Genomic DNA, 72,089 nt, shown 5'->3' on the forward strand with positions numbered 1-72,089 from the left:
AGCAATATCAATGGAAACCGATTTTAGAAGCTTGATAACTTAGAAACGTATAGAAGCGTAGTAATTCAGTAGAGAAGTTTGCAGTATGTAAATGGCAAGAGTAGGATGCAAACTAGATAACGCAGCAGTTTTTAAAGTGGTTCGGTCAAAATGACCTACATCCACTTGCGAAGCCTTCTTCGAAGAGGCTTCCAACTTTCACTAGCAAATTTCTTGTTGGGGAAGGACTAATACCCCTCTTACAACCTTTACAAGTGGTTCACACTCTTACAATTCTTTTCAACAAGATGGGAGGAGGTGAACACTTAAGCAATATGAAAAACAAGGCTTGCAAAGACTATTCTAAGGCTCTTAACTCAAACTATAGCTTTTCAAAAGGTTGTGATCTCAGTTGAGATTTGAGGGGTATTTATAGGCCTCAAGAGGATTCAAATTTGGGCTCTAAAATTTGAATTCTCTTTGGTTCCCGATGCTTGCGGTGCCACCGCCCAGCCAAGCGGTGCCACCGCCTGTCAGTGTTTGACACTGATAGTGGACTGGCGGTGCCACCGCCCAGTCAAGCGGTGCCACCGCCCAGGTCTCGGGTGCTGGGCGGTGCCACCGCCTAGGCCAATTCAGCTCACTGGTTAGGCTCCAAACTTGGCCCAAACCAATCCGAACTCGGGCCCAATTGGCCCATACTTGGGTTATAGGATTAACACCTAATCCTAACCCTAATTAATGTGCTAACTACGAATTTAAAGACATTTTCTAAGCTATTACAAAGTTTATAAGTCAAGACTTCTTCCGGCGAGCTTCCGGCGAACTTCCGACGGTCTTCCGATAAACTCTCGGAAACCATTCTTTAGACTCCCGGCAAGCTCCTAGACTTCACGATTTGATCTTGGCGAGTTCCAACGAGCTTCTTTGGCCAGCTCTGATCTTTCTCGGCGAGCTCCGCGAACTTCCAACGAACCTTCCGGTGAGCTTCCAAAAAACCCTTCGGCAAGCTCCCTACTTATTCTTGGCTAGTTCCGGCAGCATTCCGGACGAACCTTCGGACTTCCGTCGAACTCTCAAACTCGCAACGAATCCTTCGTGCTTGACTCCAACACTTTGTTTTGTTTTATGTCTTCATCGTTATCGTAGTTAATCCTGCACACACAAGCTAAAACTCTACTCCGACCTAGACAATTATTACAACGCGAATTGACATTCGGTTGCCCGGCACGTCATTGGTTGGCGCTTCGTCCGATTCTTCAGCGCATCGTCCTCTCTTGCGGCTTGTTGCCCAATCGGTGGTTGACCTCCGCAACCCCGATATCCTTGGTGCAATTTCGCTCTCCTTGGCCCGATGCCCGACGTCCGAAGCGTTCAGCCATCGAATATCCTGACGTGATCTCTTTCGGCGCAACGTCAATTCCTCCTGCATTAACTGTCTAATCCTGATCGAGTAGACCTGCATCACTCAAAATGCAGTTTAAATTATAAACACATATTAAGTGGTTTCATCATCAAAATACGAGATTCAACAAGTTGCATCGCCCAGCTTTCCTGGGAGACCATCTCCTGGGCGGTGCCACCACTTGGTAGGAATTCTGGTCCGAATGGGTTGATCCATTCTGCCCAATTTGGGTCTATCAACGGCCCAATTGCCCCCAAATTAAGTTAATGGGATCACCTCCCATTCCTAACTTAATCTACATACTAACTACGATATTTCTTAAGACATTTACTACAACTTGCTCTGGTGCGTCAATCGCTTCTTCCGGCGGGCTTCCGGCAAACATCCGACGAACCTTCGGCGATGCTCCGGCGGACTTCCGGCAAACTCCTGGACTTGCTACGATCCACTTGCCAAGTTCCGACGAGCTTCTTTGGCAAGCTCCTGGACTTCTCGGATTTGTTCCCGCAGAATCTCCGACGACCGTCCGGACTTCCTTCGAACTCTCGAACTCCCAACATGATCATAGTCTTACTCTGGTGCAACTCCTACTGCATGTCTTACTTCCATCATAGTTAATCATGCACATGTAAAACAAAACTTTGATCGAGGCAATTAATCATAAGCAATTAACCAAGTTGTCCGGCATGTCATTGGCCCCTCGATGCTTCGTCTGATTATTCGGCGCATCTTCCTCTCTTGTGGCCTATTGCCCAATCAGCCAGTTGACTCCACAACTCTGATATCCTTGGCACAATACCCGCTCTTCTTGGCCTAATGCTTGAGTCCACGGCCCGAAGCCTTCTGTTGATACGTCGATCGATCCACCAGCCCGACGTCCAATCTTCTGACATGTTCCTCCGGCACAACATGATTTTTCCTACTTTAATTGTCTCATCCTGATCGAAGCATCCTACGTCACTCAAAATGCAGATTAAAACATAAACACATATCAAGTGGTTTCATCATCAAAATACGAGATTCAACAATCTTCCCATTTTTTATGATGACAACCAATTGATGACGGAGTTAAACTTAACTCCCGGAGTTTAAACAAACTCCCCTTATCAATATGTCATATTGATAGAACCTTGAATTCAAACTGAATTCTAAACTTAACTCCTGGAGTTTAAACAAACTCCCCATATCAATATGTCATATTGATAGAACATTGAATTCAAACTGAATTCAAGTCATTGCAATATTCATTATGAATACTTACAACACGTCATCATGAACTTATGCATAAACTTATGCATAACATCATACTTCTCCCCCTTTGTCATCAACAAAAAGGAAAAGTTCAACTATTCTTGTGTTTGTAGTATTAATTCAACTTATTGCATGAAAAACATAATATCAAGTTTTATCATCATGCAGTTTTGAAGCTAGAAAATTTAGCAAGTGTTACATCATGCTTAGAACATTCACGCTATCAAGTTTTATATATGCAAGTTTTACAGTATACAAGATAGCACTTTTGATTCTTTTGAGATAGCAACTTCTACATCATGCAAGCTTAGCAAATTAGAGATGTTCAAGAATGCAACTCTTGCTACTTGAAATATGTAAATTTTGTCAACTTTGCTAGATGCGCAAGTTAGCATGTTTTGCTTCTTGAGATAGGCAAGATAGCACTTTTGTAATTTTTGTTTCTTAAGATATTCAAGATAGCAAGCTCTACATCTTGCAAGCTAGCAATGTTACAACATTTTAGAACATGCAAGTTAGCAATTTAGAGATGTTCAAGAAAGCAACTCTTGCTTCTTTAAATATGCAAGTTTGTAAGCTAGCAAATTTTTGCTTCCTTTGCAATGTTTGAGCTCGCAATTTTGTTTTTGTTGCAAAGTGCAAGTTTAGCATGTTTAGCATCTTGAGATAGGCAAGATAGAATATTTTTGTATTTTCTTGAGATTTCAAGCTAGCAATTATCGGTGATGTTCAAGATAGTAATTTCTTCTCTTTTGAGAAGTGGAATTTTTGCTTTCGTCTTGAATTATGCAAGCTAGCTAGTTTGCCTCTTTTCATGATGTCCACGTTAGAAATTCTTGCTCCCCCTTTGTCATTGTCAAAAAGAAGGGAAGACTCTTATATCAATTTTCAGATTATGATAAAGGTAAGTATCAATCTTATTTGTGCATCATTATATATTCAAATTAAAATATACACAATTTCAAAAACCTTAATTTTCATGTACGTTACTGAAAAATAAATTAATCATCATTAATGAGCATATCATACATGATAAAGAACATTAAATTTTTAAGCATTTATCGACATGTTGATCATGATATCAAACATTCATCATTTAAATCATTCATGATACACATCATATGCAATAGATCATGTACATCATTATCATAAGTATTGCATATATCATTTCAAATTCATGAATATTTCATTATTGCATGCATCATACCAAAATATAAAATCATCATTAATGCATGATTCTAAATCATCATTTATTTTACATCATGATGGTACCAAATTTGTCAAATTACATCCTACCATGCATGATCAAAACTTCTTATTTGTATACATCAAAACAAATTAATGAATATTTTAAATATTCATATCATCACACAAGGAATATCAAGAAGAATTATTAGGTGATGAGATGTATTTCATACATTCAAAGAATTTCACATAACAAAATTCAAGTCATAAGCCTTAAAAGATGTCATAAAAGAACATATAAATAATCTTGATTTATAAAATGAATATTCAAGTTATAATTTTGAAAAATCAAGAGAAACCGTGATTCATTTTAATAAATCTCTTCTTAAATAAATAGCATAAAGAATTCATAGGAGATCATGAAAAAGATAGAATTCATTCAATCTTGTAAGAGAACAAGATATTAATTCATGTATATAAAATCTTGATTTAAGCATAAGAAATCTCAATTTATAAATTTTAAAAAATCAAGATAAAGCTCATTTAAATAATCAAATCAAGATCGTTTTCAAGAGATTAACAAAAGTAATACAAATAGATTCATTAATTTCCCTTTTTAAAAAATCAATAAAGTCAAAAAAATAATTTTTTTAAGAAGAAACCTTTCCACTTTTTAGTTGTTTTAATTCAAGTGATTTATTTCATACATACATGTTCTTTTCTTTTATGCCAAATAAAAACATGCATCAACGTTTAGGATCGAAAAATGAATTTCGTTATAAAACCATCAAGATCAATAGATTCTCAAAAATAAATTGTTAGGATCAAGAAAATCCGAAAATAAAATTTAACACTTTCATGCATTCGGACATAATTTTGCTATAAATTTTTAAATTCAATCATTAAGATAAAACATGCTCATGATGAAAATTTTTGTATCCAAAACACATAATTTTCAACATGTTACTAAGGCATGTAATAGTGTAAAATCATCATGGCAATTAAGTGATTTGATCATTGAATCAAGAAAGTCTGAAAAATAATCTTAACAAGTTCATGCATTCGGGCACATTTTTGCCATAGTTTTTCAAATACACTTATGAAAATAACACATGCTTATCATCATGTATAACTTAAAATCTCATGCATAAAATTTTCAATCAAAATATTTAATATTACATCATTATGCATTTCTTCAAATCAAACATGATTTTATTTAATCAAAATCGAGAAATAACAATGGAAATCAACATCACATTAAAACATATTTCAAAAAGATATATTGATAAGTGATTCATTTGTATCATTTCATTCATTCGGAAGATTCTCCTCTTTGATAAATAAATCTAGGAGAACAAAATGAATTAAGGGAGATATAATATGATTGAAGCATTGAACATGATTCATATTTAAAATGTATCTCATGTCATAAGTATGAATCAAGCATTTGTGAAATCTAAATCATCCTCAAAGTCACGTTCAATAAATTCATACATGACAAGCATAGATTTATTGAAAAGTCGATAAGATAGAGGATAACATTTCGTTTTTATAAATTTCTATTCATGTGATTTGCTTCTTATAAGCATGCCTTTACCTTTAATAAAACAAGTGTCTGTTGGGCTGATGGCCCATATTCAGCCCATGTGGGCTTTATCAGCCCACACCCCCTCTTAACCTAACCCTAATTAAGATTAGGGGGTGTGGTGGCTGCATTTTAGAGGCAGATTAAAGCTATAAAAAGGCAGCAACAAGGCAGATCTTTGGAGCGACGAGATTACAAAGAGAAGAAGGAGAACAAGGCAGAAAAGGAAGAGAAAGAAAGGGAAGAAGACAAGGACAACGCAAAGAGATTGTTCTCAATCATCTAGCAGTGTTCTCACAGGTTAGATTAAATCTACAGTAGGCTCTTGCTGTGATTACTTGGGAGGTTTTAGATATTGTGGGCAATGACGTGATCCTTGTATCCCAGTTATTCTCTTGTGGTTGTTGCTAGGGTTTTGGGCAAGAGATTGAAATTTGTATATTCATTATTCTTATAATGGATTATCTCTAGTTTGCCCCGTGATTTTTACCCTTCACATTGAAGGGGTTTTCCACGTATATCTTGGTGTTCTGTTTGATTGTGTTTCCATTTTATTCCGCTGCGTATTTTGGTCTTCTAGTATTTGTTCCTATACAAAGGTTATTCCTGTTTATATCCCCATCAACTAGTATCAGAGCGGGGTTTTGGTGATTTAATTTTTTGTATTTGAACATGGAGGCCAGTAATATTTCTCGTATAATTAGTTTGAATGAAAACAATTGGATGATATGGAAACCAAGAATGGAAGATCTCTTGTATTGCAAAGATTTGTATGGACTTTTGCATGGGGATAGTGCAAAACCTACAACTATGACAGATGATGAGTGGAAGAGGTTAGATCGAAAAACAATTAGGTTTATTAGACAGTGGCTTGATGATAGTGTCTTTCACCATGTTTCTACTGAAATTTCTGCATATTGGAAAGTCTCTATGAAAGTCTCTATGAAATTTCTGCATATCTGAAATTTCTCTTTGGAAAAAATTGGAAAGTCTCTATGAAAGAAAAACAGCTAGCAACAAAGCTTTTTTTATCAGAAAACTTGTGAACCTAAAATATAGAGAGGGTGCTTCTATTGTTGAGCATTTGAATAAAATGCAGAGTATTACTAACCAGTTATCCTCTATGAAAATGTCTCTTGATGATGAGTTGCAGGCATTGTTACTTCTCAGTTCATTACCAGAAAGTTGGGAGACACTGGTGGTTTCCCTTAGTAATTCTACACCAGATGGTATTGTCACTATGAGTTAAGTAATAAGCAGTTTGTTGAATGAGGAGTTGAGAAGAAAGAGTTCAGCAACATCTCAGAATGATTCACAGGCACTTATCTCAGAGAATAGAGGAAGGTCAAAGTCTAGAAGCAGTTCACGTATAGGTAGGAGCAAGTCAAGATCAAGAAAAGATATTGTTTGCTATAATTGTGGTGAGAAAGGACATTACAAGAACCAATGTAAGCAACCTAAGAAGAACAAGAAAAAGGGAAAAGAAGTGGAGTCTATAGAGTCAAAGGATAATACTACAACTATAGTGCAGGGTGGTGATTATTTGATTTTGTCTCCTTCTGATGATATTTTTTCTTGTGTGTGTCAGGATCTTGAGTGGGTGATTGACACAGGTGCTTCTTATCATGCTACACCTCGGAGGGAGTTTTTTGCTACATACAGGTCTGGAAACTTTGGTGTTGTCAAGATGGGCAACTATGGCACAGCAGACATCATTGGCATGGGTGATATCCATTTAAAGACCAACCTTGGCTGCAAGTTGGTACTTAAGGATGTGAGGCATGTGGTTGACTTGAGGCTGAATTTAATTTCAGTTGGAAGACTAGATGATGAAGAGTATGAAAGCAGATTTCACAGAGGGCAATGGAAGCTTTGTAAGGGTTCTCTTGTTATAGCTAGTGGAAAGAAATGTCATACTTTGTACAGGTTGCAGGCTAAAGCTTATGGTGAGCAGTTAAATGCTACAGAGAAAGACTTCAGTATGGAGTTGTGGCATAGGCGATTGGGACACATGAGCGAGAAGGGGCTGCAAGCTCTTTCCAAGAGAGAGGTATTACCAGATCTCAGAGGTATACATCTGAACCCTTGTATTGATTGTTTGGCTGGTAAACAACATAGAGTTTCATTTGCTAGTGCTGCTTTGTCTAGAAAAATGCATGCCTTAGACCGTGTTTATACAGATGTAGGTGGTCCTTTGAGGACAAAAACTCCTGGTGGATCTGTTGATGTTCTTGGTATAAGTGGTGCACTTTATTTTGTCACTTTTATAGATGATTTTTCCAGGAAAGTTTGGGCCTATGCTTTGAAGACCAAAGATCAGGTTATTAATGTCTTCAAAGAGTTTCATGCCAGGGTTGAAAGAGAGACAGAAAGGAAATTGAAATGCATAAGATCAGATAATGGTGGTGAGTATACGGGATTGTTTAATGACTATTGCAGGTCACATGGGATCCAACATGAGATGACAGTTCCTGGTACACCTCAGCATAATGCAATTGCAGAGAGGATGAACCGCACCATCATGGAAAAGATCAGATGTATGCTTTCACAGGCCAAGCTACCCAAAAGGTTTTGGGATGAGGCTTTGAGGACTACAGTTGATGTGATCAACTTATCACCATGTACAACCCTAGATGGTGATGTTGCAGAGCATGTATGGTCAGGGAAAAATATTTCCTACAGGCATTTGAGAGTGTTTGGTTGTCGTGCATTTGCACATGTTCCAGATAATGAGAGGTCCAAGCTGGACGGTAAGTCTAAAGAATGTATTTTTCTTGGTTACTCACATGATCAGTTTGGTTACAGGCTTTGGGTCCAAAAAAGCAGAAGGTGTTCAGGAGCAGAGATGTGGTTTTCTTTGAGGATCAAACCTTTGAGGATTTGAAGAAGAAGGCACCAGCCAAGACTTCTACAGAAGGATTAGCATATTGTGACCCAGTTATTCCTCCAGTATATCAGGGTGATGGGGGAGATGTGTAGGAAAATAGTGTAGAGCCTGATGTTGATTTACCTGCAGGACATGTTGAGCAAGAAGAAGTAGGAGAGCAAGTTCCCGCAGAACCTTAGTTGAGAAGATCTTCTAGACAACGTCAACCTTCCAGAAGATACTCTACAGATGAGTATGTGATGCTTACTGATGCAGGTGAACCAGAGAGTTACCAGGAAGCAGTTGAGAGTGAGTAGAAAGAGAAGTGGTTAGTTGCTATGCAGGAAGAGATGGATGCTCTTCAGAAGAACCACACTTATGATTTGGTGCTGCTACCAAATGGAATGAAGGCCTTGAAGAACAAGTGGGTTTTTAGGTTGAAGACTCAAGAATATTGTTCTCAACCAAAGTACAAAGCTAGATTGGTTGTGAAAGGCTTTGGTCAAAAGAAAGGTATTGACTTTGAAGAGATATTTTCTCCTGTTGTTAAAATGTCTTCTATTCGTGTTGCTCTTGGTATTGCTGCTAGCCAGGACTTGGAGGTTGAGCAGTTAGATGTGAAGACAGCTTTCCTTCATGGTGATTTGGAGGAGGAAATTTATATGGAGCAACCAGAAGGCTTCAAAGTCAAAGGTAAAGATAATTTTGTCTGCAAGTTGAAGAAGAGCTTCTATGGGCTAAAGCAAGCTCCAAGACAGTGGTACAGAAAGTTTGATTCATTTATGACAGAAAATGAATACAAAAGAACGGCTTCAGATCATTGTGTGTACATCAAATGGTTTGGTGAGGATTTTATTATTCTCTTACTTTATGTTGATGACATGCTTATTCTTGGGAAAGATATGTCTAAAATTGACAGGTTGAAGAAGGAACTGAGTGAGTCTTTTGCAATGAAGGACATGGGGTCAGCAAAACAAATACTAGGCATGCAGATTTCCCGTGACAGGAAAAACAAGAAGATTTGGTTGTCACAGGAGAAATACATCGAGAAGGTATTGGAAAGATTTAGTATAAGCAATGCTAAGCCAGTTGGTTCTCCTCTTGCAGGTCACTTCAAGTTGTGCTCAGAACAGAGTCCGTCAAGTGATGAGGAGAAGGAGAAAATGCAAAAGGTTCCTTATGCTTCAGTAGTTAGAAGTTTAATGTATGCAATGATATGTACGAGGCCAGACATCGCATATGCAGTGGGTGTTACTAGCAGATTTCTTGCAAATCCAGGCAAAGAGCACTGGGCAGTAGTGAAGTAGATTTTTAGATATCTCAAAGGGAGCTCTAAGGTTTGTTTAAGCTTTAGAGGTGGACCACCTGTGTTAACAGGTTACACAGATGCAGATATGGCAAGAGATATAGATACGAGGAAGTCTACTTCAGGTTATGTACTTACTTTTGCAGGGGGAGCTGTGTCATGGCAATCCAGGTTACAAAGGTGTATTGCTCTCTCCACCACAGAAGCAGAATATATTGCTGCTATAGAGGTATACAAAGAAATGTTATGGATGAAAGAATTCTTATAAGAATTGGGGCTGAAACAGGAAAATTATGTGGTGCATTGTGATAGTTAGAGTGTCATCCATTTGTGTAAGAACCCAATGTTTCATTCCAAGTCAAAGCATATAGATGTCAGATACCACTAGATTCGAAATGTATTTGAAGAGAAGCAGTTGCAGCTTCAGAAAATTCATACAGATGACAACGGAGCAGACATGTTGACGAAGACCTTACCAAAAGAAAGACATGAGATATGTCGACAGTTGGTCGGTATGGGTTCACATTGAGGAGTCATGGGACAGCCTCCCTTATGGGCTGAAGGGGGAGGTTGTTGGGCTGATGGCCCATATTCAGCCCATGTGGGCTTTATCAGCGCACAACCCACACCCCCTCTTAACCTAACCCTAATTAAGATTAGGGGGGTGTGGTGGCTGCGTTTTAGAGGCAGATTAAAGCTATAAAAAGGCAGCAACGAGGCAGATCTTTGGAGCGACGAGATTCCAAAGAGAAGAAGGAGAACAAGGTAGAAAAGGAAGAGAAAGAAAGGGAAGAAGACAAGGACAACGCAGAGAGACTGTTCTCAATCATCTAGCAGTGTTCTCATCTCAGGTTAGATCAAATCTACAGTAGGCTCTTGCTGTGATTACTTGGGAGGTTTTAGATATTGTGGGCAGTGACGTGATCCTTGTATCCCAGTTATTCTCTTGTGGTTGTTGCTAGGGTTTTGGGCAAGAGATTGAGATTTGTATATTCATTATTCTCATAGTGGATTATCTCTAGTTTGCCCCGTGGTTTTACCCTTCACATTGAAGGGGTTTTCCACGTATATCTTGGTGTTCTGTTTGATTGTGTTTCCATTTTATTCTGCTGCGTATTTTGGTCTTCTAGTATTTGTTCCTATACAAAGGTTATTCCTGTTTATATCCCCATCAGTGTCAACATTTAAGACGGAAAGATAAATTTCATAAAACAAATTATTAAGCATGATTTCAGGATAACATCCTTTTAATATCTTGATATTCATCATCAAGTATGATTTCAAAAAGTATGTTCAAGAGAAATCATTAAGACCAAATGCATGATACACTCATTTATTTTCAAAATATTCATCATGTTTATTTTCATGAGATTCACAAGATTGGTAAAATAAATTCATTAATCTCAATAGGATAGAAAATTTATTTTCATTTCATACAATTGATTTCATGTGAGGGTATTCAAGTCTTTTGTGAAAACATATATGATCATTTAAAATCGAAACATAAGTTTCGTCATGAAACCATCAAGACCAAACACATCATGATATCACATATATCATCAAAAGACTATCAAGAAATTCATACATAGATGTACATGCACTTTGTCATCTTAATATGTCATGAGAATGTCATCTTAATTTGTCATAAAAATGATTAGACCAAAAACATGTTAATCTAAAATGAGAGTTTCAAATCAACATTTACTTCAAAAACTCATGCATGACATAAAATCATCAAGATACACATGCATGGATTAATCCTAAGCATTATCACATATCATATAATTATCATCCCTAATGTTGCATACATCATTCAACATTTCAAAACATAACATGCATGAAACCTTAGCAATATACTTTTCATGATCAAATTTTTAATTTTTCAAAGATGCTAAAAAGAAAAACATGATATAATTTTTGAAAAATAATTTTTTTATTTCCTATTCCTACTATCTAAAATAAGCACTCATGAAAAACTTTAAGTAATTTCAAAATAATTCAAGAGAGTTGAGTTACTTACCTTGTAGTCGAACTCCGTCAAAGCCCAATTCGCCGTTTCACCTTTGGAAGTTCTTGATTCATCCTTGGTTGCCTTCCTCTTCTTTGGCCTCTTCCTCCCAATCTAAACTTATTAAGATTTAGTGTTCGAAGTTCAAGTTCATCATTATCCTCATCACTTGAGTCATCGCTTAAGTGGTATTCATTTGTCCGAAGTTCCAAATCCTTCCTATTCTTTAGAAGGTGGTTCAAGTGCTCATCGGGTTTAAAATGTTTCAAAAGTATCATTTCATAGGTTATTAATGACCCGATTAATTCTTCTAATAAAAAATTATTTAAATTTTTTATCTCTTGTATTGCGGTTATTTTAGGATCCCATCTTTTTGGAAGGGATCTTAAGATCTTGCTTACGAGATCAAAATTCAAAAAAAGATTTACCAATAACTCTTATATTATTGACGATATCCGTGAAATGGGTGTACATATCGCCTATAGTCTCGCTTGATTGCATTCGAAAAAGCTCAAAATCATGCAATAAAATATTAACTTTCGAGTCTTGACTCTACTAGTTCCCTCATGCGTGATTTCTAAGTGTTCGTCAAATATCAAAACTCGTTTCACACATAGAAACCCGATTATAAAATATGTTGAAGTTGAGGTGCGCTGTAAAAATTTTTCAGAAAATCTACCTAAAACTAAAATTAAGATTAAATTTAAGATAAAAATAAAAATAAAAAATAAAAAAAATCAAAAAAAATCAAAAAATCAAAATTAAAAAGAGCAGCTCTTGCCACTTTTTTGTTTTTTTTTGCCCTCTCTCTTTAGGGAGGAGGTCACCTTGAACCAGTCGAAAGAGCAACCGCTTCCGTCGGTCAATGTCCTGTGGGTACAACGACTAGGGCACGCGCCCCTCCCCTTTGGCGACACTCGATCGGTTGCGGCGATGTACAACGTCTCCAGCGACGGAAAAGGCGGGGCGCGCCCATGAAGATCCCCGCCGCGTCCTCCATGCCCTGGGTCCGGAATCTCCGCCGGTACGTCGGATCCGGCACCGGCACCGGCTCCGTTCCCTTCCCTCACTTCCGTCTGTCTTGCACTTGGTAATTCTTTTTCTTAGATAGGGTTTTCCTGTTTGCTGGAAATTGAACGTTATTATTTTGTTGGAAACCGAGTTATGGAGTACTGATCATCTGTTCTGGTTACATACCGGCTCAATTTTGATGAATATTCGTGCCCTTTCGTCAACGTAGATCACAAACGAAAGGTTGGTGTAAATTAGGTTGTGACCAAGTTAATTTATGTTTTGGCTTTCTCCGTAAAGTCTTCAGATAGATATGATGGCATTAGAATCAAGATGTGTGATAGTCGAGGATATTATGATGAACCATACAGTTTTAAGGAATCTGGAAAATTGGCGTAAGATATAACTTGAGGTAAGTCACCCAAAGTACAGTTGCAACTGGTCACGAGTAGATGCTTGACGAACTTACGGCAGTTTAATTTGCATTTTTTAGAGGAATAGGAATGTTAATTGCAAGCCGATAGCTTCTATTCTGCCTTCTGACCAGTTATGGAATCTTGCACTTGTGTGTCACCAAAACACAGGGAGAGTCCACGAACGCTGGGGTTTCAGAATCAACTTTTAGTGTCCACTCTTTCTGAAGCAGGGTTCGTTTTGTTACACAAATGATTTATTGGCTCATCTATATTCTGAAGCAGGGCTTGTTTTGCTACATAAGTGACTAAATTTAGGACATGTGTACACACTAGGTCAGAGGAGAGGAGCACTGGTGAATTAGCTTAACTGTTGTGGATAAGATTGTACTGAAATCCATTTACCTAAGTTTCGGCTATCATGTAATTTCTTTTTGGCTAGTTTGATAAGTATAAGTTACCATGATGTTAGGATCCTTTTAATTTTCCTTTTATTTTCTGTGCTTTCTTTTTATTTTCTGCATATTTATTAAGTCTGTTTAATTTAGCCAAAGTCGGAACTCTATAAATAGGGATGTAACTGCTTCTTTTCGATCATCTATGAAAAATATTATTCTGTCTTTTGACAAACCCTAGGAGGCCGATCCTCTCGAAGCGATCAAGGAGGGCCGATCCCCTCGAAGTGATCATCCCCTTTCTCTTCTTCTTTTTTTACGATAAGACTTTAGGGTCTTATCACATGACTAAGAAAATTACTTGTGCAACTGTCATAATTTTTTTTTCCATAATTTTAAGAAATCTGATTATCTTGCATAATGCATACTTGGATGAATCTCAAGGCTGTATATGTAGATTTCTTTCCTCCAAAGGAAGGGGACAAGAAAATGGTTCTAAATATTGATGAAGTCTCAGAGTTCCTGATTTAGTAATGATCTAAGTAACAATAAATATTGAAATTTTCATTGTAAGGATGAAGAAAGTAGATGCCAGTTTATGTACCCTTGTCATATTCTGAACTTTAAGGATCAGAGACTCCCAAACAATGGAAATATAGTTCGTAGATTCCAGTCCACTTCGTAGCTATATGTTTCGCCTATCTAGGTTTTTTGAAACCGTTAGTGCAGAAACTATCTTCATGGCTTGTCTATATTCTTTTAGTTTTTTTCCTGTATTTGAAGCACATAATTTAAGAATTTTCCTAAATAAACATTTTAATTTTCAGAGCTTGAAACAAAAAGGATTTTGCTTGAGATTTTCAAGGAACGACAACAGAGAAATGCTCAAGCTGGCTCAGTCCCTAGCTACTACAAGAAGCAATGTCAATTGGATAGTTTTTTGTGGTCTCCTATGCAGTTCTATCAATATATTCAAGAATGTGCAGACGAGCATTCAGACATGCTTGCTGAAAGATGTTTCTTTTGCTTGAAAGTTGCTTTACGTGTGCTTTGTGTTCCTTACATACAAATATAATTTCTTTTCATACAATCTTTTCAGATCTGTTTCCATAATATATTGCTTTGTGAAGCAGAAGCCTGAAGAAGGATCAATCAGTCATAGGGTTCAAAGATTGGCGAAGCACCGGTTTATGAAGGTAGGCCAGAAAGATCATTGGTTGCTTTAACTATTAGAATTAGGACTTTTATTGTTGTGTTGTCTCCTAAGATCTGGTATTAAAGCACAAGGCTGACCACCTCATTGATGGTTTTGACAACTGTGTACCAGTTCCTGTGTGTGCGTACTTTACATTTTTTTCCCCTTCAACCTGCAGAAGCAGTCCGTACTTTTACTAAATGCTGATGATCTAGATGCAATATGGGTTTGCTTGAGGGAAAATTGTGTTATTGATGATTCTATTGGAGATGAAAAGGTAGAGATATATGTATTCCTAGAGCAATGGCAATTTCTATATTTGTACATTTTCATAGACCCCATCATGTCATATTTGGCAATTGATATCTGTGCACATCACCTTAACTGTTGCATATAAGTCAGCAAGGCTTCAAACCTCAACTGTATTGGTCGGTATGGATTGGTATTTACCAGTCCAATCAAGTATTAGTATTGGTCATTAGAAGATAAACTGGTATGTGTCATTTTCATCATACTGCCTTATACCAACACAATAATTTTTTGTTTTCAGCTGTATACGAAATTATTCTTAACATACCAACATAGAGTATTGGCCTGCCAGCTTGCCTCCTACAGACCATATGTGTCAATCCTTCTGTAGAAATATAGGTAGAAGCACAATACTTTTTAATCGTTTTCGTAATGTGCTTTCATACTATTTGATGAATGATTTGTCATGGACAAAACTGTAAACAGGGTGTTTAATGTAATGCTTATGTATGTCCGTGTCTTTTGGTTTGTTTATGCTTTGCACAGCATGTAGAGGGACGGTCGAAGGCTTAACAGCCCCAATTTAGTTAGGTTTGGTGGCCATTTTAGGCTTATAAATAAAGGTTGTGTCATGTGGACACTTGTAGTAGATTTCGGTTTGTAGTGGACCATTTTTGATCCTTTATTGTGCGATCATTCAAAGCTTGTAAAAGTTTGTTTGTAATTTGCATTGATTATGAAGTGTTTTCTGGAATGATTGCTTGTGGATCCCGAGTGAGGCGCTTTTTCTAACCCGTTTTCTTTTTTGTAGGTCCTAAGGGACCATAGGAGGTTTCGGGGAGGCTGGCCTTTGCGGACGGACACGCAAGGGTGTCGTACGACTTAGGCAAAACCAGCTAAGTCCGTGACAGATGGTATCAGAGTGGGACAAGCACTCATAGAAACACTTGGCATGCAAATGTGGGGGACCTAGTAGGGCTGCGTTGAGGGCAGCCAGCATGCACGACCGTTTGGGGGGAAAACGAGCATGGAGATGTAAGAAAAAAAGGAGTCACTCAGAGGAGTGAGCATCTGAGATTGACATTCAGAGGAATGGTCAACCCTTCGCGCAAGAGGCAACACGAGGACAAGCAAACTGAGAAGAATACGTAGCGCACAAAGGTTGGGATGGTTGAGTTTGAGTTACGACTCAACGTTGACAACCATACTTGATGGTGCTCAAGGCAAGCGAGACGCTTGGTAAAGGATGAGACAATGTAAGGTGGAATGGGTTGTTCAGCGACCGAAAGAGTTGTGCAAAGCTCACAGAGGTGAGGGCAATTACTAACTCGAAGAATTCGGTACTCATGCAAAGACTTGTATGCAAACGATGGAGTGTTCATGGCCATCCCAAGGCGACCAAAACTCGGTGCCATGGAGCATTGAAACTCTCTTTAGCATGAGAAGGATACGCCCATAGGAGGCTGAAGTGTGCAGCGAGTTCAACATGTTGCTAGGCGTTGAGGGGTGCAGCGGGGGCTGTATTGACGTGGAGTCGCAATCTTGCAAGTGCGTTTGCGGGAGGCAGAACAATGCATAGTTTGTTTAGCAAGGCGTAGTAGTCTAAGGGGATGGTGGTCTCCGAAACTTTCAGAGAAAAGGAAGCGAAGAGAGAAGTTGCTACAATGGGATAGATATCCAGGGGGGATAAGTCCTGGCTCTCCAAAGGGAGAATCATGTGTAATAGATTGCACATGCAGATGAGGAGTACCTAAAAAACAACTTCACAAAGCTCAACGGACCGAGCGAGCGGCGAGGAGTCGTTGCATGAGCTCGCTTGAGATAATGCATTGAGGGATGCATTGTGAGATCAAGTGGGGGAGCGATGCAAGGCAACACAAATGAAGGCACACTTGGAGTCGATATGGAGATCGGACTCAACGAAGGGCTGACCCGTGGAATGGTGGGCACGAGGGCCACCATCAACTCAATGCCAAACGAGGAGTGGAGCAACTTGGGTGTAACTTGGCGAAGTACCCAAGCCGCATGAAAGGAGCCAGCATAGAAGATGGAATATGGAGCGGAAGCATAGAGCTTTCCTTGGATAGAGGTCAAGAACATGAACTCTTGCAGAGGTAAGAGCGAGATCATGTCGTTCCATGGGTCCTTCATTCTGATGGAGCAGACTCATCATGCATGGTGCCAAAGATGAAGCGAGCTTCGAGGCACATGTACCTTATCTCGGAGGAGCATTTGATAGAGGAACTGAGGCGTCTCAACTTGCGGAGGCGAAGTTGGGTTCAGAAGGCCTTGGCACGAGGCAAGAGGATGCAGAGGCGGGTACTCTTGAAGAATATGCCACAGTGCTGCCATTCAAGTTGTCATAAAGGAAGCATTGCACAACAGGGATTGTGCTGGTAGGGGCAGAGGCCCAGGATCCAGACAATGGTGCACCAATTTCAGCGAAGTCGGTGGACTTCGAGAGCTTCTAAGCGACGGACTGTCCTAGAGCTGTACTTCGTCTAGGTGTGACCCGAGAGCGGGTGGACGAAGGTCGATTGCCAAAGGAGCAAACACGATCGAAGGTGGAAGAGACCTTGCGATGTGTTGGCAGAGGCCACACATGGAGGGATCACAACCTGAGTTCATCCCACAAGGATCAGAATGCAATGAAGATGTCACCAGGAGGTGACATGGTGCAGCGGATTGTGGTGGAACAGTTCATGGCAATGCGATACACACAAATCTTGTCCCGTGAGGGACTATATCATACGAAGGTATGACCAGGAGCTATTGGGAGCTCCACTTCGGTGAACAACATGACGGCAAGAATGACTATGGATTCAAGGAGTGAAGGCCATGGTACAGCAGAGGTGGGTCTTCCGTGCGTGTATCGAATTTTGCATCGGATGAAAGCCTTGGTCATCAGCATATGAGGGCTGTGTAATACCGAGAGAAAAGTTCGAATGCAAGTACTAGTGAGTCCCATGGGAGGGACTTGATCATGTAGAGGTATGATCGGAGCGGTTGGAGAGTTGGACTGCCCAAGAGCTTATATTCGCTTAAGGGAGCCTGGTAAGTCAGAGGATGAGGCCGAGTAAGCGAACGTTGCTACCAAGGAAGCTAAGGAGAATAGAATCGGTGTGAACCTTGCAATATGATGGCAGAGACCATGCATGGTAGTTGCAGTCTGTCCTTTTTATCGACCAAGGGGAACTGCTTAGAGAACACAGAGGTGTTGAAGCAAGGGGTCGAAAGGGGCAAGGAAGCGACGACGAGTCCCGAGGGACTTAGCTACCCAAAACCAAGCATCGGTTAGAATGAAGGTAGACTCGGAGGAGTGCCACAGTGCCACAGAGGCAGATCTACCGATCGTGAAGAAAGAGATGTAGATGTGAGCCGACGGATAGTAGGGCCATGGGCATGACAACGCCATGGTACCGCAGAGGCGGGACTTCCGTGAAGTCATCGATCCCTTGCTCTTATGATGGGAGAGCGCTTGGTCGTCAAAGGGGCCGAGGAGGTGTAGAATACAGAGGCAAACTCCAAGTACCGAGACAAGGCTGAAGGGCAGAGGCTAGGGAACTTTGCAAGACCGGTGCAATGAGCTTCTCATCAAGATAGCCGAAAGTGAAGGACTTCGGGTCGTGCAAGAGTGCACGACCAAGGAACTAAGCAGGCAGTACGAGGTGCTGTACCTTTGCTACTCTGTGGAGTAGGCGACAGGGTTGATGGAGAAGACGGTACAATCCCAAAGGCGACCAAAACTATTAAAGACTTACTCCAAGTTGGAGTGAAAACTTCCTGTATTTCAGAAGCTCGATGGCATTGAGAAGGTGAATCATAGTAGCTAACTCAACGCAAGGAGTGCAAATACTTCAAGTGCTTCATAAGTGTGAGCAAAGAGCAAGCAAAGGCCAGTAACCAGCTCGATGCATGGAGTACAACACTTGAGGAGGTGGGCGAAGTCAAGTAACATTTGTCTTCTCAACTCTTAAGAGAATGAGCGAAACCGAGTACCTCAATTCTCTTATCTATCTAGCAGAGGAGTTTTGCACATGTTCAAAGACTCTTCGAAGAAACCAAATGGAAAACAATAGTTGTCAAATTCTCACCAATGGTGATTAGTGCTACTGAGAGTAGATTATCCACTTCATTTCCCAATAGAATACCAATCGAAAGCGGAAGTGATGCGAACCTACTTGGAAGTGACAACTAAGTGAAAGAAGAGTCGATGGACAAATTTTGTAGAGGAACGACCCAAAAACTTCAAAAGTTTGCGAGACGATGCTTATTAAAGCTCCAATAAGCATCCACCTAGTTCAAGCAGCATGAGGTATTTGAGAGACTAGCGCATAGTAAGGTTGGTCTTTTCCTTCATTTGAAGGATCTGCAGGAACCAACAGGGATCAACACAACTCAGCCAACCCCACACTAGAGTCAGAGTCATTGGCGAGTTAAAGCAGCATGGCGGATCAAAAGTTCGACTACTCAACAACAATAGCGAAGAGCAGTTGGGAGCCAAGAGGTGTATTGCAGTTGAAGTAGAAGATTGAAGACTCAACAAAGGCGAGGAGTTGCAGTGTCGGTAAAGGCTTCTACGAGGACGCCGAAGGAATAAGTGGGGGAGAATGTCACAGACAAAACTATAAACAAGGTGTTTAATGCAATGCTCATGTATGTCCCTGTATTTGGTTTGTTCATGCTTTGCACAGCATGTTGAGGGACGGTCGAAGGCTTAACAACCCCAATTTAGTTGGGTTTGTGTTAGAACCCTTACAGATTCTAAACTTTGGGTTGATCTCTTTAGGAGATCGGCCTCCTTGGAACTCTATAGGGGTTCCTCCCTCCAAGTTGCTGTTCAAAGGCTGCAGAAAAGATTCATCTATTGCTTAAGAAAAGAGAAGGAATACATGGCTATTTATAGGGCTTCTAAACCCTAACTCCTAATAGGACTCCTACTTAAGACTCTTACTTCTAACCAACTCCTAATAGGACTCCTACTCAAGACTCCTATTCCCTTACAACTCCTAATTCTTCTCTAAGAAAAAACCTCCTACATGAATGCTCCTCTCAATTAGGACTCTCCTAGCTAGAGTCCTAACAGAATGTCCCTCTTAATTAGGACTCTCCTAGCTAGAGTCCTAACAATTTTACATGAATGTCCCTCTCAATTAGGACTCTCCAAGCTAGAGTCCTAACAGACCCGCCCTCGTCAAATCAGCTTTGTCCTCGAGGCTGATGATTCGTGAATTCTGGAAATTTGATCTTCAAGTCGTCATAGTTCTCCTAAGTGACATCTTCTATTGGTAGGTTCGCCCACTGTATTAGTATTTCATTAGTGGGTCGTCGTCGTCGAGTCACGATCTGTCGATCAATAATGGCACTTGGCTGGGTCTGGAGTTTTATTTGGGTAGTCATATTTGGTGGGTGGCTTTGGGCTGTCTCCAAGCACCTATTTAAAACTTCCGTCTGGCTGTTGGTTTGTGGGTGATATGTCGTACTCTTTTTCAATTTAGTACCCTGCATATGGAATAACTTTGTCCAAAATCTGCTCTTGAAGATGCAAGTAGAATTTGTCACAAGCACAATGCGTCCCATATAGCATAATTCTTTTAAGTCCCGATTGCAATGAGCCACGGAGCTTGGTGCTTCCTCTAATTTTTTTTTTTTTTTTTTTACTGGTCTCCGAATCTTCCTGCCATTCCATCTTAATATCCTCAAGGAAGTCACTGGTTGGAAGTAAAACGATCGAAAATTCAGCTTGCTCAGGTAGCTGCGAAAGCGCATCTGCAACAACATTCTCTTTCCACCTTTTGTAAGTTATTTCATAATCAAATTCAAGAAGTTTTGTTACCTATTTTTGTTGCTCGGGGGAAGATATCTTCCGCTCCAAGAGATATTTTAGGCTTTTATGGTCGGTCTTGATTTGAAAGTATCGCCTGATCAAGTACGATCTCCACCTCGTTGCTGTGTGCACAATGGCGAGCATCTCCTTATCATATGTTAACATGTTTTGATAGGGGGAAGACAATGTCTTGCTAATGTATGTGAGTGGTCGACCATCTTGCATGAGAACGTCTCCCATTCTGTCTCCAGATGCATCGGCCTTAATGATGAAGGGTCGGTTGAAATCTGGTAGCGCTAGCACCGGCATCGTCGTTATGGCTGCCTTAAGTTTGTCGAAGGCAGTGGAGGCTCTGTCCGACCATTGGAAGACATCTTTTTCCAGTAAGGAAGTAAGTGGTGCACTGATCTTTCCATAGTTTTTCACGAACTTACGGTAGTAGCCTATTAAACCCAAAAAGTCATGTAGCAATTTTATGTTCCTCGGGGTAGGCCAGTTTTGCATTGCTTCAATTTTGAAGGGGTCCACCATCACACATTCCTCTGATATGATATGCCAAAGATATTTCACCTTTTGTTGAAGAAAGTAAAAATTCGTAGTGGTCGTTGTGTGTTCGAAAGGCGGTTTTCGGTATGACTTCTTCATACACTCGTATTTGATAATACCTGGATCGAAGGTCCAGCTTTATGAAGATTTGTGCTCCCTTTCATCTAGCAATTCATCTGCTATTGGAATAAGGTATTTGTTCTTGATGGTTGTGCCATTGAGAGCTCGGTAATCAACGCATATTCGCCATGTTCCGTCTTTCTTTTGTACAAGTAGCACCGGTGAAAAGTAGAGGTTGCAACTTTGCCGAATAACTCCTATTTCAAGCATCTCTTTTAAAATCCTTTCTATTTCATCATTCTGGAGATGTGGATACCGATATGGCTGAGTATTTACTGGAGACTTGACTGGAAAAATCATTATACAATGATCATGCCGACGAGTAAGAGGTAGGTTGTGCGGCTCGTCAAATATATCTGAAAATTCAGCAAGCAAAGGAAATAGGTTTGAATCTTCAAATTCTATTGGCTCTCCTTTAATTTGCTGCTCAAGTTATATACCAAAAAGCCCCTGCATGCTTTATGCAAAACTTTCTCCATTTGTTGTGTGCAAATCATCGTTACATCGCGCTCACGTTTCCCATGCAGTATCACCTGTTTCTCCTTACTGTAAAATTTTATAAATAGTTGTATAAAATTTCAAGAAATATCACCTAATGTCATCAACCATTTAATTTTGAGTATGGCCTCATGATAATCAAGAGGGAGGAGGAAGAAATATGCAATTATCTCTTGGTCCTGCAGCAATAGTTTCATCTGCGGGCACCTATGATCACACTTCAAAATCCGTCCGTTGGCGACCTTAACGACAAACCTGCTGCAATTCTCAATAGGTAAGTTCATATGGACAGCAACCTTACTATTTAGGAAGTTATTAGTGCTGCCCGTGTTGATGAGAACAGTGATCGGTTGTTGTTTGAGAAGGCCTCCAACTTTCATCGTTTGCGGGTTTGAGTAGCCAGCTAGTGTATGTACCGTAACTTCGGTCGGTTGTGGCTCTTCTTTTGCATCTTTTTCTTCATGTTCAAGGCTCTCTTCTAAATGTTCAATGACCTCTTCTTCTATCGGTTCAATTATAAGAAGTCCTCCTTTACTACAGCGATGCTCATGGCTCCACGGCTCGTCACAATGCCAACATAACCCATTCGCATATCGCTCCCGAAGCTCTTCTCTTGTTAACCTCTTTGGTGTAGGGACTTGGTCAATAGTAGGGGGGGCTGAGGGCTTCAATATTATTGGTTGAGGAGCGACCCTAGTCCTCCGAGCTTCATGGTTCAATTGCTCCTCTTGATGTCGTGCGAAAGAGATGGCTGCCATAAGCGTATACGGTTGTCGCGCTTTAACTTCTCCTCGGATCTCCGGCTTCAAGCCCTCAATGAAGGTCCTCAATAGCTGTTTTTGAGACCAATCATGAGTTTGATTAGATAACCTTTCAAACCTGGTTTGGTACTCTTGAATGGTGGAAGTTTGTCGGATCTTTGCTAGTTGTCCATCAATATTCTCGTAATTGGTTGGTCTGAAGCGGATCAGCAGTCCTTCTTTGAATTGTTGCCATGAAAGGACTCCATAAGTATGCTCAAACTAGTCAAACCACTGTATAGCATCCCCTTCAAGATGTATAGCTGCAATTTTCACCATAGATGCATCCCCGGTTTTGTGGTACTGAAAATATCGCTCCACTCGCGAGATCCAACCAATCGGGTCTCCTTCTTCCCATCTGGGGAAGTCCACTCTCATGCATGGATAGTTGGGTTCAGTCATAGAGCCTCCCCTCCCTTGGAACTCATCTCTTCGGGCCTGGTGCGATTGGGCAAAGCTCTCTCCGTGATATGATTTTTTCGGGCTTAGTGGTCAGCCCAATCTGAGTTCGGTAAAGAGCGTCCGAATCTTATCCTCCATTCGTGCCTCCAAGGCTTCGAATTTAGCATTGATTGCCTCCTTAGATGCCATAGTATATGCCTCCAAATCTATGATGTTAAGATCTCTCTTTTGTTGTCAGGTTAAAGGCATGTATAGTTGAGAGAAGTGATGGTCGAAAGGATTGGTGGATCGGTGGATGTAGGCTACGATTTAGGCTTGTTTTGTGGCTGTTTTGGGTGCAGTTTGAGGGTGTGGTTTGGTGGAGTTTTAGGGCTATGGATGAAAGTTTTGGATCTGTGGTAGATGGCAGCAAAGGTTTGATAGAAATCAGTGGAAGTTGCAGCAAGTATGTGCTGCCTTGTAAGAGTAGAATTGTCGTCGAAGAAACAATGGTTTCTCGATGTAATTTCTACCAAAAACTTGAGAGAATTGAGGAGGGAATTGATAGCAAAATCACAGTTTATATGACAACAAGGATGTCTAATTTAATCAAGAGAATTTCGGCAGTATAACATCAAGGAAATTGGTGCAAGTTGCGCTTGCAAAATTCTCATCGAAAAATTTCAGCGGTTTACGACGAAAATTTGCAGCAACACAAAATCGTTTTTAGAGATGAATTTCTCAATAGATCAATCTTAGATGGAAGCCAAGATGATCTATGAAGTGTATAAGAAATTTCATTCAAAAAATATTGCAAATAGATGGGTTAAGGCAACAATATGCGGCTGAAATTTTCTGCAATATAGATTTTCAAGTATAGCAGATTGGACATAAAAGATCAGTAGTTTATATTGAGAATTTTTCGATTAAACCAAAGGGAAATCCACTGTTAGGAAGTGTCAAAGATGTCATAAAAATTTCGTAAAAATTTGGATAGAAAAAGTATAGTAACAAGATCAAACAAATGGTGCTATGCGACTGGAATTTTACAGTGCATATTTTCAAGTATAGCAGATTAGACGTAAAATATCAATGGTTTATATTGAGAATTTTTTGACAAAACCAAAGGAAATCTACTGTTAGGAAATGTCAAAGATGTCATAAAAATTTCGTAGAAATTTGGATAGAAAAAGTACAGTAGCAAGATAAAAAAGACGGTGCTATACGGTTGGAATTCTGCAATGTATCTTTCGTCATAAAGATGAAAACTTTATAACGAAAAGTTTATGCAGCAATATAGGAATAATTTTTTTGGGATTTTCAAATAAGGATAACTAAATTGCAGCAGTAGTAAGGTAGAAAACCAAAACCTATTGCAATTCACGGGGAGATCAAAGGATGATCCATGGTGGTGGAGATGACGGCGGAATTTGGCAACGATCTCTTAAGCAATTGTGGGAATTGCTTTGGGCGGTTGTGGAGGGTTGATGGATGGCTGTGGAAGGGTAGCAAGACGCCAAGAACGCTGCTCTAATACCAGGTGTTAGAACCCTTGTAGATTCTAAACTTGGGGTTGATCTCTTTAGGGGATCGGCCTCCTTGGAACTCTATAGGGGTTCCTCCCTCCAAATTGCTGCTCAAAGGCTGTAGAAAAGATTCATCTATTGCTTAAGAAAAGAGAAGGAATACATGGCTATTTATAGGGCTTCTAAACCCTAACTCCTAATAGGACTCCTACTTAAGACTCTTACTTCTAACCAACTCCTAATAGGACTCCTACTCAAGACTCCTATTCCCTTACAACTCTTAATTCTTCTCTAAGAAAAAACCTCCTACATGAATGCCCCTCTCAATTAGGACTCTCCTAGTTAGAGTCCTAACAGAATGTCCCTCTCAATTAGGACTCTCCTAGCTAGAGTCCTAACAGTTTTACATGAATGTCCCTCTCAATTAGGACTCTCCAAGCTAGAGTCCTAACAGTTTGGTGGTCATTTTAGGCTTGTAAATAAAGGTTGTATCATGTGGACACTTATGAGAGATTTCGATCTGTAGTGGACCATTTTGGATCTTTTGTTGTGCGATCGTTCAGAGCTTGTAAAATTCTGTTTGTAATTTGCATTGGCTATGAAGTGTTTTTTGAAATGATTGCTTGTGGATCTCGAGTGAGGCACTTTCTTTAACCTTTTTCTCTTTTGTAGGTCCTAAGGGACCATAGGAGGTTTCGGGGAGGTTGGCTTTTGCGGACGGACACGCAAGGGTGCCGCATGACTTAGGTAAAACCAGCTAAGTCCGTGACAGATTGCATGGGATAGAGGGTTTATAGAATGCCATAATTGGTTTTTAAATTAAAGTCATTTTGGTTAGCATATTGTTTCAATAAAATGGTTAAGATAACAAATAGATACTGATATTTTGGAAACAACATACTTGTGATTGAAAAGGTAAGAAGGGATCAGAAAGAGAATATAGGGAACAAAGGTTATGAAACGTAGCCGAATGGAGTCAATTTTGGTGGCTAAGATATATCTTTATGGACTCTGATAAGAGGTGCTGTACCTAGGTCCTAATTGAAGTCCTTGACCCTATACATTCAGATATGTTTTATGCCAATCAGCAAATATCTCATCTGCAACCCTAGCATTATGGGTTGTTGCATCTCTTTGTTGATGGCCAAGATTTGTCGTATCGTGGCAGGCCGTCCGATATAGGCATTATGTACCAGTCTGATAGGGGATCGGTATAGGCGGTATATACCAGTTTGTCGACACATACCATCATACCTTGTGTCGACATATTGGGGTATATACTGTATCGATGGTTGGTCGGTACATCGGTACAGACCAATAAGGCGAACTATGTTGATGGCAATAGTAACCGTGTGAAATTTTGGGCAAGATGCTTAGTAAGGAACAATATCTTTAGTGGTCATGACAATTACATGCTATTTCTTTACTTTTAATTGATGCACAATGTCAATTATATGTTGTTGACCTAATTATATATGATTTGATACTTTGACATCTATGTAATTTTTTTTGGTAATTCATATGGCTTCTTAACCATTTTCAGATGAACTATGAAGATTTCTGTCAGATTGCCTCTATTTGCATGGAGCCAATTGGTCCAAAATGTTGATGATTTTTTAGCCCTTCAAACTTTATGAAGTTTGAAAAGGACGAATCTGGAAGAACAACCCTACCTTTCTATCTTTATGTGATGCGAACAGTATTATCCATTTTTTTACTGTTGAACTTTTTTTTTTTAATACTGACTGAATTTTGAATTTTTTGATGGAGTTAAATGCCTGTCCTATGCATGTTTGATATGTGATCAGATTGGTAAAGTACCAATATAATAGGCAGTATGCCTGCATATATTGCTTGATATCACTGGAAAAAATAATGAAAATTGGATATTGGGGGTACCAAATTATTGTACCGGTTGCTGGTGCTTAGTTGGACCAATAAACTCTGGGTGGTTATCTTGGTCTGGTCAGTATCATAAACCATGATGGGAATTTTCAACATTTTTGTTGGTAGTAGTGATTTTCCAACATTGTTTTTGGTAGTTATGAGTTACAGTCCAAAATATTTCTTCCAGTTTCATTAAGAAGGTTGTAATATAAATCCTATAAAATTTGGTCTATGATATTTTCTCTTTACTACAAGCTTCAATCTTTCTATTGGTTCTGACAGAGGAATGCTGTCTTGTGCTGAGTGTCCATATCGGTCATGGGTTGGACTGATACATACCTGTTGGTAGCGGTGTACCATATGTCGGTACACCAGTGTTATGGAAAAAAACATAAAAAAAGGGCCCAAAATTAAAAAAACCATAGTTTATGGTTTTTCCCCCTAATTGCTTGGTACATAAGTGATATTTAGATTATAATAAAGTGTTTCTAACCATAAATAAATAAAAATTCTTCGTTATAATGATGAAAAATTGAGTCAGAGAGAATGAGAGTGAGTGAGAAGGGGGAGGCAGGAGGGTTTAAAGGGTCAAAATAGGGCCATTTGTCAATTTGACCATATGGACCTGGTTTGACCTGAGAGGAGATCAGTACCATGATTCCTAACAGAACTTTGGGACTAACTATATCACCTATTATTCATCTTTTACTACTGATACAAATAATAAAAAAGGCATAGTTAGAAAATTTAATAGCTTAGTATTTGATGCATGACTTGGTAATTGTTTCTTAATAAAGCATTTGCAATAGTAGTTGTCAAATCTATATCATGAAATTATTGCTGATATCATATGAAACTGTTGTATTTTTATGTAGAAAGCTTATTGACATCAACCAAAATGCTTTATTTCTAAATTATCATGGTTTTCATGTTCATTTATCTTGCTGACTGTAGTAAAAGAAATATTTAATGAATATTAAACCATTTAATATTAAATATTCAACTTTTCAGATCTGGTATTCTTTCTTTCTTTATCCAGGGATTTCTGCAAAAAACTAGTGATGAAATTGAACATTATATGTCTTGCCAAATCAGCATAGTGTGCACATCATTTTCAACCTTCAAATGACTGACATGCATTTATGCTTATACATTATGATTGATTTCATAAAATAAAGGAAGGTATCCAAAATAGTTCTAATTACAGAGGAACTAAGATCATGTCACCCCACCCTATGAATTTTTAGGCAAGAGCGATTGAAGGTAGGATTGGATGTCAACAAATATTTTGGAAAACAATATGGTTTTAGACTTATGGTTTTTATTGATTTAGAAAAAAATTAAGAGAGCCTTAGAGATTTATTATTGTTTCTTTTGGAAAAGAAATATATGTCCACTAACTATATTGATGTTATAAGATATATGTATGAGAGTATATTCATTAGTGTTAGAACTTTAGGAGTGTGTATAAGATTACATTAAGGATCATCATTAAGTTCTTATCTTTTTATATTAGTAATGGGCAAATTTATTAGTCATATATAGGGTATATGAAGATGTCATTTTCGTTGATGATAGCTTAAATGAAATTATAAATTTTGAGTTATTGAGACAAACTTTATAAACTAAAAATTTTAAATTATGACTAAGACAGAATATATGAGACGTAAATTTAGTAATATAAGAGAAGAAGACATAAATAAGTTGGATCGATAACAAGCTCCAATAAGTAAAATTTTTCATATTTTGTATTGGTTATTCAACAAGATGGAGAAATTGATGAAAATATTATTCATAGAGGAAAAATCAGGTAGTTCAAATAGAAAGAGAGATCAAAAGTTTTGTGTGATCATAACAGGTTAAAATGAAATCTAAATGAAGTTATTAGACCATTGATGCATTATGGATATGTGTTAGGCAGTTAAGAAACAATATATAAGAAGTTGGTATCTTTGAGACGAGAATGTGAGTTATTATAGGAGATAAAAAAGGAACAGTTTTGTCTGTATCTATTGAGTTATAGATGTCTGTTAGTGGTGTGAGGAAAAGATAGAGGGAGATCTAATAAAATGTTACTAGAAAATTTAGATAAATATTTAACAGTTCTTAATTTAACTTTGTGCAGACTCAATGACGGCAAAAGACCCTGTGGCCGACCCCAAATGATTGAGGTATTACGGGTTGTTGGCTGTTAGTAGTTAGTACTATGATCTAATTGAGCTTTGTTGGCAGTGGATTTTGTTTGATGAAAATGAGAAATTTCTAGATGAATATGGTGTTCATTTTCATGTGATGGTAAGGATCACCAGCTCGTTTTTTTAACTTGACTACACTAGGCATCTTAAGATTGCAGCATAATCTGGAGATTATCTTTTCATAATATTACAAGTCCTATTTGTATGAATTTTTAACCCATAAACAAAACACTTCTCATGCCTTTTGTTGTATGTTCTCTTTGAAGAAATTTATATAAAATTTTCATAGATGATAAGTGGTCCTGATGAATGTCATAACCAGCGTCTGTTGATGGTTGTATTTCCTTCAAGTGTTCTCTACTAATGCAAGTTATTTAAGCTGTAGTGCAACTGGTAATGGAATGAGTAAGGGGTATCTATGGCTACTTGCAATGCAATTTTTTTATAATTAGTATTTTTTGGAGTTCCGCTGGATATTTATTCTGGTTAAGGATGCAGCACTTGAGAGATATATTCTCTTAAGATTTCACTGACTGTATTACTACTGCACAGATATGTTTCTTGCACTAGATAAAGACCATAATGGAACAATAAGCAAGCAGGATCTCAAAGAATATGCAGATGGGACACTGACAGAAATCTTTATTGAGAGAGGTTAGGTTCTAGGCTTCTAGCATCAAGGAGTAAGCTCATTAATCTCTTCCACTGTCATTTTTGTTATTACCTAGGAACCGAATTTTGTAAAGTCAGTACTCTTTTACCAGCTTGCTTCAAATGCTTTTTAAAGTTTTTTAAAGAATTGTTTTTTTGGTGAAGTGTATGCAAAAAAAAAAGAGAGAGAAGTTTTTAGTGTTTATTATTTCTTTAATTCCACTTGTAGAATACAATCAAGAAACAAAGGCATAATTTACTAAATCAAACCTACTCTAGTTACTTTGCAATTTCGTTCTAGGGGACTATATTGGTCCTCGACTAGACCGCTACATACCAACCAATATTAGTGTATTGGTATATGATACATCGGTTTGTAATGAAGACTCGAAGAGGAAGAAGGAGAAGAGGAAGGAAGAGGTGACTGTGGAGGAAGAGTAGGAGGAAGGAGGAAAAAGTGAAAAGAAGAAGAGGCAATGGAGGAAGAGGAAGGAAGAAGCGGTGGCGATGAGGAAGAGGAAGGAAGAAAAGTTGGTGGTGGAGGAAGAGGAAGGAAGAAGAGGAGGTAGTGGGAGTATGGGAGAAAGAGGAAGAAGAAGGAAGAAGATGAAGTGATAGAGGAGGAAGCGTAGCAAAACCATATCGGAGGTGCACAGTGGGCAACAGGAAAGCAGGTGATGATGGCAGACAATGAAGTTCCGTTCGTGGTGAGGGAAAAGTCACGAGTAGAGAGAATCATAAGTTTCGTTTGAACAAAGTTTTTACATTTTTAATGGATCAGATCAAAGCACCCAAAATAGGGGTGTTGGGCTTGGGCGAGTAATTAATGGTCAATACGAGCTAAACCAGACGAAATTACAATAACTGCCAAAATGTTTTTCTCAATCTAGTTTATAAGTTCATGTCATTGGTTTATTTTCTGTAACTGAACATAGATTTCACTTTAACTAATTTTACATTAGCATGCTGATGGTGATAGTTCTCGAGGTTCAAACATTATTAAAAATTCTGATTAGTATTTTAAAAAGCACTAGACGTCAAAATGTACTAAGGCCTTAAAACCCCCAAGGCGCAAGGCATTCGTCTGAGCGAAGTGAGACATTCTAAAATATTAAAATATAAAAAATATATTATAATTAGTAAATATGATCAGAAAAATAAAAATGCCACATCAAACTGAAATCACATAGCTGACTTGAAATATATATTACGAGATGTAATTCTTTGACTGCTATGACTAAGTTGTCTCATAATCTAAGCTTAATCCCATTTTATATGGTGATTTTTGACCTAAATCTAGAAATGGATGACTCAATGGGCATCTTGACGCAAGAATTAGAGTAAGAGTGTTATTTATTACAATTTAATACTTAATGTGCTACTTATTGCTATGTAGTGCATTATTTATTGCTTTTCACAACGCACTAATTACCACTTATTACTACTTAGTGTGTTATTTATTGCTTCTCACGTCCATCAAGCTAGATCAGGATCAGATTCAAAAGATGGGGATGCAGTGTATTTACTGCCTTGGGCATGAGTAAAGGTATATTGTGAAAGAGAAAGAGAGAGTCCTAGGTGTGAGAAAAGGTATATTGTGAAAGAGAAAAGAGAGAGGAGAGAGATTAGTCTTCCAGTGAGTCTTCTCCCTCCCATCCGCCACCCTCAAAACCTTATCTTTTTGTCTTCTAATAAGATCACTTCTGCCCTCCCATCCATTGCGTCTTTTGCCCTCCCATCCCACCTCCAAAACCCGAACATTTTGTCTTTTTACAAGTTCACATCTTTTGCCCTCCCATCCTTCGCTGAGCACAAATCGATTTTCTACTGTCGAGCAATGATCGATGCCATTGTATTCGCCTTCAAGTCAGTGTCCCTTTCTCTTCCAATCTCACCCTTTCTTTTCTAATTTCTTATGCTACGCCACTGTCACTCGAGCGCTCGCCTGAGGCTCCCGGTGCCTAGGTGGCGCTTCAGTGAATCACATTGCTTGGAGGTCATGTGAGGCGTTCAGGCCTCGTCTCGCCTTACTCGAGCGCCTATTAAAAACACCTATTCTGATGTTACCTACTACTGTACAATGAAAGTTATAAGATGTCTTATCATCATCTATACTTGCTTTCAATCAGTGATTTAAAATGCGCAAGGTGCCAAGAGGCGCCAAGGTTGCATTGTTTCAATCGGGCACTCACTCGAGGCACTCAGTGCTTGGGTTCAGGAGAGCGCCTAGGTGGCACTTCACTAAAGCATGCCACCTAGCCAATTTGGGAGGCGCTCAGGCCTCGTCTTGCCTCACCCGAGCACCTATCTAAACCCCTGCTTTCAATTATGATTAAGCATTTTAAAACCTGTTGATGGGTCACACTATAATTTACTTGATAAAAATTGGGGTTCTTTCTATAGTGAACTATGAATGCTGTCAAAAAAGAAAGCAACTTCTAGGCTGCAGAGAATAATAACAATAACCATATCTAAAGAAGCAAGCATAACAGAATAAAAACATACAATTTTTCATGAAATAATCTAAACCCCTGCTTTCAATTATGATTAAGCATTTTAAAACCTGTTGATGGGTCACACTATAATTTACTTGATAAAAATTGGGGTTCTTTCTATAGTGAACTATGAATGCTGTCAAAAAAGAAAGCAACTTCTAGGCTGCAGAGAATAATAACAATAACCATATCTAAAGAAGCAAGCATAACAGAATAAAAACATACAATTTTTCATGAAATAAGATATCTCATGATGTAGGACTGCAAGCATGAAATTTTCAGACTGATTTCTGATGTACTCAATCTTTTATATCCTATATGCTAAATATTATGATATTCTTTTAGAACTCCAAACCCTTCTCATCAACTAAGAGGCACTAAAATAGATTTGGGCCCTTTTGATTTAGTGCTGACAAATTGTTCTCACTCACATATAGTTCAAATACCATAGGAACTTGCTGGAATTCTGTTAATCTGCTGCTTGATTTTAACCTTAATTATTCAACACGTTTACATTTTATTTGGTCCTCCCTTACCTTTCTAATACCCAAGAGTCATAGGAAAAAACTTCTTAGTAATTTGTAGGGTTTGCCTTTTCGGGTACCAAACGCATTTCGGTAATCCGCTGGAATGGTATGTACTGTTGTATCGACATGGTATGCTGGTGTATACTAGTGTTTCGACGAGGAAGAAAAGAGGGTGAAGAGGAAGGGGCAACAGAGGAACAAAGGAGGAAGAAGGAGAAAGAAAGAAGGAAGCAGGAAGTGGAAGAAGAAAAAAGAGGAGAAGAAGTGCAGCGGCAACATACCTGAGAAGCAGCAGCAGCATCACAATGGCGAAGAGGCAGCACCGAAGAGTGTGACATTATACACAATTGCATTCATAAGCCCTATTTTTCTTTTTTAATGCTGAAGTGGATTGGGGCCCATCACTTTTTGTTTGGTTTGCTATTTTAATCGGACCACCCGAAAAGGGGGTGGTTCGTGTATCGGTCCATGCCTGGAATGGTACATACCACCTGTACCATACCGTTTTGGGCGGTACAACAATCACGGGTAATTTGAGCTGCAACTTTGTTTTATCTTGAGCAACGATTGATGCATGGTGTATCTAGGAAGCTCGTTGATGTTCAAGCAATGGTGTATATGAATGTCAAATGCTCGAGAGAATGACTCAGTTATTTCATGCAGATTGTCCAATCGCAAATGAAAGGTCTGATCCTTGTCAGGAATCTTTTGCCAACAGTGGAGATTGCAGCCCATCCCTCCACAATTGGGAAAAGATATACAAGAAAGAAAAGGAAAGGCTAGGAACAAAGGCAAAAAGAAAGAGATGGTAGCTCTGCTCAGGGTTGGTCCAGATCCAACAATCTTCTAATTTAGTGCATGCAGTCAGGGAAGAACGAGAGAAAAGAAAGGAATCAGGGAGTATGAGAAAGAGTTAGTAGTGTCAGGCATCTTTATCACAGTTGGAACTGTAGCCATTGTTGGCACCGACTGTTTGTGGTAGTTAGAGGAGACTTACCTTGCTGCCATCCCCATGTTGTTGCCCACTCGCCACCAACACTTGGCCTCTCATATTGTTGGTGGTTTGGAGCAATGTATTAGAAGCCAGACCAAGGCTTTTTCTCTTTTCTTGTTTTTGCTGTACTTACATCATTTCAGAAGAGAAGAAAATTGAAAATACATTGGAGTCATTTGGCCAAAATATGGCAAGAGATGATCTTACACCATTTATTTGGGGTATTGGATAGATTCCTTGTTGGGACTTGGGTTTTGTTGTTGTATTGGATAGATTCCTGAAATCTATCAGTATGCTTGTTGTGTTCCTTCTTGATTCACAGGTTGTCAAATTTGATATGCTTCAAGAGTAAATATTTGTCACTTGGAAAAGTAATATTTTGCACTAACCTAGAGAAAGGATAGTTATAGTTGTGCGAAGTATGTAGCCAGATACAACCTATTCATTTGTTTTCAACTCTCATAGTATTGCATAGTGCAACATTATGCAAAACTAAAGAAGATTGGATTTGTTTGGCATAATTTTCTATCGATCCTTCACATGCTACCTATCTTTACCTTTTGTTAATCTCAGTGTCCATTATTCACTTATAAAAAGTTCCTTGCAGCTGCTTTGACATGAATCTTAAAGCCTTCGTAAAATTTAGTCATCTTTCTGATCAAATATATATTATTTTGAACCTTTATTCATCGTTACAAGATTTTGAATGAGAACTGTTTTATCTCATTCAACAAAAATGGCTATGAATAGCCGCCACAAGTCATATTTTTGGCTATGGTAACCTCTCATATTATCTCCTTTTCCTCTATGACCATAAATCTAGGTTCAAATCTTCTAATGTATTCTTGTTCATTCCTGCACACAGTTTTTGATGAGCATGTACGTTGGAGTAAAATTGGAGGGGGTAATGCTCGTGAAATGGACTTTGAAAGCTTTCTGGATTTTGTTTTGGCCCTGGAAAACAAAGTCACTCCTGAAGGATTAACATACATATTCAAATCTCTTGATCTCCAAGGACGAGGCTATCTTACAACAGCAGAAATTTATACCCTCTTCAGGTTTTTTTCGACATTTATATCTATGGTAACATTACTATTATGCTTTTTTGAAGTTGATGATAATATAAATTTCTGTGATTTCAATGGTTATTGTTAAAACAATGATCTTTGCTCCAAATGGCAGCAACAATGGTGACTAAAGAATGGTCTTGAAGAAACAACAGTTTGGTGTTTCACCCTGTTATGGGATTGTTATGCCTACTAAAACAGATTAACATCATTATTATGTAATAAACTTTATTTATATGGAAGAAAAAGAAAGCACTAAGTACTACTTCCATAGTCACATAGAGAATTGCTTTAATTAATATGAAACCTAAACTACAGCGAAAACCATTTCCTTAGTGACATAAGTGATTATACAAATAAGTACTATTCTATATTACGTTGGAGATATGCAACTAAATGAAATTAGATTTTGAGGAGGCCTTGGCATATCTGCCTTTAAAGAAAAGAAGAAAGAATAACATCAAACTTGTGAGTTCCAACTAGATAAGTATTTTGGCACATTTGTGAACGCAGGTGGTCCTCATGTTGCTTTCCTGACCCTCCTAGTATACTTGGAGCTGTTCTCTTTAGTACCTCAATTGTGCAAAATGAGAGTTGAAACCATGTGTAGGCCTAGCAGGTTTCATAGGAGAATCATGAGGTGTCTGTGTAATATTTAGATTGCACGTGGGTGGTATAGGTACTAAATATATATGATATTGGATGAGAGCACCCATGCTTGGTTGAGGTCCAGCTTATACTTGACTAACATTTTTTTTCCTGCAACGAGTACAATTTCATTGTGCAATGATATGAACAGACTGAACTCTCAAGTCATCTGAATGTTCATATAGTTTGGTATCTTACCGTGTTCTACTGAAATTGCTTCTTTGTCTGTTTTAGTTTATTTATGCAAGATGTTGCATACCTGTGCAAACTCAAGTATTTGAACTGATTCAGAACTGAAGGGACAGTCAATTAGTGGCAACTGGAATTGCACAGCTAAGGGTAACAGCTTACATGCCATCTTGGTCGTTGATACTTTATTGATCTTTCATCTATAATTGTCCTCATGATGTTTATGATCATAAGGAGCTTTTCAAATTTTTTGACCCAGAGAGATTGACTGATGCATAAGATGCTACAGATGTCTCTACTTGAGGATGTTTTACCTGCATGTGAAATAAATATTTACAATATAAACATCATTTATTTACAGATAAATGATAATCCAATTGCCATTATCTATAATAAAGGACTCATAAATGTCGTCTTTTATCTAATATTTTGTTTGGCACAATGGTACATAATCATTTTAGGTCCTTGCCCGATCGAAGGGCATACATGTTAGCCATGAGCAATAGAAATGGGTAATGTAGAGTTTCTATATAGTGTTTCCTCTTCCTGTTTTGCTTTGCTGACTTTGAAACGTATCTCCCTTATCATGTGTTGTTTTTGTTCTCTGTGCCAGAGATGTGCATCAAAAGTGGATTGAGGGCGGTCACTGTGATCTGTGTATCGAAGATGTAAGAGATGAAATCTGGGATATGGTCAAACCAGTGGACCCTCTTAGGATCACACTTGCTGATCTTCTTGCCTGCAAGCAAGGTGGTACAGTTGCTGGCATGTTTATGGATGTATGTGGTTTCTGGGCCCATGACAACAGGGAAAACCTACTGCAGGAAGAGGAAGAACTAGAGGAAGAGTGATTTGCTTGAAGCATATCTGGGCTAACTAGTTGAACTGGCATATTCTAATATCTAAATTTTAATGAAGAGCCAATTGTTAATCACTGCTCTTCTTGAAAATATTTGTTTTCATAGTGGTTTCTGACTTCATATTCCTGCAGAAGCATTATCGAGTGGAAACTGCTGCTCGCTGTTGTGTGTTTTTCTCATATACAGAAAACAACAAAAAACAAAAAGATAACAGTGTGTCAGACATTTGGCTGTTGTGAAAAAAATATGCTCCTGTTTATCTTTTTTGTTTCGTTGCATTAGATCAAAGATGAGGTTGGTTTTTGTTCCTGAGCTCCCCGTTTGTCACATTAAACCTTGCCACTGGCTGTTTGATGACATGCTTTTGATACATTGTTTGAAAACCACAGGCTTTCTTCTTGTTCTGTGATTTTGTTTCTAGTTTCTATGTGTGCCAAAGACCAGTTTGTGGTATCTCCTGCCCCAGATCACTATGTTAATGCTCTGGCAGTCGGTATTGCTGAAACATGCAGGTTCCTTGGATTTGACATTGAAAAGACAAAATCTTGCTGTCTGGGGCATGTAATACCAACAAGATATACATGCCATCTTAATTCGTAGGCTGTATGCTGTTGCAGTGGTGCCTTGTTTGAGGTATGGTTATGCACGGTTCAAACTTGTCTGGTTTCTTCTGAATCATTTATGTGAGGTTGGCTGGTTTCTGAATCGTTTACGTGAGATCGACTGTCACTGGATTTTTGTGCGTAAGAACTGCGGGATTCCTACGTTTAAAGCTTTGGCTTGTAGTGTCATCTTGATTCGTAATATTTGGGATGGTACCATTGGGTGTGGATGTGCTCAAGGAAGTTGGTGTTCTAATGACAAAAGTTGGCGATTGAATATTTATAATATTTGCGATCGAAAGGGGTAGTAATATTTACAAAAGCCGATGATTCGTAAAAGGGATAGTAATATTTACATTAGTCGATGAGTCGTAATATTTACGATCGAAGCCCTCGTGAATTGCAGCCATAAGGTAGTGAAATATACATGTTTATTATACGAGTTTCTCTTTTCGGGGGTCATACACCAATAAGACACTATTCTTGAAGAACCAGAACTAGAATTTTACCAAAAGGTAATGTAAACACGTAAAAATGTGAGGTGTAAGTATACCAAAAGGTAATGTAAGCACATAAAAATGACTAGCTCTGGAGTGGACAGATAGAATGAAGGTTGATTGTAAGACCCACCCATCGAGTAGAGATTATAATTGGCCTTAATGATTTGATAATATCGAGTGATTTGATAAAAAAAATTTGTGCAAAAAAAAAGTCGAGTGAAAAGATCTCTCAATAGTTCTTTGCTCAACGAATAAAAGTTGTCTTTAAGAATAACAAACTAAGCATCCCGATAGATTCTTTGTCACCTAAGAGTGAACATTTCAAGGTTTGGACTATTCGTCCATTAAGACGATATATGAGTTGGGGTTTTTAAATGAAAGGTGAGAGAGTTCGAATTATAATATGTGCGTGTTCCATACAGCTTGAAGTTGGTGACTAAGGTTGATTCAGTTTATAGTTTCATTTCTGTCCTATCCAATACAATGGATAACAATTTTGCATCTTGATTTCTGTTTTTCTTTTCTCCCATTTTCAAGGTTTTCACACACACACACACACACATTTATGGACAAATGGAAGATAATGGATGATTTTGTTGAAATCTTAAATTTGTGTATATCTCACCATATAATCTTATGAACTAACAATGTGTCCATAAAATAATAGAAACTAAACTAATCAAAAATGACTTCAAGAACTTGACGTTGGATTGGATCTAATTCCACTGGGAAAACAATGCTATCTATGTCCTATTTCAGATGTCTTTTTCTTAAATTTCATCCCAAAATGTTGGCATATGGTCAATATTAGTCTGTGAAAGAATATCCCCTAGAAAAATAAAAGATATTAAGATTAGTTCGAGTTGTGATGGGGTGAAAGAAAAGATTATGAACATATACAATCCATTATTTTCTTTTTCTTTTTCACAAAGGATAAATTGATAAGATGGGATTCAAGCATATAACTTTACTGTATACTATTTATCAATTAAATTAGTTAAACTTACAATATACAATTTACCATTATCAATATAAAATCTAGGACACGTTAGTAAATACAAAAGTTATCTTTATACTACAACTAAAGACCGATTTCTATAACTCGAATCTTTATTGCCGATCTCTGAAAAAAAGAAAAGAAAAAAAGAATACAATGTTAACATATTAACATTGCAATAGTAGTCATATACTCGTATTTCTCCATGATATTATCCAATCATAGGAGAAATCTAACCGGCCACATCAAAATATCAAGATTCTTCGCATGAAGAAACCATACCCTTGTGCCAGAACTGTCATCATGCTAAGAAACAAAGACTTGGTTTTCAGAGAGTGGATTCTGTGAGCAAGTTGGGATTGAGGAGTCTTACATGTGTCACAAATTTGAGGTCCCAAATCTTCCCATGCTCCTCGTTTCCCAATATTCCCTTATCCTTGACTCCATGCATGGGGAATCTCCAAAAGGTATATGACTTAAAAAGATTGCCATCTTCGAGGACATTGCATGACCGACTTGGTGATGTACATCTTATCTGTGATGCAACAAACTGATCCAGTAAATGTTCGCGCAGAATATAATTGGTCGATTTGGTTGAAAAAAAAATATATTTATTTTTTATCAAAAGGTATCCTTATTTTTATTTTTAATAAAATAATATATTTTATTTTTTAATCTTATAAATATTCTTTCCTTCCTCATCTATCACCTTCTCAACTTTCATCTTCTCACCTCCACCCCATTATAAAACCCTATGGCTTCTATATAGTGTTGATTGCTCTTTTTCTATCATCCTCTTCACCCCTGATCCCTTACGAAATTAGTTGATTTTGCTTAAATTATGGCTCACCTTTGCATATCAATTCGCAAAAGGTCAATCTTCTAGAAACTTATTATGATCTATTTGTTAAATATCAGATTTTGATAATAAAATTAATTAGTATGTTTATAGATTAATAAGCGTTTGAGAAAAGTAACGTAGAAGAAACTTTGATTATGGATTTGAACCATCAAAAGACAAATCAATGAAGCAGGATAATTAGAGAAGTAAGAGACTTAGACGTTGGGCTTGAGAGCATTATGTTAGATATTGGATATCGTGTTAGAGGATTGATCGACGTGTCGGAGGATGGACTTTGTGCCATGAGTTCGGGCATCGAGCTAGAAGGATCGGATATTGCACCGAAAAGATTGGATGTTATAGGAGGTCAATATACTGATGGATCGGGCAATATGTAGAAGGAAAGGATGATACGCTGGAGGTTCGGATGAAGTGCCAAATGAAAGATAATATACCGGACAATGTACTAAAGGCTTCATGATTGTAATTAGAGTTGTTGAGTCTTGATCAAAGTCATTTAAAGTTTAATTGAGTTAGTTTTGGGGCATAACTATGCCAACTTGATTAAGAGTCCATTGGGCTTGAATCAAGGTCAAATTGGGTTGTTGAAAGGCCAATTTAGTGACTTGGGGTTGGGTTGGGCGGTGGTACCACTTGTGAGCTGGAAAGCACAAACTGTGCTTTTCGGGAATCCTAAAAAAAAGTACTGCCCAAGTAAGCAATGATATCACCAAAGCTCAAGTTCTCAAGCTATGTATGGTGGTAGTATCGCCCGGTGCAGGCGGTAGTATCATCAGTACCCCTAAAATCTAGGCATTTAAATTTGTAACTCTATTTTTGAAGCCATTTAGGGTCTATAAATACCCCACTCATACTTGCTTGGTGAAAGCATGAAACCTTGTGATTTGAAGTGTGTAAAATCTCTTGAAAAATGTAGAGTTTCTTCCTCTTGAGTTAAGAGGTCATTCATTCTAAGAGAGGTGTGAGGTTTTTGTTGAATCTCGGATTTTGATGATGAAGTCAATTGTCATTTGTTATCTAATCTATGTGTTGAGATAAGTGTGCAGGATTAACTACGATAAGAGTAAGACAAGCAGCAAGTGTTGCGCCGGAGTCAAGATCATGATCACGTTGGGAGTTCGAGAGTTCGACGGAAGTTCGGACGGTCGTCGGAGGTTCAGCGAGAACAGATCCGAGAAGTCCAGAAGCTTGCCAAGCGAAGCTCGTCGGAACTCGCCAAGTGGATCGTCGCAAAGTCCAGGAGTATGCCGGATGTCCGCAGAAGGATCACCGAGGGTTATCGGTTGATCGACGGAAGTTGGCCGGAAACTCGCCGGAAGAAGCGATTGACGCATCGGAGCAAAGCTGCAGAAGTTGTCTTAGAGTTAATCGTAGTTAGCATGATGATTAAGCATGAAAATGGGAGGTGATCCCATTAGCTTAATCTTGGGGCAATTGGGCCCCTGAAAAGATTCAAAGTGGGCCGAATGGAGTGAACCATTCGGACCCTGATTGCACCAGGAGGTGCAACCGCCCCAGCCAGGAGGTGCAACCGCCTGGGCTGTGGGGTTGGGAGGTGCAACCGCCCCAGCCAGGAGGTGCAACCGCCAGGGCTGCGAGGCTGGGAGGTGCAACCGCCCCAGCCGAGAGGTGCAACCGCCCAGAGCTCAGTCTTCGAGCTAGACTGGGCGGTGCAACCTCCTCTGCCAAGAGGTAGCACCGCCAGAGCTCAAGTTTCGAGCTCTGCCAGGCGATGCAACCACCGAGCTCAGTCTTCGAGCTCTGGCAGAGAGGTGCATCAGCCTGAGCTCAGTCTCGAGCTCTGCCAGGTGATGAAATCACCGAGCTCAGTCTTCGAGCTCTGGCAGAGAGGTGGATCAGCCTGAGCTCAGCTTGGAGCTCTGCCAAGTGATGCAACCACCGAGCTCAGTTTCGAGCTCTGCCAGGTGATGCAATCACCAAGCTTAGTCTTCGAGCTCTGCCAGGTGATGCAACCATCGAGCTCAGTCTTCGAGCTCTGGCAGAGAGAAGCAATCGGCAGAGCTCAGTCTTCGAGCTCTGCCAGGCGGTGCCACCTCTCCAGTCGAGAGGTGCAACCGCCTGATCCCAGAATTCTGGGATTTGATCGATTTGATCGTTTTGAGCTCGAATTTTGAATTGGGTTGGGGCCTATAAATACCCCACCCATTCAGCACCAAAAAAAAAAAAGACCTACACCGAAATCTTGATCTTTTCTGTGATTCTAAGAGCTCAAAAGTGTTGTAAAGCCTTTAAGTCTCCTCCTTCTGTTCTTCAAGTTTTCAATTGTAAAGTGAGGAGAGAAAGGTCTGTAAAGGTTGTCTCCTAAGCCTGTCAAAAGGAGAGAAACTGTAAGAGGGAAGTTTGGCCTTCGCCCATTGAAGGAAGGCACCTAGTTGACGTCGGCAACCTCATCGGTGGAGGAAGCCAAAAGTGGAGTAGGTCAAGGCTGACCGAACCACTCTAAATCTCTGGTTTGCGTTTATTTTCGAGCACTTTATCATTACTGCAAACCTCCCTCATCACTACTGCTCTCTGCGCTTTCACGAACAAGTTCTAAGTGCTGTTCTTCCAAATCTGCATTCAGACATAAATTCGTATTTTCATACATTACAGTTTACGTTTACGTTTGATTCTGCAGAACTGTTTTCCGCGCTTTTACGAACGAGCTTCTTTGCAGTTTACGCTTACATTTTAATCCTATTAATAACTGCAATCTGTCCTCTACGATTTTACGAACGAGTTTCAACATTTAGACGTAAAACTGCATTCAGACGTAAATCGGCTTTCCTCGCTCAATCATCAGATTTCAGTTCACGTTTACATCTTGATTTCAACTGCATACTGCCTTCTGCGAGTATACAAACGAGTTTCAAAGTTTAGACGTAAATCTGCGTCTAGACGTAAAACTACGTTTAGACGTAAATCTGCGTTTAGACGTAAAACTACGTTTAGACATAAAACTGCGTTTAGACGTAAATCTGCGTTTAGACGTAAAACTGCGTTTAGACGTAAATCTGCGTTTAGACGTAAATCTGCGTTTAGACGTAAATCTGCATTTAGACGTAAATCTGAGTTTAGACGCAAAACTGCGCTTAGACGCAAAACTGCGCTTAAACGCAATCTGCGCTTAGACGCAAACTGCACTTAGTTACAAACTGAGAATTTGCTTTTGCATCATAATAGTTTTTGAACGAACGTAGCTTTTGGTTTTTAAATTATTGTAAGATTTCCGCTGCACTAATTCACCCCCCCCCCTCTTAGTGCTCTCGATCCTAACAATTGGTATCAGAGCAAGGTTAACTCTCTAAAGGATTAAAACCCAAGAGAGATGGCATACGCCGGAAACCAAGAGGGGCATTCGATTACACGTCCACCCATGTTCAGTGGAACGGACTACACTTACTGGAAGACCCGAATGAGGATCTTTCTGATTTCTATGGATTTTGAACTGTGGAACCTTGTTGAAAACGGTTTTTCAAAGTCTTCTCTTCCAATGATCGATTGGAATGAGTTGGAAAAGAAGGCTTTCGCTCTTAATGCAAAGGCTATGAATGCCTTATTTTGCGCACTTGATAAAAACGAGTTTAATCGTGTTTCAACTTGCGAAACTGCTTTTGATATTTGGCACACACTTGAAGTGACCCACGAGGGCACAAGTAGAGTGAAAGAGTCAAAAATCAATCTGTTGCTGCATTCTTTTGAACTTTTCCGAATGAAACCGAGTGAAACCATTGGCGACATGTTTACCCGTTTCACGGATGTCGTCAACGGTCTAAAAGGACTCGGAAAGAGCTTTTCGGATTTTGAGCTTGTTAACAAGATACTAAGATCCCTTCCTAAAAGTTGGGATCCTAAAGTCACTGCTATTCAAGAGGCAAAAGATCTGCGAAATTTCCCTCTTGAAGAACTAATCGGGTCATTAATGACCTACGAAATGAACTGCAAAGCTCATGAAGAGCAAGAAGACATCCTTCCAAAGAACAGGAAGGATATGGCACTTAAAACTTCTGAATGCCACTTGAGAGAAAACTCAAGTGATGAGGATTGTGACGATGACTTGGCACTTTTGACAAAAAAGTTTAAGAAATTCTTCAAAAGAAACAAGTTTAAAAACGATGTGAAAAATAAACTTGAACCCAAGAAGGACCAAGTAATCTGCTACGAATGTAAAAAGCCGGGACACTACAAGAGTGATTGTCCCCAAGTCAAGAAAAGAACAACAAAGAAGAAGGCGCTCCAAGCAACATGGGATGATTCGAGCGCATCTGAGGAAGAGGAGTCCAACACCGAGCAAGTTGCTCATTACGCCTTTATGGCCATCGAAGAGGAGGTAACGGATTTATTAGATGCTGATTTATCTTTCGATGAATTATTAAATGCCTTCCATGATTTATTTGATGAATGCAAAGTTATAAATAGAAAATACAAGTTGCTAAAAAAGGTACATGATAATCTTACTTGTGAGTTTGATAAGTTAAAAGTCGAACATCATGGTAGTTTAAATTCATGTATCAAATGTCATGATTTAGAAACTATACAAAAAGAAAACTTGCTACTTAAGGACACATTGAAGAAATTCGAGGTTGGTAGCAAGTCATTAAACATGATCCTTACAAACAAGGGTCATGCTCCCAAAAGAAGTGGGATTGGATTTGTGAGGAGTCCTCACCGAAATCCAACTACCTTTGTAAAAGGCCCCATCTTACATGTTCAACACCAAACCAAGTGCAACTTTTGTTGCAAATCTGGACACAAGACACATTGTTGTCCATTCAAGAAAATAAGTCCAAACAAATTAATTTGGGTTCCTAAAGGAACCATGATAAACTCTATGCAACATGATAGAAAATGTAGATCTATTTATGAGGCACCCAAAAGCAAATGGGTACCTAAACATCATCCTTTCTTGTAGAAAACTAAACAATCGCAAGCTAGGAGCAAGAAATGGTACCTTGATAGTGGATGCTCAAGGCATATGACCGGAGATCCATCTCAATTCTCTAAGCTCTCTAGCATAGACGAAGGATATGTCACCTTCGGAGACAACAACAAGGGTAAAATCATTGGCAAAGGAACCATAGGTAACAAATCCAACCTCTCTATTGAAGATGTTTTACTAGTTGATGGTTTAAAACATAACCTCTTGAGCATTAGTCAATTATGTGATAAAGGATATATTATAAGATTTGAATCTAATGCCTGCATCATTGAAAAACCACACAAAAATATATCTATGATTGCATTAAAACAAAACAACGTATACACTATTGACATCAATGACTTATGTGATGAAATGTGCTTTGCCGTTATGAATGAGGATGCTTGGCTATGGCATAGAAGATTAGGTCATGCTAGCATGAAACTAATCAATCAAGTATCATCTAGAGAACTTGTAAGAGGAATTCCTCATATCAAGTTCATCAAAGATAATGTATGTGATGCTTGCCAATTAGGTAAGCAAATTAGGGGTAGCTTCAAAGCTAAGAATCAAATAAGCACCTCTAGGCCCTTACAATTGATCCATATGGACTTGTTCGGACCAATCTCTACATCGAGTCTAGGAGGTAGCAAATACGCCTTTGTCATTATTGATGACTACAGCAGATATACATGGACCTACTTCTTAAAACAAAAAAATGAATGCTTTAGACATTTTACCAAGTTTTGTAAACTTGTTCAAAATGAGAAGGAATCTATGATTTCGTCAATTAGAAGTGATCACGGTGGAGAATTTCAAAACCATGACTTCCAAGAATTCTGTGAACTCAACGGATACAACCATAACTTCTCTACTCCAAGAAATCCTCAACAAAATGGGGTAGTAGAAAGAAAAAATCAAAATTTACAAGAAATGGCAAGAACCATGTTGAATGAACATAGCCTACCCAAATATTTTTGGGCCGAAGCTGTAAACACTGCATGCTATATTTTAAATAGAGTCCTAGTAAGACCCTTACTCACCAAAACTCCTTATGAGTTATGGAATAACAAAAAACCCAATGTCTCATATTTTAAAGTCTTTGGGTGTAAGTGTTTTATCTTGAATGAAAAGGATAACTTAGGAAAATTCGATGCTAAATCTGATGAAGGAATCTTTCTTGGTTATTCTTCGGTTTCTAAAGCTTTTCGCATCTTCAATAAAAGAACCTTAATTATTGAAGAATCCATCCATGTTGTTTTCAATGAGATTTCAGAAATTAAGAAAAATGATCTTGATGATGATGTTAATTTTGATTCCTTGAATTTAAACGAAACCCCGTCTCCAACCAGCAACTTGGTTGCATCCACTTCCAAAACATCCTTACCCAAGGATTGGAAGTATATAGATGCTCATCCTAAGGAGCTAATCCTAGGAGACACATCAAAGGGGGTTCAAACACGATCTTCTTTTAAAAACTTTTGTGCCAACGCCGCTTTTCTCTCCCAAATTGAACCCAAATGTGTTGATGAAGCCATGAAAGATGATTCATGGATTATCGCAATGCAAGATGAATTAAATCAATTTGAGAGAAATGAGGTGTGGACGCTTGTTCCTAGGCCAAATGACCATTTAGTAATTGGTACTAAATGGGTCTTTAGAAACAAGCAAGATGAAAATGGTATCGTGGTTAGAAACAAGGCTAGATTAGTGGCCAAAGGTTTCAACCAAGAAGAAGGTATCGATTACGAAGAAACCTTCGCACCTGTGGCTCGATTGGAAGCCATAAGGATGCTCCTTGCCTACGCTAGTTGCAATAATTTTAAGTTATTTCAAATGGATGTTAAAAGCGCTTTTCTAAATGGTTTCATTTCCGAAGAAATTTATGTTGAACAACCTCCTGGATTTGAAAATAATGGCTACCCTAATCATGTGTTTAGATTAACTAAAGCTCTCTATGGTTTAAAACAAGCCCCAAGGGCTTGGTATGAGAGACTTAGCTCTTTTCTCATTAAAAATAATTTCATAAAAGGCAAGGTTGATACTACATTGTTTATCAAGAATTTTGAAAATGATTTTCTCATTGTTCAGATTTATGTTGATGATATTATCTTTGGTTCTACAAATGAATCTCTTTGTGAATCCTTTGCGAAAACTATGAGTCATGAATTCGAAATGAGTCTAATGGGAGAGTTAACATTCTTCTTAGGCCTACAAATCAAACAACTAAGCAATGGCATATTTATTAGTCAAACCAAATATGCTGTGAGTTTGCTAAAGAAGTTCAAAATGAATAATTCAAAAGCCATTGACACTCCTATGAGCACCTCCACTAAGTTAGAAATTGATGAGAATGGAGAAAGCTTCGATCAAAAAACCTATAGGGGTATGATAGGAAGTTTACTTTACCTTACTGCCACCAGACCAGACATCATGTTCAGTGTAGGACTTTGTGCTAGATTTCAATCAGACCCTAAGATATCTCATCTCAAAGCAGTCAAAAGAATACTCAGATATCTTAATGGAACTACCAATCTAGGATTATGGTACCCAAAATCAGAAAATTTTGAATTAACAGCCTATGCTGATGCGGACTTCGCTGGCTGTAAACTAGACAGAAAAAGCACATCAGGATCATGTCAATTTTTAGGACATGCCCTTGTATCCTGGTCATCTAAGAAACAAAACTCGGTTGCCCTATCAACAACCGAAGCTGAATACATTGCAGCAAGTGCATGCTGTGCACAAGTTGTATGGATGAAAAACACTTTAGAAGATTACAAAGTGAATCTTAAAGATATTCCCATTAAATGTGATAACACGAGTGCAATATGCTTAACTAAAAATCCTATACAACACTCAAGAACAAAACACATTGATATTAGACATCACTTTATACGAGATCATGTCTCTAATCATGATGTAACCATAGAGTTTATTGACACCAAACATCAACTAGCTGATATCTTCACAAAACCCCTATGTGAAGAACAATTTGATTACATAAGAAGAGAATTAGGAATGTTGATGTGTCCGAATACTTAAAACTAGTTAAAATTATTTTTCGAATGTTATTACTATTACATGCCTTGACAACGCTTGATCAAATAACATGTTGCAAATTATGTGACAAATATTTTTAACCAAATGCATGTAAGAAGTTCATTTTTCGGGTTGTATGCTAAAAATGGGATGTTCCCGTACACTCTTATGAAAACTCTTTGGAAAATGACTTTCCTCCGTCAAGCAAAAACAATAAAGAGATATATGTGTCATGACTTCCTTTATATGCTTGATAATGCTATCATGCTTTTTGTTGATGACAAAGGGGGAGAAACATATGAATTGATAAACACTATGTCATAGCTGAACTGCCATAATCATATCTATGTCATAGTTGCAAATACTTGAGTGATGCTATAAACAATGTTATGCCATCCTTGCATCACCAAGAGATATGTGAACATGTGCTATAGTTTGCATCAAATCTTGATTTGATATTCTATATTGTGAAGAAAATGCAAACTTGCTAGAAAATCTCAAATGTGTGCATCATGTAAAAAGTCCTTCGTAGCCTTATATGATTACATGATGAATGGTTACAAACACTATCATACAAACTTGATGATGTATGTCATGCCTTGACATCATTCTTGAAGAGATACATCATGATGGGCATCATGATGGGAGCATTGATAAGTTTAACTGATCTAACTTATCAATACGTCACTTGAATTCTTAGGTCTTGAATTCAAGGTTGACTTATCTCAACTATGGCATATAGATAGGGGGAGTTAAGGACAACTCCTTTATCAATTGATTGTCATCATCAAAAAGGGGGAGATTGTTGAATCTCGGATTTTGATGATGAAGTCAATTGTCATTTGTTATCTAATCTATGTGTTGAGATAAGTGTGCAGGATTAACTACGATAAGAGTAAGACAAGCAGCAAGTGTTGCGCCGGAGTCAAGATCATGATCACGTTGGGAGTTCGAGAGTTCGACGGAAGTTCGGACGGTCGTCGGAGGTTCAGCGAGAACAGATCCGAGAAGTCCAGAAGCTTGCCAAGCGAAGCTCGTCGGAACTCGCCAAGTGGATCGTCGCAAAGTCCAGGAGTATGCTGGATGTCCGCAGAAGGATCACCGAGGGTTATCGGTTGATCGACGGAAGTTGGCCGGAAACTCGCCGGAAGAAGCGATTGACGCATCGGAGCAAAGCTGCAGAAGTTGTCTTAGAGTTAATCGTAGTTAGCATGATGATTAAGCATGAAAATGGGAGGTGATCCCATTAGCTTAATCTTGGGGCAATTGGGCCCCTGAAAAGATTCAAAGTGGGCCGAATGGAGTGAACCATTCGGACCCTGATTGCACCAGGAGGTGCAACCGCCCCAGCCAGGAGGTGCAACCGCCTGGGCTGTGGGGTTGGGAGGTGCAACCGCCCCAGCCAGGAGGTGCAACCGCCAGGGCTGCGAGGCTGGGAGGTGCAACCGCCCCAGCCGAGAGGTGCAACCGCCCAGAGCTCAGTCTTCGAGCTAGACTGGGCGGTGCAACCTCCTCTGCCAAGAGGTAGCACCGCCAGAGCTCAAGTTTCGAGCTCTGCCAGGCGATGCAACCACCGAGCTCAGTCTTCGAGCTCTGGCAGAGAGGTGCATCAGCCTGAGCTCAGTCTCGAGCTCTGCCAGGTGATGAAATCACCGAGCTCAGTCTTCGAGCTCTGGCAGAGAGGTGGATCAGCCTGAGCTCAGCTTGGAGCTCTGCCAGGTGATGCAACCACCGAGCTCAGTTTCGAGCTCTGCCAGGTGATGCAATCACCAAGCTCAGTCTTCGAGCTCTGCCAGGTGATGCAACCATCGAGCTCAGTCTTCGAGCTCTGGCAGAGAGAAGCAATCGGCAGAGCTCAGTCTTCGAGCTCTGCCAGGCGGTGCCACCTCTCCAGTCGAGAGGTGCAACCGCCTGATCCCAGAATTCTGGGATTTGATCGATTTGATCGTTTTGAGCTCGAATTTTGAATTGGGTTGGGGCCTATAAATACCCCACCCATTCAGCACCAAAAAAAAAAAAGACCTACACCAAAATCTTGATCTTTTCTGTGATTCTAAGAGCTCAAAAGTGTTGTAAAGCCTTTAAGTCTCCTCCTTCTGTTCTTCAAGTTTTCAATTGTAAAGTGAGGAGAGAAAGGTCTGTAAAGGTTGTCTCCTAAGCCTGTCAAAAGGAGAGAAACTGTAAGAGGGAAGTTTGGCCTTCGCCCATTGAAGGAAGGCACCTAGTTGACGTCGGCAACCTCATCGGTGGAGGAAGCCAAAAGTGGAGTAGGTCAAGGCTGACCGAACCACTCTAAATCTCTGGTTTGCGTTTATTTTCGAGCACTTTATCATTACTGCAAACCTCCCTCATCACTACTGCTCTCTGCGCTTTCACGAACAAGTTCTAAGTGCTGTTCTTCCAAATCTGCATTCAGACGTAAATTCGTATTTTCATACATTACAGTTTACGTTTACGTTTGATTCTGCAGAACTGTTTTCCGCGCTTTTACGAACGAGCTTCTTTGCAGTTTACGCTTACATTTTAATCCTATTAATAACTGCAATCTGTCCTCTACGATTTTACGAACGAGTTTCAACATTTAGACGTAAAACTGCATTCAGACGTAAATCGGCTTTCCTCGCTCAATCATCAGATTTCAGTTCACGTTTACATCTTGATTTCAACTGCATACTGCCTTCTGCGAGTATACAAACGAGTTTCAAAGTTTAGACGTAAATCTGCGTCTAGACGTAAAACTGCGTTTAGACGTAAATCTGCATTTAGACGTAAAACTGCGTTTAGACGTAAAACTGCGTTTAGACGTAAATCTGCGTTTAGACGTAAAACTGCGTTTAGACGTAAATCTGCGTTTAGACGTAAATCTGCGTTTAGACGTAAATCTGCATTTAGACGTAAATCTGAGTTTAGACGCAAAACTGCGCTTAGACGCAAAACTGCGCTTAAACGCAATCTGCGCTTAGACGCAAACTGCACTTAGTTACAAACTGAGAATTTGCTTTTGCATCATAATAGTTTTTGAACGAACGCAGCTTTTGGTTTTTAAATTATTGTAAGATTTCCGCTGCACTAATTCACCCCCCCCCTCTTAGTGCTCTCGATCCTAACAGTTTTTTTATAAAAGAGAGGTATGAAAGTTCTCTCCTAAGCCCGTGAAAAGGAAAAAGAGTTGTAACAAGGGTAGTTAATCTTCGCCCATTAAAAAAAAGATCGGTAGTGAAAGTCGATGATCTCGAGGGAAGAGGAATCAAGAGTGGAGGTAGGTCGGGACGACCGAATCACTATAAATCTGGTTTACATTTCTCTTTATGCTTTTCTTTGCTATTACTAATTAATTTAGTTAGTCACTATCCTTACTCACATTCTAAGTTAAATACATTTTCGATACATATTTTTTTAATAAAATTTTTAAATCAAAATTTTATTCTTAAAGCACTAATTCACCTCTCCCCTCTTAGTACCTTTACGATCCTAACAATTGGTATCAAGCCTAGTTCTCTTAGTTAGTTTAACACCCAAGAGAGTTTAAATGATTTTTTTTTGCAATCAAGAGGGTCACTCTATCACTCGTCCTCATATGTTTAGTGGGACGAATTATGTTAGGATCAAGGTCGGCACTAAGAGGAGGGGGGGGGGGGGGGGGGGGGGGTGAATTAGTGCAGCGGTAAAATAACATCGGTTTAAAAACTTTCATATGATAAAACCGTTTCTGACGTAAAACCATTTTCAGAAACTTAACTTGAAAGCGAGTTCGTAAAAGTATTGAATGTAGTAAGCTATTGAAGAGGTTTGCAGTAAGGTAATAGCAAGAATAAATGTAAACCAGAGAAGACGACTGTTTATAGTAGTTTGGTCAATTGTGACCTACATCCACTCCTTTGATTCCTCTTCTATCGAGGCCACCAGCATCCACTAGAGGCCTTCCTTCAATAGGCGAAGGCCAACCACTCTTTTACAACTCAATTATCCTTTTACCAGGTTTAGGAGATAACCCTTACACCCCACTCACTCCTCTCTCAAACTATTCTAACACTTAGAACTATGAGAGGAGCTCACACAAGATTGCAACAGCGTTTCTATACTTTTTTACTCTCAATACTTGTGTGCTTTAACCAAGGATGAGAGGGGTATTTATAGGCTTCAAGTTGATTCAAACTTGGAGCCTAAAAACATCTCATCCCAGGTTCCCCGGGCACGGGCGGTACCACCACTTGCGCTAGGCGGTACCATCGCCCAGTGTCAGTTTGGTTAACACTGTCCTGGGTGGTACCACCGCCCGGTGTCAGTTTGGCTGACACTGTCCTGGGTGGTACCACCACCCAGATCTGGCGATACCATCGCTTGGGAGGCTATGCTAGGTGGTACCATTGCCCAGACTGGCGGTACCACTGCCTGGCACCCTGCCAGGGGTGGTACAATTGCCCAGACTGGCGATACCACCGCCTGACATAGTCTCGAAGATTGTGCCATGACGGTGAGTCTTCTTGGGACACTGTTTAGGCTTCTTTTTGGGCTCAACAAAGTTCTTACATGGGCCTAGCTGGCCCATAATTGGGTTGGCCCAATCCAAGCCCAATTACGTGCTAACTATGATTCCTAAGACATATTCTAAGCTAAACTAAGTCCGTAACTCTATTCTTCCAGCGAGCTTCAGGCGATTTTTCGACGAACCTCCGACGAACTCTCGGCAATGTTCCGGCGGACTCCTGGCAAACTCTTGGACTTGCGATGATCCACTTGGCGAGTTCCGACGAGCTTCTCTGGCAAGCTATGTGACTTCTCGGCTGGTTCCCATAGAACTTCCGACGAACGTCCAGACTTCCGACGAACTGTCGAACTCCCAATGTGATCGCGTCCTTGACTCCAGGACTTCATTTTACTTTATGCCTTGCTATCGTAGTTAATCCTGCACATATAAAATAAACTTCGATCTAGACAATTAATACTAAGCATTAATCAAGTTGTCTGGTATGTCATTTGTCCCTTGACGCTTTGTCCGATTCTTCGACGCATCATCCTCTCTTGCGGCCTATTGCCCAATCGGCCAGTTGACTCCGCAACTTCGATATCCTTGGCGCAATACCCGCTCTTCTTGGCCCGATGCCCGAATCCATGGCCCGAAGCCTTCTGTCGATGTGTCGATCGATCCACTAGCCCGACGTCCAATCTTCTAACATGTTCCTCCGGCCCAACATGATTTTTCTTGCTTTAATTGTCTCAACCTGATCGAAGCATCCTGCGTCACTCAAAACATAGATTTAAACATAAACACATATTGATTAGTTTTATCATCAAAATCGAGATTCAACAATCTCCCCCCTTTTGATGATGACAACCAATCGACGACGGAGTTAACCTTAACTCCCGAAGTTTAAACAAACTCCCCCTATCAATATGACATATTGATAGAAACTCTTGGATTCAAAAATCCAAGCAACATGTCATGATCAAATCATGACATACCAACAACATACTTCTCCCCCTTTGTCATCAACAAAAAGGAGAAGTACAATTCTCATGTGTTTAAAAGATATGAGTTCAAATCGTTGCATAATAAATCTTCAAGTTCTATCATCGTGCAATTTTGCTATCATCATCGATATGCAAGGTAGTAAGATAGCAACATACTAGCTAGCAATTTAAGGATGTGCAAGTTGGCATATTTGCTTTTCTTGAGATAGGCAAGATAGCACTTTTGCTTCTTTTGAGATAGCAACTCTTTGCTTCTCTTTAGATCACAAGCTAACAATTCTAGCAAATTTTACATCATGCAAGGTAGCAATTTTTTGTGATGTTCAAGATAGTAAGTTCTTTCTTCTCTTTTGAGAAGTGCTATTTTTTGCTTCCTTTGCCAAGTGCAAGCTAGCAAAATTTTGCTTCATTCTTGAATTGTGCAAGCTAGTATCTTTCTCTTTAAGATGTGCTCATTAGCAACTCTTTCTCCCCCTTTGTCATTGGCAAAAAGAAGGGAAGACACTTTACATCAATTTCTAAATTATGACAAAGGTAAATAGCATTCTTATTTGTGCATCATTATAGTGTCAATTTACAACATGAACAAATTCAATAACACTACATTTCATTTTTCATGCACGATACCAAAAAATCAATCATCATTATGAGCATATCATACATGATACTAAAACATTAAATTTTTTAAGTATTTATCAACATTTTGATCATGATACCAAATATTCATTATTTAGAGCATTCATGATATAAAACATTAAATCAACATTTATGATACATCATTTTGGCAACAATTCATAGCATTTTAAATCATGATTCACATCATATGCAATATATCATATCATAATTAAAAAGCACAAGTATTGCATGCATCATTGCAAATCATAAATGTTTCATATCATGATGGTATTAATTTGTCAAATTGCATCCTACCATGCATGATCATAACTTCATATTTGCATGCATCAAAATAATATCAAGAGTATTTCATGCATAATTTTATATCAATTCATTCATCTCATCTCATCAAGAGAAATTTTAGTATGAAAAATCTTGATTCATAAAAAAATATCATGTATTGAATATCAAGAAATCAAGAAGATGATATAGACATTCCTATAGCAAAAAGATGTCACGTAAATGATCACAATTCATGTATAATATCTCTCAATTCTTTATGAATCATAAAAATTATAATAAAAAAAAAAAACATGATTCATTTCAAAAATTTTCTTCTTTAGTAAATGACAAGAAGAAACATGGGAGTTCAAAGACCAAGATTTTGATTCATAAACGATTTCAAGTTATAAATCACGAGAAATCAAGATCATGATTTCGATAAAAAATTATTCAAATTTAAATCATCAAAATCATTTTCAACGTCCAAGAGATTCATAAAAATGATACAAATGGATTCATCAAAATCAATAAGATAGAGAAAATTAATTTTCAAGAAAAATATTTTCCTCCTTTTAGTTTCAACTTATTGATTGATTTCATACATGCTTGTTCTTTTCTTTTATGCCAAATCCATGCATTCATTAATGTCGAAAAAAGAACTTTCAAAAGATCGCAAGGTTCGATATTCACAAAAATCATTATGTATAATTTTGAAATATAAATTTATTAAGCATGATCTCAAATTATATTATTTCATCAAACATGATTTCATATTTTCAATTAAAATTATTTTGCTTGTTTATCATAAAATATGTATTTTTCATGATTATTATTTTTAAAAATCATTAGAAAGGTAAGTATGATCCAATTTTATCTTTGCATTTTTATTTTTAAACATACAATTTTAAAAAAAAATCTAAAAAGGAAATGCATCATAGAAAGCATCATGTAATTTCGAAATAAATTAAAGGCATTTTGATTACCTCAACGTCGAAATGCGTTAAGGCGTAGTTTACCACCTCGCCTTTGTCGATTTTCTCCTCGTCTTCGGAGGAGCTCGATTCATCCCACTTTGTATTCTTCTTGTATTCAAAGCAGTAGGTTTATTCTTTTTAAGTTTTTGTTTCATTAATTTTTTAAATTTCTTAGTGTGTTCAAGTTCACCATCACTTGAGCTTATGCTCGAGTGGTCTTCAAATGTTCTATGTCCCAAATCCTTCCTGTTCTTTGGAAGGTAGTTTTGTTCATCATGTTCATCAATTGCATTATGCACCATTTCATATGTCATCAATGTACCGATAAGTTCTTTAAGTGGAAAAATATTTAAATCTTTTGTTTATTGTAAAGCCGTTACTTTTGAATCCCACTTCTTAGAAAGAGAATGCAAAATCTTGTTCACAAGTTCAAAATTCAAAAAATATTTGCCAAGGGCTTTTAAACCATTGATGACATCCGTAAAACGGGTGTACATGTCAACAATGGTTTCGCTCGGCTTCATTTGAAAAAGCTCAAAATCATACATTAAAAAGTTAATTTTTGAATCTTTAACTTTACTAGTTCCTTCATGCATGATTTAAAGAGTGCGCCAAATATCGAAAGCTGTTTCGTAAATAGAAACCCGATTAAACTCGATTTTGTCTAAGGCGCAAAATAGAGCGTTCATAGCTCTAGCATTTAAAGAAAATGTCTTCTCCAAATCATTCCAATCTTTCATTGGAAGAGAAGACCTTTTAAAACCGGATTCGACAATGTGCCATAAATTCAAATCCAATGAAAGCAAGAAAACTCTCATTCGAGTTTTCCAATAAGTATAGTCCGTCCCATTGAAAAAGGGAGGACGAATGATAGCGTGACCCTCTTGGTTGCCGAAAAGAGCTATTTCAATTTGGGTGTTAAACCAAATATGAAAAATGAGGCTCTGATATTAATTGTTAGGATCAGGGTTGGCACTAAGAGGGGGGGTGAATTAGTGCAGCAGTAAAATAACGTCGGTTTAAAAACTTTCGTACAATAAAACCGTTTCCGACATAAAACCATTTTTGAAAACTTAACTTGAAGGCGAGTTCGTAAAAGTATTGAAGGTAGTAAGCTATTGAAGAGGTTTGTAGTAAGGTAATAGCAAGAATAAATGCAAACCAGAGAAGACGACTGTTTATAGTTCGGTCAATCGTGACCTACATCCACTCCTTCAATTCCTCTTTCGTCGAGGCCATCGGCATCCACTAGAGGCCTTCCTTCAATAGGCGAAGGCCAACCACCCTTTTACAACTTAATTCTCCTTTTACCGGGTTTAGGAGATAACTCTTACACCCCGCTCACTCCTCTCTCAAACTATTCTAACACTTAGAACTATGAGAGGAGCTCACAAAAGATTGCAGTAGTGTTTCTATACTTTTTTACTCTCAATACTTGTGTGCTTTAACTAGGGATAAGAGGGTATTTATAGGCTTCAAGTTGATTCAAACTTGGAGCCTAAAAACATCTCATCTCGGGTTCCCCGAGCACGGGTGGTACCATCGCCTGTGTTGGGCGATACCACCGCCCAATGTTAGTTTGGTTGACACTGTCCTAGGCGATACCACCACCCAGGTCTGGCGGTACCATTGCCTGGGAGGCTGTGCTGGGTAGTACCACTGCTCAGACTAGCGGTACCACCGCCTGGCACCCTGCTAGGGGCGGTACAATTGCCCAGAATAGCGGTACCACCACCTGACACAATCTCGAAGACTGTGCCACGACGGTGAGTCTTCTTGGGATACTGTTTGGGCTTCTTATTGGGCCAAACATAGTTCTTACATGGGCCTAGTTGGCTTGTAATTGGGTTGACCCAATTCAAGTCCAATTATGTGCTAACTACGATTCCTAAGACATATTCTAAGCTAAACTAAGTCCATAAGTCTATTCTTCCGGCGAGCTTCTGGCGGTCTTCCGGCAAACCGCCGACGAACTCTCGGCAATGTTCCGGCGGACTCCTGGCAAGCTCCTGGACTTGCGATGATCCACTTGGAGAGTTCCGATGAACTTCTCTGGCAAGGTCTGCGACTTCTCGGCTGGTTCCCGTAGAAATTCTAACGAACGTCCGGACTTCCGATGAACTCTCGAACTCCCAATGTGATCGTGTCCTTGACTCCGAGACTTCATTTTGCTTTATGCCTTGCTATCGTAGTTAATCTTACATATGTAAAACAAACTTCGATCTAGACAATTAATGCTAAGCATTAATCAAGTTGTCCGGCATGTCATTGGTCCCTTGACGCTTCGTCCGATTCTTCGACGCATCGTTCTCTCTTGCGGCCTATTGCCCAATCGATCAGTTGACTCCGCAACTCCGATATCCTTAGCGCAATACTCGCTATTCTTGGCCCAATGCCCGAATCCACAGCCCGAAGCCTTCTGTCCATACGTCGACCGATCCACCGGCCCGACATCCAATCTTCTGACATGTTCCTCCAGCCCAATATGATTATTCTTGCTTTAATTGTCTCAACCTGATCGAAGCATCCTGCATCACTCAAAACGTAGATTAAAACATAAACATATATTGATTAGTTTCATCATCAAAATCCAAGATTCAACAGTTTACACTTAATGGAAGACATGAATGAGGATTTTTTTGATTTCTATGGATTTTGATTTGTGGAATGTTATTGAATGTAGTTTTCAAAAAATTTCTAAACCAATAAATTAATGAAATGATATTGATAAGAAAATATTTTCTTTAAATACTAAAACTATAAATACTTTATTTTATGATTTAGATAAAAATGAGTTTAATAGTGTTTCTACGTGTGAAACTATATATGATATTTGACACACACACTTCACATACTTGAAGTTACTTATGAAGGCACAAATAGAGTAAAAGAATCTAAATTAATCTTTTGGTATATAGTTCTAAATTATTTAGAATGAAGTCAAGTGAAACTATTGGTGACATATACACTCATTTTATTGATGCTTTCAATGGTTTAAAAACTCTTGGTAAATGTTATACTAATCTTGAATTGGTTAATAAATTTTAAGGTCTCTTCTAGAAAGTTGGGATCCAAAGGTAACGACAATTCAAAAAGTAAAAGACTTGAACAACTTTCTTTTCGAAAAACTCATCAGATCTTTAATGGCCTATGAAATAATTTACTGTAGGGAAATCTAGGGGGCAACATTGTTGAATCTCGGATTTTGATGATGAAGTCAATTGTCATTTGTTATCTAATCTATATGTTGAGATAAGTGTGCAGGATTAACTACGATGAAAATAAGATATGCAGCAGGAGTTGCGCCGGAGTCAAGACAATGATCACGTCGGGAGTTCGAGAGTTCGACGGAAGTTCGGACAATCGTCGGAGGTTCTGCGGAAACAAATCCGAGAAGTAAATGAGCTTGCCAAAGAAGCTCGTCGGAACTTGCCAAGTGGATCGTCGCAAGTCCAGGAGTTTGCCGGAAGTCCGTAGGAGCATCACCGAGGGTTCATCGGATGATCGACAGAAGTTCACTGGAAGCTCGCCGGAAGAAGCGATTGACGCACCGGAGCAAGTTGCAGTAAATGTCTTAGGAAATATCGTAGTTAGCACAATGATTAAGTTGAAAATGGGAGGTGATCCCATTAACTTAATCTTGGGGCAATTGGGCCCCTGAAAAACCCAAATTGGGCCGAATGGATCAACCCATTCGGATCTTGATTTCTGCCAAGCGGTTGAACCGCCCAAGCTAGGCGGTGGCACCGCTTGGGCTCAGTCTCCGAGCGAGACTGGGTGGTGCAACCACCACAGCCAGGAGGTGGCACCGCCTGGGCTCGGTCTCCGAGCTTTGGTTGAGCGGTGCAACCGCCTCAGTCAGGCGGTGGCACCGCCTGAGATCGGTCTTCGAGCTCTGGCAGGAGGTGCAACCGCCCCTGACAGAGGTGGCACCACCCAGAGGCTCAGTCTTCGAGCTTTGCCAAGCGGTGCAACCGCTTGAGTCAAGCGGTGCAACCGCCAGATCCCGGAATTCCGGGAATTGACAATTTTGAGCTCCAAATTCAAACTAGGTTGGGGCCTATAAATACCCCACCCTTTCAGCACTGAAAGGGCACCCAAAAACCACCGAAATTCTGATTTTACTTTGGGATTTTTAGAGCTCAAAAGTGTTGTATGAGTTGAAAGTTCTTCTTCCTCTTTTCTTCCAAGTTCTAATCTATTAAGAGAGGAAAGGAAATTCTGTAAGGGTTGTCTTCTAAGCCTGTCAAAAGGAGTGAAATTGTAAAAGGGTGGTTAGCCTTTGCCTATTGAAGGAAGGCCTCTAGTTGACGTCGGTGAAGGAAGCCAAAAGTGGAGTAGGTCAAGATTGACCGAACCACTCTAAATCTCGGTTTGCATTTACTTTGAGCATATTATCTTTACTGCAAACCTCCTCAAAAGCTTACTGCTTTCTGCGCATATACGATTAGGTTTCAAGCTTTGCACTTTCCGAATCGGCGTTTAGACGTAAATCAGTTTTATCGTACGATCATCATATTTCAGTTTGCGCTTACATTTTGATTTCTATCATAACTGCAAACTGCCTTTATATCCTTGCTTTAACTGCATCTCGCTTAATCAAGTGATTTACGAATAAGCATTTAGACGTAAATCAGTTTTTTCGTACGAATATCATATTTCAGTTTGCGCCTACTATCTGATTTGAACCATAACTGCAAACTGCATTTATATCTTTGCTGCATCTCGCCTAATCAAAAGTTAAAGTGATTTACGAATCTGCTTTCTTACTGAAATCACTTTAATCGTACGAACACTTTTTTAATCGTCAAAAGTTTTCCGCTACACTAATTCACCCCCCCCCCTCTTAGTGCTCTTGATCCTAACAATTGGTATCAGAGCAGGGTTAACTCTCAAACGGATTAAAACCCAAGAGAGATGGCATACACCGGAAACTAAGAGGGTCATTCTATTACACGTCCACCCATGTTCAATGGGACGGACTATACCTATTGGAAGACCCGAATGGGGATCTTTCTTATTTCTATGGATTTTGAACTTTGGAATCTTGTCGAAAATGGATTTTCGAAGTCCTCTCTTCCAATGATCGATTGGAATGAATTGGAAAAGAAGGCTTTCCCTCTTAATGCAAAGGCTATGAATGCCATATTTTGTGCACTTGATAAAAACGAGTTCAATCGTGATTCGGTTTGTGAAACTGCATTTGATATTTGGCACACACTCGAAGTGACTCACGAAGGCATAAGTAGAGTGAAAGAGTCAAAAATCAATCTTTTGTTACATTCTTTCGAAATTTTCCGGATGAAACCGAGTGAGACTATTGGCGACATGTTTACCCGTTTCACGGATGTCGTCAACGGTCTAAAAGGACTCGGAAAAAGTTTTTCAGATTTTGAGCTCGTAAATAAGATTCTAAGATCCCTTCCTAAGAGTTGAGATCCTAAAGTCACTACTGCTATTCAAGATGCGGAAGATCTAAACAACTTCCCTCTTGAAGAACTAATCGGGTCATTAATGACCTACGAGATGACTTGCAAAGCTCATGAAGAGCAAGAAGACATCCTTCCAAAGAACAGGAAGGACATGACACTTAGAACTTCAGAAGACCACTTGAGAGAAAACTCAAGTGATGAGGACTGTGACGATGACTTGGCACTTCTAACAAGAAAATTTAAAAAATTCATTAAAAGAAACAAGTTTAAGAATGACATAAAAAATAAACTTGAACCGAAGAAGGACCAAGTTATTTGCTACGAGTGCAAAAAGTCGGGACACTACAAAAGTGATTGTCCCCAAGTCAAAAAGAGAACATCAAAGAAGAAGGCACTCAAAGCAACGTGGGATGACTCGAGCGCGTCCGAAGAAGAGGAGTCCAACATCGAGCAAGTTGCTCATTACGCCTTAATGGCCATCGGAGAGGAGGTAACAAATTTAATAGATGCAGATTTATCATTTGATGAATTATTAAATGGCTTCCATGACTTATTTGATGAATGCAAGATTATTAGTAGAAAATACAAATTGCTAAAAAAGGAGCACGATAGTCTTACTTGTAATTTTGATAAGTTAAAAACTGAATATCATGATAGTTTAGGTTCATGCATAAAATGCCATGATCTAGAAACTCTCCAAAAGGAAAACTTGCTACTTAAGGACACCTTGAAGAAATTCGAGGTTGGTAGAAAGTCATTGAACATGATCATTGCAAACAAGGGTCACGTTCCCAAAAGAAGTGGAATCGGATTTGTGAGAAGTCCTCACCAAAATCCAACCACCATCATAAAAGGCCCCATCTTACATGTTCAACACCAAAGCAAATGCAACTTTTGTTGCAAACTTGGACACAAAACGCATTATTGTCTATTCAAGAAAATTAGTCCGAACAAATTAATTTGGGTTCCTAAAGGAACCATGATAAATTCTTTGCAAAATGATAAACAATGTAGATCTATTTTTGAGGCACCCAAAAGCAAATGGGTACCTAAAGATCATCCTTTCTTATAAAGACATAAAACATCATAAGCTGGGAGCAAGAAATAATATCTTGCTCTTTGGATTCTCAATATTCATGACCCGAGATCCAAAAAGAAGTCGTGATGCTCTCTAGCCTAAATAACAGAAGAGGATTAGAAAATTAAAATTACAAATGCGATATAGATACAATCCTATTTGATCTCTCAGAATTGGAAACCCATGATTCTCACTTCACATATCCTCTAGATTTTCGAACCGATTGATTTCATCCGTCGTTACTTTCGAATCCAACTATATCATGAACTTGCTAAGTTTGTCATGAACTTGCATAGCTTACCAACTTGAATAATCTGTCACAAACATGTGCATGACATTTAGAGTATGTACGTCACAAGATCTATCTTGATCATGCAAAATTTCTTATCTTACAATGAAAATTCTTACGTAATTACGTAAGTAAAGTTGATTGCTCTAAATGAAAATTCTTCTCAAGTCAAAAAAACATTCAAATCAGATCACACTGCAGTCAGAACAAGTGCTCACCGCCTGCAGGTGGTGCCACCGCCCCAACTGGAGGTAGCACCTCCGGCTGTCACGTGTTGCAAGCGGTTGCACCGCCCTAGCCAGCGGTGAAACCGCCCGCAATTCTGCCTCTTTTTAACCCGAGCTAGGGCCGGCGGTGGAACCGACCCCAACTCACTCCCTTCCCCTCTTTACTCTTCCAAAGCTTCGCCACCTCCATTTCACCCCTCATAGCATCCCAAATACTCCTCATTTTGAAGCAAAAGATCAACAATCTCTCCTTCTATTGAAGATCTCACTAAGGTATTCTCTAAGAACCCCTTAAATTCTATTTTTAATTCATTTACTCTTGCTCATTACTATCCTCTTAAATAGCAGTAGTTATGGGGTCTAGAAGATCCTTAAGGGACAAAGGGAAGAGGAGATTAGTGGAAGATTTTGATCTTACCCTTTTCGATTCAAAATATCATGCTGAAAAGTTTTCCTCTTTCGAACTTAGGAGTGTCAATAAGGGAAAACATGTAGATTTAAATGAACTAAGAGACTTAGAGACAATCCAATGGTTTGCAAACTTAGATCTACTCCCTATTTTACAAATTAGTGAACCCATCTATCCAAGACTTGTTAGATTGTTTACAATAATATACAAGTAGATGAAGAAGAAAGAATGTCTACCTATCTCTTAGGACAACACATCTCCATTACGGATAAATTCATTTGCGACATGATAGGTATTCCCATAAAAAATAAAGGACTTTACTTTAGAGGATCATGGGATGATGAAATTGTTGGGACAACATATGTTGAAGCCTTAGGAACAATTTTCGCCAATCCCAACTTAGCATTTGTTCCTAAAAGTTATGAACATCTACTGCCACTAAACACTAAGGTACTTCATCATATCCTAACTAGCATTATTCTCCCTAAACAATACCATCATGATGAAGCAAGCCAAATAGAATTAGGAACTATGTATTGGATCATGAAAGGACATGACATCTGTCTTGGTTATCTTATCCAGCAAAACATGTTAGAACTATCTAAGAAAGACATGATACTTCCATATGGTGGTATAATCACTAGAATACTGAAAGCCTACGATATTCCAATACCACCGGAAGAAGAAGTAATAAAAGTAGAAAGGTTTAGCATAATAAATAAAAATCTACTTCACCGATTAAGATGTGTTTATAGAAACGGTAACTGGGTTAGAATGCCTAGAAGAATCGATCCCCCTCAACTTGAACCAGAACCAGAAACACCAGTCTTTAGGGGTACTCAATCTCCTCCGATCTGTCCCTTTGAGGAAACACATTCATTTGAGCAAGCTCATACATCATCTGTCGAAGATATTGAGATTCGGATGGACCGATTTGAACAAAGACAAGAACGGCTTGAACATCGAGAAGATCAAATCCTGTCTGAGCTGCAACAAATTCATCGACAATTTGACTCTTTATTTAGGCACTTTAATTTTCCACCTCCTGAATGAGCTTGTATATGTATATATGAACACAATCACCTATTGTTATTGTAAACTCTTTATGTTACTCACCATGATGCCCTTTGCCTTGATCCTTGATATGGTTATCTGATGTATTTATTTGTAAGCATATGTAGAGTTACAAACATCTCTCATTGTTTAATCTCGTTATTCATTGTCGGATTTTACATTGAAACTAAATGTTTTTATAACTACTTTGAAAACCTTGTGCCTTGGTTTCCATGATAAATATGATTTGAGAAAATGATATACCAATACAGTTGATGAGTCATGACATTGCCATGATATTATTATTGCCATAACACTAAACATCAACTAGCTGATATTTTTACAAAAACTCTAAGTGAAGAACAATTTGATTTCATAAGAAGAGAATTAGGAATGTTGATGTGTCCGAATACAAAAACTAGTTAAAATTATTTTTTGGACTTTATTGAATGATCAAATCACTTGATTGCCATTACATGCCTAAATAACATGTTGGAAATTATGTGTTGAATACAAAAATTTCCATAACAATAAGCATGTTTTGTCTTCATGATTGTATTTGAAAATCTATAGCATAGTCTTATCCGAATGCATGAAAGTGTTAATTTCATTTTCGGATTCGCTTAACAATTGGTATCCTAACAATCGAATTTTCTCATACACTTATGAAAAATATTTTTCTGAAATGGATTTGATGAAATGATTCCTGCTTATAAATTCCATCTTGAAATATGGATGATAGTGTTTTTACTTGCAAAGATTTGTTTCACATACATATCTTGATCCTTGTAAAAATGAAGCATGATTTAATCTCTCATCGATTTTAACTTCACTCAAAGTAAAATCACAACTAGCCTTCCTCCTTCATGCAAAAAGATTATAACAAATAAAAAGGAAAAAGTATTCAAAGCAATCTACATATCATGTTTTCCTTTATATGCTTGTATAATTGATTTCCTATCACTTACTATTGGAAAATAACATGAACCTAGTAAAGGCATGAACAACTATCACACTTATGCTCAAAATTTGCTTATATTGTTCTCCTGGAATCATAATTACCACACTTTTTGTTGATGACAAAGGGGGAGAAATACATGAGTATTAATGCCATGCTTGCATCACCAAGAGATATATGAATTGATGCTATGATTGCTATAATTTGCATTATGCCTTGTTTGTATCATGTAATGATATCAAAATCTTACTTCACAGTTTTAAATGTTGATATCTTACAATATGATGAATTGCTACTATTACCATCATTCAAACTTGTTATGTAAAATTTGAAAATGAATGTCAAGCCTTGACATCATCTTTAGAGAGAAACATCATGATGGGAATCATGATGGGAGTATTGATAAATTTAAATGATTTTAACTTATCAATATGTCTCTTGAATTCAAAGGTTTTGAATTCAAGAATGACTTATCTCAAGTATGTCATATAGACAGGGGGAGTTAAGGTTAACTCCATTATCAATTGATTGTCATCATAAAAAAGGGGGAGATAGTTGAATCTCGGATTTTGATGATGAAGTCAATTGTCATTTGTTATCTAATCTATATGTTGAGATAAGTGTGCATGATTAACTACGATGAAAATAAGATATGTAGTAGAGTTACGCCGGAGTCAAGACAATGATCACATTGGGAGTTCGAGAGTTCGACGGAAGTTTGGACAATCGTCGGAGGTTCTGCGGGAACAAATCCGAGAAGTCCATGAGCTTGCCAAAGAAGCTCATCGGAACTCGCCAAGTGGATCGTCGCAAGTCCAGGAGTTTGCCAGAAGTCCGTAGGAGCATCACCGAGGGTTCATCGGATGATCGACGGAAGTTCACCGGAAGAAGCGATTGACGCACCGGAGCAAGTTGCAGTAAATGTCTTAGGAAATATCATAGTTAGCACAATGATTAAGTTGGAAATGGGAGGTGATCCCATTAACTTAATCTTGGGGCAATTGGGCCCTTGAAAAACCCAAATTGGGCCGAATAGATCAACCCATTCGGACCCTGATTTCTGCCAGGCGGTTGAACCACCCAAGCCAGGCGGTGGCACCGCCTAGGCTCAGTCTACGAGCGAGACTGGGCGGTGCAACCGCCCCAGCTAGGAGGTGGCATCGCCTGGGCTTGGTCTCCGAGCTCTGGCTGAGCAGTGCAACCGCCTCAGTCAGGCGGTGGCACCGCCTGAGCTCGGTCTTCGAGCTCTGGCAAGAGGTGCAACCGCCCCTGACAGAGGTGGCACCACCTAGAGGCTCAGTCTTCGAGCTCTGCCAGGCAGTGCAACCGCCAGATCCCGGAATTCCGGGAATTGACAATTTTGAGCTCCAAATTCAAACTGGGCTGGGGCCTTTAAATAACCCACCCTTTCGGCACTGAAAGGGCACCCAAATACCACCGAAATTCTGATTTTACTTTGTGATTTTTAGATCTCAAAAGTGTTGTATGAGTTGAAAGTTCTTCTTCCTCTTTTCTTCCAAGTTCTAATCTGTTAAGAGAGGAAAGAAAATTCTATAAGGGTTGTCTCCTAAGCCGTCAAAAGGAGTGAAACTGTAAAAGGGTGGTTGGCCTTCGCCTATTGAAGGAAGGCCTCTAGTTGACGTCGGTGACCTCGTCGGTGGAGGAAGCCAAAAGTGGAGTAGGTCAAGATTGACCAAACCACTCTAAATCTCAGTTTGCATTTACTTTGAGCATATTATCTTTACTGCAAACCTCCTCAAAAGCTTACTACTTTCTGCGCATATATGATTAGGTTTCAAGCTTTGCACTTTCCGAATCGGCGTTTAGACGTAAATCAGTTTTATCGTATGATCATCATATTTCAGTTTGCGCTTACATTTTGATTTCTATCATAACTGTAAACTACCTTTATATCCTTGCTTTAACTGCATCTCGCTTAATCAAGTGATTTACGAATCAGCATTTAGATGTAAATTAGTTTTTTCGTATGAATATCATATTTTAGTTTGTGCCTACTATCTAATTTGAGCCATAACTGCAAACTGCATTTATATCTTTGCTGCATCTCGCCTAATCAAAATTTAAAGTGATTTACGAATCGACTTTCTTACTGAAATCACTTTTATCGTACGAACACTTTTTTAATCGTCGAAAGTTTTCCGTTGCACTGATTCACCCCCCCCCCCCTCTTAGTGCTCTTGATCCTAACAAACATTACATGCATAGTGGAAGAATAGAAAACAAAAATCCTAGATTTCCACAAAAAGGTTTCATCATCGTGCGAAGATTAGTGTACAAAAACTCACGAAACTGAAAACCACGTGTGAAATAGTTGTATTATCTAGAGAGATCGTACATCCTTGAATTCTTGTAGATCTGTGAGAGAGGATGAAGGAGGTCAATTGTCCTCATCTCTAGCGGTGATCCACACGATATAGACTATAAAGATGTTCCTCGAATCACTACTTAAATCTCTATATGCCCCAAATAAGGGCTACTCGCTAAGGAGGAGAAGGGGGGAGGATAATAGGAAGTGACAACAAAAAATGCCTAGCGTATGACCTTTTGGTTCCCTCCTATTTATAGAGGCCCCTTATTAACTTAACCCTAATGGATCCTACCATATTGGGTATTGGATCTTCATCCAATTACCCAAGCCTTTTAGATTAGTGGGTCTTTACCCAATAATCTCTCACTGACTCTTATTAGATCTCATCCATAGGATCTAATAATTTAGGGGCTTATTGGATATTCAATAAGATAGGGGCTCCAATGGATATCTCATATCCGAACCTCTACTCGTCGCAACACCTACCATATGTGTGTGACCCTATAAACCCAATATCGAGCTACCCGTGAGTCATCCCTATCAGAACTCCTTTTGAATTAGTAAATTATTATGGAGATAATAATTCACTCGATTCATCGATTATGGATATACTAGGCCACTACGTCATAATCCCTAGATGATACAGGGGAATTCAATTCTTTAGACTTATTTGTCCTTAGTTACTACTAGTCATTGGTGCCCTACAAGCCAATCACATGAGTGATGACACATATGACATGACATGCACTCCTTTTGCTTATTATTATTTTGAAAATTTTTTATTTTAAATTACTTGTTGCATAAATATATTGTGATGTCCATGGATTTGTGTAATGAGAAGCAAATCATGATGAGATCATGATAATGAGATCGATTTACCTTTAAACACAGACCTTAAATAATCCTGGTCATAGGTCACTCAAGAGAGACATCGAGATAACTGGATAGACCGGTGTGTTGTATATCCGTTCATATGATGGAGGTGACTGGTCTTATAGCTACTTATATGGGAATACTAAGGCTATAGTGCAGGTGCTTATTGGAGAATGAGTTCACTGATTGATCCGCTCATGGAATGCTGGATGGTTGATAATACCTCATTGTCAAACAATGATTCCTTCATCCTAGTGGTATACTTGGTTCTTAGACTTGGGACACCAAGGATGTCATGTATGAGTACTTCACTCTTTGATACCGGACTTATATGTTTAGAAGTTTTAGATTTAGCACAACCGATCATCAAGAGTGACTGCCAACCTTACGAGAGCTATTAAGTATCAATAGTGGATCATCCGCTCTAAATATCATGAGAGGAATATACCATGTATTCTTGCTCAAACAAATCTTTGGTCAAGGTCATTCAGATTAAGAGAGAATGTGATATAAATGAGCAAGTTGATTATAATTCTGCTAAGGATCCTTTAACTATTCATGGAGAACTAATGACAAGAGCTAAAGCTAGAAGGATGAAAAAAATCTTAACTTATTTAGTGGAAGACATTTGGAAGGAGCAAGCTAGTCAAAACATGGTCAAAGTTCTATGGATACAAGAAGAGCCTAAAATGGTCAACCTGATTCAATCCACATCATGAAGAGAAAGTCCAATCTTGAGAGAAGGATATATTTTTAGCCCATTTTGAAGAATAAAGGTCATTCGATCATATTATACCATATTAAGAATTATGGGCTTATTCATGAATAATCATTCAAATCAATTCAAGGTAGATTCATGAGTAATCTACATTCATGCATTAGGAATATGAATGTTATTCAGTGTATTTAATGGATTCATTCCCTTTGTACTTGGCCTTTGTACTATATAAACAAGGCTAACTCCCTTTGTAAGCAGGATAATTCAGAAGTGTATTCAACTTTCAATACCGGTGAATGTTTTGTTTTTAAGTTCTCGCATGAACTTTAGAACTTATCAAGTTTTCTGCTTGTGACGTTCAAAACCCAAAAATCTTTGTTTTTCCTTTCAACTTATCAAGCTTCTTAGTTTATGGCATTTTAAGGGAATCAAAGTGCTATTCTAATTACTTCATCAAATTTTCATTGATAAAGTGATTAGAATAGTTTTCCTAACTTCAATCTTGAATGATCCGTCTTGTTTCAATTCGTTGGAGGGGGTCAATTTGCATTCCATATGTATCATAACTCTTTAGCTATTGAGGTGTATAGTTGCTAAGTTGATGATTTCAATCATTTGGTATCAGAGCCAGGTTCAAGTTTGAGGTTTGCATATCCATTTATTTGCTATCTTTTAGAATTTTCTTTTCTCTTCTTCATCTTCTTCGTTTTGCACAATATCTTTAATCATTATTCTTCCTTCATTTTCATTGTTGTGCTTCTTGTGTTATTACTATTCTTCTTTGTAATTCCGCACTTTATAGTAAAAAAAAGAAAAGATCAAGAAGTCAAAAAAAAAAAAAGAGAAAATCAAAGGTAAGAAAAAAAGAGAGATCAGAATTATAAAAAAAAAATTATGGATTCAAGGATTTCTTGCAAATTATAGAATTCTATCTTTGTTCATTTGAAGTCTTGTTTCAGTTTAGAAATTTTTCTTCATTAAAAAAAAAAAAAATTCCTTTGTTCAATTGGTATTTGAATTCTAGTCTTTGCTTATAATTAAATTGCATTACATACACCTTTAACTTGGCCTATCTTTTGTTTGCTTTTAAATGTACCCAATTTCACTATTTTTGAATTGCCATAATCTGAATTATTTGTTTAGGTATCTTAGTTGATCTAAGAACTCAAATAACAAAACAAAAGAGGTAAAAGGTAAGAGTGGTGAGATTAGTATCGAGAAAAGCCAAAAATTATATGAAACACGAGTGAAGTTAATCAAATCTAGAGCGAAACACGTGAGGGAGTATTGGTGAGGTTGTTCTAACTTTGTTTTTCAGGTTGTATATATGTCTAAAGAGAAAGAAGTGAGTTCTTCATCAAATGATATTTTAGTTCAAGCAATGTAGCAACAATTTAAACGTATGTTCAAAGTGATGGGAGATGTAAGAGATCATCTAGAAAGGCATGATGAGGCAATTAATAGATTGCAAGGTGAACCACGGCATGGGAGACAACCAATCTTTGTCAATGATGAATATGATGGTGGCGATGATGTGGATGATGACCAAGTTACTCTAATTGGTCAATATGTTAATCCTAGGAGACAAACTAGGAGGGGACGTTTTGATGGTGTGGACAGAAACATATGCAGTATCAAAATGAAAATTCCTTCTTTTCAAGGGAAGAATAATCCAGATACTTTTTTGGAGTGGGAACGAAAAGTGGAGATGATATTTGAATGTTACAACTACTCCTAAGAGAAAAAGGTAAAATTAGCCGTTGTTGAATTTTTTTGATTATGCTATTGTTTGGTGGGATCAATTGTGTAACGATAGGCATAGAAATGGTGAAAAGCCCATGGATACTTGGTTGGAGATGAAACAAATCATAAGGAGGAGATTTGTCCCTAGCTATTACTATAGGAATTTGCATCAACGACTACAAACCTTGACATAAGGTTCCATGAGTGTTGATGAGTATCACAAGGAGATGGAGATAGCCATGATAAGGGCTAATATGGAGGTAGATTGTGAGGCCACCACGGCTCGATTCCTGAGTGGATTAAACAAGAACATTACTGATCTTGTAGAGTTGCAACATTATTTGGAGATTGAGGACATGGTGAATGCGGTCATGAAGATTGAGAGGCAACTCAAAAGAAAAGGCACAAGGTATGATTCAAAACCTTATTCGAGTTCTTCTTCTTGGAAACCAAATTGGAATAAAAAGGATGATAAACACATTATTAAGCCTAAAATTGATGAAACTAAAGGCAAGAATGAATCAAGCAACAAGGGTAAAGGTGAGAATCTACCTAATCAAACTAGAGGTATTAAGTGTTTTAAGTGCCTTGGTCATGGACATGTGGCACGTGAATGTCCTAATAAGAGAGTTATGATCATGAGGGATAGAATTGTGGAATTTGAAAGTGAGAGAGAGGATGATGATGACATTCTAGAGGATGCTAGTGATGTAGAGTATGCTAAAGGTGAAAATCTAGTTGTTCAATGCACACTTAGTTTGCAAAATAAAAATGATGAACATGGTGAACAACGTGAAAATCCGTTTCATACTCATTGTTTGATTGCTAACAAGTTGTGTAATGTGATTATTGATAGTGGAAGTTGTACAAATGTGGCAAGCACCTTGCTCGTGGAGAAACTGAAATTACTTACTATCAAGCATTCAAAACCTTACAAGTTACAATGGTTGAATGATAGTGGTGTAGTAAAGGTAAATCGGCAAGTGTTAGTTTTTTTTTCAATTGGTAGATATAAGGACGAAGTTTGGTGTGATGTGGTACCTATGTATGATGGTCATATGTTGTTGGGGAGATCTTGGCAGTATGATTGAAGGGTAATACATGATGGGTTCAAGAACCGTTATTCTTTGATCATGGATGGACAGAAATATCAGTTTGGACCTTTGTATCCAAAGATAATTTTTAAAGACCAAATATGCTTAAAACAACAATATAAAGAGCTTGAGTCTTTATTAACTAGAAGTTTGGGGAGGGAACAAGAAAGAGATAAAAAAGAAAATGATGAGTTGAGTGGTAAAAATAAGAGTATTGGGAAACACAAGGGGAGAGAAAACAAGGAAAGCTTGAGTGAAAGAAAAATGAGTGTTTATGCCAAAATGAGTGATGTGAAGAAAGCCTTAACCATGAGGCAGCCTTTCTACTTTTGTACAAGGATGTTTTGATTACTTCTAACAAAATTGAAAAGAGTTTGCCCAGTGTTATTGTTGATTTTTTGCAGGAAAATGAGGATCTCTTTCCCGAAGAAGTTCCTAATGGTTTGCCACCAATTAGAGGAATTGAGCATCAAATTGATTTCATTCCAGGTGCGAGCTTACCAAATAAGTCAGCATATAGATGCAACCCCGAAGAGACCAAGGAAATCCAAAAGTAAGTGAGCTTATGAAAAAGGGGTATATGCGAGAAAGAATGAGTCCATGTGCCATTCATGTTCTGATGGTACCTAAGAAGGATGGATCTTGGAGAATGTGTGTTGATTGCCGAGCCATCAACAAAATCACGGTAAAGTATAGACATCCTATTCCTAGGCTAGATGATATGTTGGATGAATTACATGGTTCTTGTGTGTTTTCAAAAATTGATTTAAAATATGGATATCATCAAATAAGAATGCATGAGGGTGATGAATGGAAAACCGCTTTCAAAACTAAATATGGTTTATATGAATGGTTGGTTATGCCTTTTGGCCTAACTAATGCTGAATCTCGGATTTTGATGATGAAGTCAATTGTCATTTGTTATTTAATCTATATGTTGAGATAAGTGTGCAGGATTAACTACGATGAAAGTAAGACATGCAGCAAGAGTTACGCCGGAGTCAAGACAATGATCACGTTGGGAGTTCGAGAGTTTGATGGAAGTTCGGACAGTCGTCGGAGGTTCTGCGAAAACAAATCCGAGAAGTCCATAAGCTTGCCAAAGATGCTCGTCGGAACTCTCCAAGTGAATCATCGCAAGTCTAGGAGTTTGCCGGAAGTCCGCAGGAGCATCACCGAGGGATCATCGGATGATCGACGGAAGTTCGTCGGAAGAAGCAATTGACGCACCGGAGCAAGTTACAGTAAATGTCTTAGTAAAAATCATAGTTCGCACAATGATTAAGTTGGAAATGGGAGGTGATCCCATTAACTTAATCTTAGGACAATTGGGCCCCTGAAAAACCCAAATTGGGCCAAATGGATCAACCCATTCGGACCCTGATTTCTGCCAGGCGGTTGAACCGCCCAAGGCAAGAGGTTGCACCGCCTGGGCTCAGTCTCCGAGCGAGACTGGGAGGTGCAACCGCTCCAGCCAGGTGGTGGCACCACCTAGGGCTCAGTCTCCGAGCGAGACTGGGCGGTGCAACCTCCCCTAACAAGAGGTGGCAACGCCTGAGCTCG

General features: G+C 38.7%; 1 protein-coding gene across 43 annotated transcripts; it reads left to right on the forward strand.

Moving 5' to 3' along the window:
• The first annotated feature begins 12,150 nt into the window (after positions 1-12,150).
• Positions 12,151-36,323, forward strand: LOC135586980 (probable serine/threonine-protein phosphatase 2A regulatory subunit B'' subunit TON2). Of its 43 annotated transcripts, XR_010496016.1 has the most exons (9): positions 12,175-12,675; positions 14,232-14,600; positions 14,778-14,876; positions 26,090-28,604; positions 29,181-29,282; positions 32,965-33,124; positions 34,161-34,353; positions 35,245-35,349; positions 35,813-35,952. XR_010496016.1 is itself a non-coding variant. In XM_065148683.1 (8 exons), the coding sequence occupies exons 6-8, from the start codon at positions 29,183-29,185 to the stop codon at positions 36,048-36,050; spliced, it is 531 nt and encodes a 176-aa protein (XP_065004755.1). In that variant the 5' UTR covers positions 12,376-12,675; positions 14,232-14,600; positions 14,778-14,876; positions 26,090-28,604; positions 28,666-28,728; positions 29,181-29,182; the 3' UTR covers positions 36,051-36,323. The 43 variants fall into 43 exon arrangements, 27 of the variants coding, with proteins under 27 accessions (XP_065004779.1, XP_065004755.1, XP_065004757.1 ...); XR_010496008.1 differs by lacking the exon at positions 26,090-28,604 and having other exon boundaries at positions 12,151-12,609; positions 14,504-14,600; positions 29,181-29,311; XR_010496006.1 differs by lacking the exon at positions 32,965-33,124 and having other exon boundaries at positions 12,159-12,609; positions 14,504-14,600; positions 26,090-26,233; positions 28,559-29,311.
• The last annotated feature ends 35,766 nt before the right edge of the window (positions 36,324-72,089 follow it).

This window comes from Musa acuminata, chromosome BXJ3-4, assembly GCF_036884655.1.
Source record: "Musa acuminata AAA Group cultivar baxijiao chromosome BXJ3-4, Cavendish_Baxijiao_AAA, whole genome shotgun sequence".
In the NCBI taxonomy this organism is placed as follows: domain Eukaryota; kingdom Viridiplantae; phylum Streptophyta; class Magnoliopsida; order Zingiberales; family Musaceae; genus Musa; species Musa acuminata.

Bases quoted from the DNA above. Each gene is read 5' to 3' on its own strand.
- LOC135586980 (XM_065148681.1), top strand. From the start codon at position 29,183: ATGTTTCTTGCACTAGATAAAGACCATAATGGAACAATAAGCAAGCAG. The intron at 29,283-34,160 runs GTTAGGTTCTAG...TCCTGCACACAG, and splicing joins AGAAATCTTTATTGAGAGAG to TTTTTGATGAGCATGTACGT. The intron at 34,354-35,812 runs GTTTTTTTCGAC...TCTCTGTGCCAG, and splicing joins GAAATTTATACCCTCTTCAG to AGATGTGCATCAAAAGTGGA.